This window comes from Lynx rufus, unplaced genomic scaffold (genome assembly GCF_022079265.1).
Source record: "Lynx rufus isolate CCGP_SWC_20201006 ecotype Redwood Valley unplaced genomic scaffold, mLynRuf1.p SCAF_18, whole genome shotgun sequence".
NCBI lineage: Eukaryota > Metazoa > Chordata > Mammalia > Carnivora > Felidae > Lynx > Lynx rufus.
Window position 1 is genome coordinate 39,941,294 of NW_025814832.1, and position 72,089 is coordinate 40,013,382.

The 72,089-nt window shown below is 40.4% G+C and overlaps 2 protein-coding genes across 3 annotated transcripts in view; both read right to left on the minus strand.

Moving 5' to 3' along the window:
* METTL2A (methyltransferase 2A, methylcytidine) overlaps nucleotides 1–6,027 on the minus strand; it is an 11,680-nt gene extending 5,653 nt beyond the window's left edge. Inside the window, exons 1-6 of one of the 2 annotated variants that reach the window (XM_047081660.1) lie at nucleotides 5,918–6,027; nucleotides 5,619–5,710; nucleotides 3,553–3,908; nucleotides 2,452–2,501; nucleotides 2,055–2,115; nucleotides 1–106 (exon numbers count right to left, since the gene is read on the minus strand). The exon at nucleotides 1–106 is cut by the window's left edge and continues 34 nt beyond it. In XM_047081660.1, the coding sequence (XP_046937616.1) occupies nucleotides 1–106; nucleotides 2,055–2,115; nucleotides 2,452–2,501; nucleotides 3,553–3,908; nucleotides 5,619–5,710; nucleotides 5,918–6,027 (775 nt within the window). Of the gene's footprint in view, nucleotides 107–2,054; nucleotides 2,116–2,451; nucleotides 2,502–3,552; nucleotides 3,909–5,608; nucleotides 5,711–5,917 lie in introns of both variants that reach the window. The other variant, XM_047081661.1, reaches the window with a different exon arrangement.
* Nucleotides 6,028–10,488: 4,461 nt separating this feature from the next.
* EFCAB3 (EF-hand calcium binding domain 3) lies at nucleotides 10,489–39,311 on the minus strand. The gene is made up of 9 exons (XM_047080440.1): nucleotides 39,229–39,311; nucleotides 35,004–35,080; nucleotides 27,954–28,097; nucleotides 26,639–26,710; nucleotides 24,747–24,867; nucleotides 20,748–20,935; nucleotides 20,216–20,400; nucleotides 13,835–13,957; nucleotides 10,489–10,827 (listed from the first exon to the last, which is right to left on the minus strand). Exons 1-9 carry the CDS (start codon nucleotides 39,300–39,302, stop codon nucleotides 10,489–10,491), a joined length of 1,323 nt encoding a protein of 440 aa, XP_046936396.1. The 5' UTR covers nucleotides 39,303–39,311.
* Nucleotides 39,312–72,089: the final 32,778 nt, after the last annotated feature.

A 72,089-nucleotide genomic window follows, 5' to 3' on the forward strand; every position in this document is an offset into this window, starting at 1 on the left:
GGATGATGATATCAAGACTACTCGTGGGCACTGGGTAACTCTGATCTTCATCACACAGATCGTGAACAAAGGCAAAACACCGGCAGGGATCATATGCTGAATTTGTCTGCAGACAGTTGAGAGACACACAGGTTAGAAAATGTTCTCTCTCTCTCTCTCACACACACAGACGCGCACACACACACACACATTCACACGGCCTCAAGGAAATCTTATCTTGCTTTAAGTGTAACTGCAGCTACTGCCCACTGAGGGTTATCAGTCTAATCATGAAGGCACGCAATCTTACTCAAAGGTTAAGATTCTTGAACGATTCCAGAGAGGAGCTTGTGGAATCCAAATGGTACTTTTGTTTATTTATTTCTAAAAGATTTTAGTTTTGGGGCATCTGGGTGGCTCAGTCGGTTGAGCGTCCGACTCTGGCTCAGGTCATGATCTCAGAGATCGTGTCTTCAAGCCCCACATTGGGCTCTGCACTGAGAGTGCCGCTTGGGATTCTTGGGATTCTCTCTCTGCCCCTACCTACCTCGTGCTTTCTCTCTCTCTCTGAAAATAAATAAACAAACTTTAAAAAAGATTTTTGTTTTAAGTAATGTCTGCACCCAACATGGGGCTCAAACTTGCAACCCAAGATCAAGAGTTGCATGCTCCACTGACTGAGCCAGCCCGAGGTGCCCTTAACCAGTACTTTTAAAACTAGAGTTCTTCATTCCTCTACTTTTATTCTTTACTCTGATGCAGAGTTAGATTTGAAGACTGGAAAATCATCAGGAAGGTAAGTGGCCATAAGGAAAAATAAAACCCCCATCAGGAGAGAGACAAAACATAGACATTTAAACATTTAAGAGCATGATCTAAAACAACTCCCAACTCAACTATACCATATTACATAGACCACAGAATTCTCCAGGAAAACCTATGTCTCTAGATGTGGAAAATTTACCTTTATATTTTATTACCATAAAATTAACTAAAAAACCTCAAAACTAACTAAAGATAAGCCTCAATATTCACCTGGTCTGGATCCATGAAAGTAACTCCAGAAAGACACAACTACCAATTCTGGAGCTCCTCTGCTACAAGCATTAGACATGATTGTAACAGACACATTTTAGGGTAATTTCCCTTTCCATATCTCTTCTCCAAAAATGTGACTTTATTCCTCATTGGCCCCCGCTAATTCAAACAGGGCAAGTAGATTATCAGCTGGGCTGGGTCAATCAGACTATTCCTGGGGACTCTGGAATCAGGACAAGTCATTGTGGTGAGGCTCTGAGAACCCTGAACAGGGTGGACTGGTAAGGGTGAGCATGTCAGGATCATATGTAAAACCAGGAAAAACCTATTACAGAAAGTTGGTCTGTAAACAGAGAACAAACAAAGGACAAATGGGCACTGAGCTATGATTGATAGGAAACCATGAACTTGAGGGAGGTATTGAGATAGGAGGAGGAGAGGGTGGTGCCATCTTACTGGCTAGTCAACTTGCCTTGGTATCTGCCACCTTTTTAGGGCTCAGTTACAGTCCTGGCTACACTTTATGTCCTTGGGTTGCATGACCTTCTCTTTCTTTCACTGGCTGAGTTTGTCTAGATGTTTCTGTGACTTATAATTCAAAGAATTCTGACTAGAAACAGTCTTCTCATTTCAATCCTTAAAAGGAAAGTTTGGAGAGGCCAGGAGACAGGCCCAAAGTTCCACAGCTGGCCAGTGAGAGGTTCTGTATTCATGTTTAGTTTTTTCCGCTACTGCTGCCTGTAAATCTCTCACTTTCGGACCACATAAGAATAAGAAATAAAAGGGGCACCTGGGTGGCTCAGTGGGTTAAATGTCTGACTTTGGCTCATGGCTTGTGAGTTCGAGCCGCACACTGGGCTCCATACTGCTGGTGCGGAGCCTGCTTGGGATTCTTTCCCTCCCTCCCTCCCTCTCTAAAAAATAAATAAAAACTTAAAAAAACACAAGAATTAAAAACATTGCTAGAGACCCTGACTTTTAGAAGACGTTTTCCCCTCTAACCAGTGAAAATGATGGATAGGAGCAATTACACTCACCTGGACCAGTTCTATAGCTGTGGAAGAAAAATCACAACAGTAAACAAAGAGTCCTGGATCACTGAAATGGGCAGAAAAACAGTAACAATTAAGACTATAAAGTGAATTGTGTCTGTTCTCTTTCCTGTGTAGCAGAGGTTAAAATATCAAGGACACCACATATTAACAATGGAACAGGTTTTGAATCTTACTAATTTTCCTGATGACAAAGATAACTTAGAAATCAAATTAAATCAAGACCATTAAAAAAAAAAAAAAATCCAGACCATAAATCCGATCTCCCATCACCCATGGTGCCCAATAACCATTGTTGCCAGTTTGCTGCAGTAAGTTCTGAGAAACAACACAGCCCTTTCTCCTCTGTGCGGTCACACAGTTAAACTTTAAACACACTTACTTGTTAGTTTGTAAAATCGGAAAGACTGTGTTTCCCACACCACAACCAACCTGCAGACAGAAATGAACTTTTAGTTACAGGATTTTCCAAAAAATTAATTCCTGGAGCTAGATAAATAATCAATAATCTTGCCTCCTAACTCCATTAGGGAAGGTGTGGTGACCAGAGCTAAATAGTACCCATGCCGTTCCCTGACCTTGACCTCAGAAAGTCTAAAAGAGGCAGCCATAGAAGACTTTGAAAGCATGGGCTTTCAACAGCAGAAGGGAGTTGGTATGGAAAAAAGGGCATAGATTGCTTTTACTTTTTCAGCTTTAGCCAACAGTCCTACAGATGAAATATTTTTTTTTACTGAACTGCACTATATCATTACTGGAAAAAATGTTTCTAATTGACTAAGCTGAAAAATTTATGAAAAGGGGACCACAAATAAGATTAGTCTGGGTGTGGTAATAATAAAAACCACCACCATATACTAAGGACTCACTACTTGCCAGACACGATTCTAAGCCATTTTACATGTTACCTCAATGTATGCAATCCTCGTAACTATGAGGCAGACAGAGAGGCAGAGGTCCCGTTCCGCTTGGGGAGGGTAAGGGACTACTGACAAGGTCATGCAGGAAGTATACTCAACCCTAGGGTAATCTGGGGGAGTGTATAGTCACCGTCTGGCCTCAGCCACACCACCCCAACTAGGAAGACAAGAATTCTCCCATGCCGGAGAAGCAGGCACCATCCCAACTAACCCCTCCATGTTCTAACTGTATTACAAGAGAAGTAAAAGACTTTGTCTTGTGTTTCGGGACCCTTTTCTAGGTGGTAGGTACAGCACGATGCTACAACGTTCAGGGCAGTACGATGTTCCCAAGTAGCACCCCAGGTGATGTATCTGTGTGCTACAACCACCAAATATCTGGTCTGAATTTAGTACATAACGTTAGCTAAAAAAAAAAAAAAAAAAAAAGGAGGTGTTTCTAGGCCAATATAGGAGTCAAGTCTAGGCACCTTCTTCACCACTTTTGTGGTCAGCCTCCCTAGGCCACCCACGTGTACGACAGCCTCATTAACCCCATTATCAGGACAATAAAGGGGGGTTACCTCGAGTATTCGGTAGGTGGCTGGGGATCCAGGGAACTCATCGGCACAGATTTCCAGGTGATTGAATTTCTGAGTTACATTTTCTTCCACAGGAGCTGTCTGTGTTTCATGTTCAAGACTATTTGAAGAACACTTGTGCTGTTCTATTTTTAAACCAGGTCCATCCTCACTGGTCCTACATTCAGGTACTTCACTCCTCTTGTTGTCGGAGGGCAAATCCTCCAAGTGATCTTGGCTTTGGCCTGGTGCCAGCTCTGGGAATTCGGTAAAAAGCCAGTGTCTATCCTTGAAAAACCCGTTTTCGTGGATTTTGTAGAAGTCATTCCAATATTTGTGGGCATTTATTTCATAATCAACTGTGAACATTAAGGGAAGAGTTTAAAAAACCATCTCTCAGGATTTTATTTGTCCCTAATGTCATATACCATTCTGTCTCATTGAATGTCATTTTATACTAAAAGTATCCTCAAGCAGAGCCATTGTCTCAGAGCTGGAAATCTTTTAGTCCTATCATGTACCCTACCTGAACTCCCTCTGCATCCTGTCCTTCTAGGGAGTCCAGCTTCTGCCAGCGAACTTACTACCAATTCTCCACCCACATCTTTGGGTGGCTCTTAACTACTAGAAAATTCTAACATTAAGCAAAAAATCTGTCTTTTGATCAAAAAGTCCTATTTCATTTCTTCTTCTTTTTTTAAAGTTCTACTACTTCTTAGGGCCATACAGAACAACTCTTTTGCATTTAAGGGCAGTTATTTCCACCTCTAAATTTTCTCTTTTACAAGTGAAACGTCCCAGGTTCTTCAGTTATTCCCCATGTAAACTCAATGGTTATGATACATGCAGCTCTTCTTAAAATACACTCCAGTCTGTGGCTCTTCATAGAGTGTGGAGCTAAGAAATGAATTCAGTAATACCACAAGATACTAAAAAATAGAAACAAGGCTAAAAGGAAAGGAGAAATGCGGACAAGAGCGAAAAATGTCTTCAGATGAGAAGAGTTTTGATGATGGAGGACAGGAGAGACTCGAGAAGGGGAGACTGTTTACGCTGTAGTCTAAGGTGATCGAGGCAGTGTTAGACTTGAGTTTTGTTTTCTTTTTTTTTTTTTAAGGCTTCAGTTTTTGGTTTTTTGCCAGACCTTGACTAGTGTAGTAGAAATGAATACAAATCTAAGAAATTGGATTTTCGTTCCACCCTTGCTACTACTAACTAACTGCTTACCTCTGGGAAAGGCACTTAATGTCCTGTGGTCCAAGTTTCTTTAACTGTAAAAAGAGGATATTGGACTACATGATTTTCAAAATCCCTTTCAACTCTAACCTGCATTGATCCAGTCTCTGTCAAAGCATGTAAAGTGAGTATTTTGCAACTGGAATCTTCTAATTGTTACACTGAACTGTGGGATTGCTACCCTCTCAGTTTCTAGTCCTACTTTCAATTGTCTTTTAGGAAAAAGGCCCAATCAGTACTAGTTTTAGTACCCAGAGATATTCTGCAGTGAAATCATCCACCTCTCCAGAAGGGGCCTCTTTTTCTTTGGCCAGACTTATCTACACTCTGCTTCACCCAGCTCTCCTCGGCAGAAGCCTTAAATCCTCACAGCGAAGAAAAGACACATTCACCAGTCATTGGCTTCCTCCCCCAACAACATTGGGAATCAGATCACTAGAATCTAGCTTCAATCACATTTCCTCAGTAAAAGTGCAATCACATAGAGAAAGCACAGCCTCTAAGCCAATCACGTGACCACACGGTTGACGAAGGCGAGTCACATTAACATGGGTCTAGACAACGTAACTAAAACTTAATCGCTAGAAAATATCAAGATACACTTACTCTCAAATAAAGCCCAAAACAAAACTCCCTGTTTGCTCTAACAAGATTTTAGGGTGACGCCCTTTTCCGTCCTAACCCACCACCCCCCCCCCCTCCCGTTCTACCCCCGAGTTCGGTATCAGTCCAGTAACAAAGACTCTCGGAGGTCTCGGTTCTCTGCCTCTCGTGGACAGTTCGTTCAGCAGTACACTGGCTGCAGATACCACCGAGGGCCCACCTGGGCGCACCTTGCTTCTCCTGGCACACTCGCTGGGTACTGTTCTCCCGGACTTTCCTCTCCGCCGCCGCGGCCTGCTCTTCCGACCACTCAACATTGTCCCTGGGAAAATCAAACGGGCAGCTTAGAGGCCTCACGTTCCAGCCGCGGGCAGGGTGAGTCGCTGGCCCCGGAGCGCCTCTCCCACGGGAGGAGAGCGCCTCAAGCAGGGCAGCGGGACTCGTGGCCGGCGGTCAGGGGCTTCTCGCAGCGCCCGGGGCGGCGGGACAGAGGGCGGGCCGCAGGCCAGGCGAGGGGCAGGGCGGTTACCAGGCATTATGGTGGAAGACGCGCGCCGGATCGCTCAGGAACCGGCTCCCAAACTGCTGCCTCTTCTGGCCGACGGCAGCGGGCGCGCACTCGGCGTAGGGACCAGCCATGACACCGGAGCCGGATATACTTACTTTTCCGTAAAGAGAAAACTTCCTGCGGAGCCACGCCCCCTTCCGGAAGTCGCGGAGTCTGGGCGGGAAAGGACCAGGGCAGGGCGGGGCGCGGCAGTCCCCCGTGGAGGTTGGTGCTCGAGCTCCGCCCACCGGGGCGGGGCCTGAGTTGGGGATGGGGTTGGGGAATGGGGCGGGGCGTACTCTGGCAGAATGTCTTCTCGGAGTGGGTTTCCTACTCCCCATCCCTTGCCAGGAGGCCCTAGTGGTCTTGCAGGCCCGCAAGAAAGTGGGAGACATTAATTAAGCTTGAGCCTCCTCTCTATGCTGGGGTCCTCTAGCAGGTTCCCCCGTTTCCCTCAAAAATTTTAAAAATGTTTATTTATTTTGAGAGAGAGAAAGAGAGAGAATGGGGGAAGGGCAGAGGGAGACAGAGAATCCCAAGCAGGCTCCACAGTGTCAGTGCAGAGACTGATGGGGGGCTTGATCTCCTGAACTGCGAGATCATGACCTGAGGAGAAATCAAGAGTCTCATGCTTAAATGACTGAGCCACCCAGGCACCCCTCCTTCAAGTTTTAAGACAGGAAAAATCACTTTGAGAATTAAAGGTAGCTAGTCCCATGGAGCTTATGGTCAGAAGAATTTGAGGAAGGTAGCAAGCTGGCCGAGGAAGTCTGGCAGTTTTCCAGCTTCCATCGTCAGCTTTTTGTAGTGTGAAAAGCTATGAAAAAAAAAACAAAACGATTTTTCTGGGAGGAGGATATGAAATGAATTCTGAGAGCACAAGGTTTATCTGTTTAATCAAATGGAATATCCATCCAAGGACAAGTTAAAAAAATTTTTGTAACCACATACTTTTTGGAATTATCCATATCCGAGCTTATTCACACAATCAGGATTGTAATGCAAACACACATAATTTGTTATGTTCATACATTTTCAGCCTTCCATTTCTATTTTGATAATTACTACAAACTGATTCTCAAAAGAAAGCATGCTGTCTGCACAAGGTTAGTTGAGAAGAGTTCCAGGAGAGTAATGATTACCATCTGGAAGAAGATAAGGAAAGGGTTAATTAGTTACTTAGATGGTGCATTACTAGACTCAGCACACTGGTACCCAGTTGTTTCCTTCATTGCAGATTCTTTCCATACGAAAAACTGAGGGGAGCTATGAGAGGTTCTGTATCTTTCTCAGAAAAGAAACTGGAACGGGCCCTAAATCCTCCTTAATCACAAAGAAAAATATGTGAGTGAATTGAAAAGATAAGAGAGTAGAGAATTTGTACTTTATTTGAAAACACTTTTGCCATTCTCATGGTCTTTTGAAACATTTTGAACAAGACCTCCTCTCCAAAAAACAAGTGACGAGGATTTTTATAGTTTCTCGGGGCCAGTTGTTTGACATAGTGGTTGATTTATATGTATTCTTGGCATCTTGTTGTCTCTTCTACACTCGTTTTTCTCCCCACACCAAAAGCTATTCATGCTCCTAATCAACATTCTCACTGCAGAGTTTCTTGCAGGGAGCTCACTCTGTTTTCACTTGAAGTCACTTACTATATTAATTCCCATAACTAGTCATTTAAAATGGCAAACAACTTGGGCCCTTTTGGTGAAATGGGAGAAAAGTATCCTGAATTTTCGTACAATTATCTTTGGTTGACCTGTACAACTCATGTTTCTCCATCTTTTGAAGCACCTGAAGTTATTTTTCTGCAGAAATTTGGAAGACGTGACTCTGAGTCCTCTGTGCTACCAGACTTCACGCTGGACTGTATCTTCAGCAAGCAAAACTTTTCAGGGGAGTTAAGGGTCCCTCTGCTGGTGAGCTGGAAGAGCTCTTCTAGCTGGGTGGCATGGGTTCAAAGCCTGGAAAGGTTAACAACTCTCAGTCTGGATCATTGCCTTGGGTGTCAACCTGGGACGTGGGTAATTATTTCATGCTTTTCTTTAAGTTCCAGTCAGTGGAAATTCCGGTCTGTGTAAGCATGTGCTCTGGAACTGAAAGTGGGGGAAGGGACCCTGGTGTCCTGATTTGCTCTCCTTAAAGTTTCACAGAACATGTAGCAGGCCTAGATAATTGAATAAGCTGATTTAACAAATTTAAACAGCCTTTTGTGTTTTTTTTTCTTATTGCAAAATAAATATGTTTATTGTAGAACATTTAGACAAAAGAAAAAAAGAAACTACCCCATTCCATCCTTAATTTAACCCATTAAATACTTTGGTTTAAAAAAAAAACAACACTGGTGTATACCTTCCAGTCTTTTTTTTTCTTATGTATTTATAGAAGTAACTTTTAAATTACAATAGTTTCAGAACTGTTTTATGCCCTCTTATTTTACAACTTCATTGAGGTATAGTTTACATATAATTAAATTCACCCATTTTAAGTGTACCGTTTGATAAGTTTTCATAAAAATCTATATTTGTGCAACTACAATCATAATTAGGTTCTAGAACAATCCCATACAGCCTTCTCATGGCTCTGAGCAGTTGTAGCCTATTTTATAACCTGATGATAGCTTGTAATATCATTCTTTTGTTTGAATGGTCTTTTCTAACATCATTTTAATTTATAGAACTGTACTGTGACTTACTGGACGTTTAGGCAACTTTAAAATCCAACACGATACACATCCTTGTAACTAAATCATTTTGTATATTCATGATTATTTCTTTAGGAATAATGTCTAGAAGTGGAAGTAGTGAGTCAGTGGTTATAATTAGCTGGATTACTAAGCTGTGAGGTCAGGGCATTTTATCTGTTTGTTCACTGTTATATCCAGGTCCTAGAACAAGGTCCAACACATAGTATGCAACTCAATAAATGTTGAACAATGGGTGCCTGTCAGTTAAGCATCCGACTTCGGCTCATGATCTCACTGTTTGTGAGTTCAAGCCCCGCGTCAGGCTCTCTGCTGTCAGCACAGCGCTTGTTTCAGATCCTCTGTCCCTCTCTCTCTCTGCCCCTCCCCCCCTTGTTTGCACATGCTCTCTCAAAAATAAACATTAAAAAATTAATTTTTGAATGAATGGCCGAGTACCTATTGCTATACTGACAAGATGCCAGTTTATGCTGTCACTACAGTATGTGACAATTTGATAGAAAGACTGTGTTACTGTACATTTTAGATTTTCCAGGACAGATATGCTTAAAAATATTCTTTCCTGTTATCTCATTGATCCAAGAAAATATTTCAGGAATTCTAATTTTGGCATCCAAATTACATCTCTTAGATTGCCTATTACGGTCATAGCCATACCAAAAAAAGAAAAAAATCTGTCAAACTATAAATCTTATTCTTCAGGTAAGAAACATGGCCACTTGTCAATAAGCTTCTTTTTTCTCAACATCATAACATTGTAAAGAATGGCAAATATATTTAGACAGTTTTGACTCTTCAAGGTAACACAAATTTACTTCAAGACTGTTTCATTAAATAGTTCTAGGAGACTTCACTATTTTCATTGCTTTTTTCTGGCATGTTATGATTTTATAAGCCACTGTCCCCATCAATGTGAAACATGTTTTTTCCTTTTTCTAACAGGAAAAAATAATATAATGGATGATATACACCTAAATGTGATTAAAATAGTAAATTTTGTGTGTAGTTTTCCACCATAAAAATTATAACTACCAAACGTGTAATATAGTTACATATGTGCATCTTTATTAAATGCATTAAAGAACAAGTGTAATGGATGAGATAAACTTTAAAAAAAATTTTTATGTTTATTTATTTCTCAGAGAGAGAGACAGAGCATAAGCAGAGGAGGGGCAGAGAGAGAGGGAGGCAGAGAATCTGAAGCAAGCTCTAGGCACTGAGCTGTCAGCACAGAGCCCGACGTGCTGCTTGAACCCAAGAACTGTGAGATCATGACCTGAGCCGAAGTCGGGTGCTTAACCGACTGAGCCACCCAGATGCCCTGAAAACAGCATCCCTTTTTAAAAGGTATCCAAGAGATCAGCCTGAAGATGTGTGGCTAAGGAGCCTTAGGAACACCCAAATTTAATCAAGATTCCCTGGGAGATGGTGATATTATTCCCTGGAACTGAAGGATCATTGTCATCTGCTGTCTTTGGCCTCTTTTACAAATAATCAAAAACCTAGTGCCACTTACAGTCATAAACTAAGAGGCACGTTACAGGGAGGGCCCCTAAGGGCTCACAGAGGCCCTTAAGGTAAGCGCACATCTCAGGTTTTCTCCTCGTGCCCAGGCCGTTTTGAGCCAGGTGGGGGCAGCAGAGTGCAGTTGTTTGCTGGGGAAAAAAACCACATGACCTCTATTTACTAGGTAAGAATTAGGAAAGGGAAACCACATTATGACTTAAACTTTTTTACTGGTCAGAATTCAAAAGATGTCAACATTTCCAGCTGCTAAGAATGTACTAGACAAAAGCAAGAAACCACAATTTTGATATCTATGAAAAAGTAGTTTGCAGTGAGCTGTTTAGAAAATGTAGAAATCGCATCGTCGAAACCCTTTGAAACCTTTCCGTTTTCGTTTTCTTCCTGTGTCACATTCACTGATATCCGAGGAAGAAGAGAATACAGAGTTGTGGAAGGTATGCCTATTCATGTAGGCATCATATAACCTTAAGTCCTTTGGTGAAAGTAATTCTTGGCAAACATTCCAGGACCATGTGTAAGTAGAAAAGGTATCATAAAAGGACTCATTTTTAGTGTCTATTCCAATCAAATCCCCTCGGATCTTCTGCCAGAGGTTTAGCATGTCTTTCCGGTGCTCCAGGGCAATTCCCAAGTTATAGGTATCTATAGCTCTCTTCACCTGCAGTGAGAGAGCAGAAGTTGGCAGTAGTTACCTTAACATATCTTTGACTTATGGACCACCATTCTAGATATCCTAAGAGTTACATTCCCAGGCTGGTTGAACATCACTGAGTTTACACATTGGTAGGACCTTTTGAGGACACGCAAGTTAGGAGTTGATGGACAATCCAAATGTATGATTTGGGAATAATGAGAGAAGAAATGTTATGACAATATTAAAAACACAATAGACTAAAACAAGGAGGAAATGGGGGATGGAGACAGGCTCTGGATATAATAGGAGTGCCAAGGATGGCACTCAATCCAGCTTAGGACAGGGATGGAGAGATGCTGAGTAGTTCCTCAAGGGTTTGGCCAGACTGAGAGAGTCACTGGTGATGGGAAGGAGTTTCAGGGACAGGAGATAGCAGAAACAAAGGAACAAAGGCCTCTGGAATTGGTAGAGGCACAAGCACGTTGGTGTCGCTAAAGTGTCAGGTTTTGAAAGTGGGAGGGAAGGAGTGAAGGAGATGAGGCAGGCAAAGCACTGTGCTGTACTGGCCCTTAGACTTGATCTCAGGGAGGTTGGGAGAGCCCTTTCCTCAGTGAAAATCATGCTGTAGTGAGCCACTCTTCCCTTCCCTTCCCTTCCCTTCCCTTCCCTTCCCTTCCCTTCCCTTCCCTTCCCTCCCCTCCCCTCCCCTCCCCTCCCCTCCCCTCCCCTCCCCTCCCCTTCCCTTCCCTTCCCTTCCCTTCCCTTCCCTTCCCTGTAATTTCTCCACCTAATGTGGGGCTCAAACTTAAACCCTGAGATCAAGAGTGGTTGGGGCGCCTGGGTGGCGCAGTCAGTTAAGTGTCTGACTTCAGCCAGGTCACTATCTCGCGGTCTGTGAGTTCGAGCCCCGCGTCGGGCTCTGGGCTGATGGCTCAGAGCCTGGAGCCTGCTTCTGATTCTGTGTCTCCCTCTCTCTCTTCCCCTCCCCTGTTCATGCTCTGTCTCTCTCTGTCTTAAAAATAAATAAACGTTGGAACAAAAAATTAAAAAAAAAAAAAAAGAGTGGCACACTCCACCGACTGAGCCAGTCAGGTACCACAATTACCACCTGTTTCTGACGGAAGGGAGATAAGTCTCTCAGAGTGTGGAGCAGAAAATAGAGTTGAAAAATCCTGCCATTGTTGAGAGGGAAGCATTCGTTCTTAAGCAGGACAGGGGCAGAGCTGGATCTTTATGTTAGATCATGAGCAGCTGTGTGGAGAGTGGGTGGAGGGGAGCAGCTGTGAGGTAGGGATGGGAGGTTGGGGGGTCCAGGCAAGACCTAATGAGGGCCTAGTGAAGGCAGTAGTGATAGGATGGGATGAAGGAGACAGATTTGAAAAATTTTCAGGAGAACAAGAGTAGCCAGATTTGGTTGTAGGTGGATGTGAGGAGTGAGGACAATTCACAAATTAAGGGTGACTCCTGGCTTTCTAGTTTCGTTGACTGGGTAGAGGGTGGTATCAGCAGCTGACATACGGAATCCCCAAGGAAGAGCCATTTTGATGCAGATGACGAGTTTGGTTTGGACTGGTAGAGTTAGATAGGCTGAGACAGTGAGGTAAAAATGTTCATCAGGCAGCCAATGAGCTAAGGTGAAAGTACTGGAAAGAAGTCTAGGCTAGAGACAGATTTAAGAGTTATCTGTGTGTAGGTGGCAGCTGAAACAAGAAGGGTAGATTGAGATAGTGCAAAGAATGCTTGTCCTGGCTTTTCCTTCACTTAACGCAGAGATCCCCAAAGTTCTGTTGTGACTGGTTTACAGGTATGCCAATTGACTGCCTTCCTCAAGCTCCTTAGCCCTTGGGGCAGCCGGTACTCTGGGTTGGAGGCCTCCGGCTATAAGGAGCCTCCATTTACTCCAGCATGAGTATGTGCCATGATGAGACAGAGGTCGGGAGCCCACTCCTTTGTGTTCTTGTGGCGTCCAGTGCCGACCTCACCTGTTGTTTCACTTATCCCCATGTATTACTACTGTTTATTTCCTTCTCACCCTCACTCCAAGCTCATGGAGGGCAGGAACTCTGTTTTTTCCTCCCCCGTGGTATCCCGTAAACCTAGAACTTTGTTAATAATGTATAAATATTTACTGAACAAATGACCGGACGAGTGCCTATAATGGGAAGAGCAGTAGGAAAACGAAGAACCATCAAGACTGAAGGGATGAACATTCAGGAAAGAAAAGCGAGACGAAGGGACACAGAGCTGCAAGATGCAGTACTGTAGAGGCCAAGGAAGTGGAAACCATCCAGGAGACCTTGATCATTAGTGTCTCTGCGTGCAGAAAAAAGGCAGCATGAAATACATATACCCCAGTCTGTCTCTGTGGAGTATAAAAGCTGCTAAGATGTCACGGCACAAAGGTAGTTAGGGAGCACAGAGTTATGGTTAAAAATGTGGATTCCAGAGCCACACGGCTCGTGTTTCTAATTCTGGCTCTATTCCCCTATTCCTTCTGCCTTTAGACAAGTGAACCTCTCTGTGCTTATCTCTAAAATGACAAAGAACCATAACAGCACCTATCTGGAAGCACTGTTGTGATCAGTAAATGAATTAGTACCCGCAGAGTACTTGTGGAGCACCTATATAGCACCGTGCTTGGCACCTGGCAAGTGCTCTTGAACTATCCTTTTAGCTGCTGTAATCGAGATGCTTTCACTCATCATGGTTCCCTCAGTACACCCCCCTCACCGTGACAGCTGGCTGCCTTACCTATTTGCTATTTCCAGCATGAAACAAATGAATGTCCCAGAAGCGATGCTGGGTATGGTTCCATGGGTGATTAGCAGGATGAATTATAACAGTTAACATCTGAATCCACTTGATTACAGAGCAAGAAGCGTCATTGCCATGGGTAAAAGTGAGAAATGAGCTTGTCTTGTTTTAAAGACACAGGGCAGGAAAAATAATGTTGGGATTTATGGTTGTAGTATTGAAATGGAAAATATTCTCATCAGTGCTTTCTGAGAAGGTGCCAACAGTGAATACTCACGGGCTGTTTAATAGCTGCCGCATCAGTCACTGTCCAATTCTGCTTCTTTTTGAGCATTTGGTCAATGGCCAGGATGTCAGTAGGACAGCCTGAGACGGGGTCAATAGGCTTTATATTTGCTGCCTTTATACACATTTAAAAAAAGAAGGTTAGTGATATCTTTTGGGTTGAATTATACAACATAGACATAATAAGGAGAAATACATTGCATTATGAAGGGGTTTGTGTATGATACAGAAGGTAATTGCTAAGCCACTTGTCAGTTGTTTGGGGCTACATGGTATGGTGCCATGTGTAAATGAGCATTTAGCAAATTTTCTTTCATAATGATGAAGCCTACTCAGAAGTATAGACTAGAAGATGGGGCGCCGGGGTGGCTCAGTTGGTTAAGCGCCCGACTCTTGATTTCACCTCACGTCATGATCTCACACTGAGTGAATTCGAACCCCACATGGGGCTCTGTGCTGAGCGCAGAGCCTGCTTGGATTCTCTGTCTCCCTCTCTCTCTCTGCCCCTCGCTCACACACACACACGTGCTCTCTCTCTCTCTCAAAAATAAGTAAATAAACATTAAAACAAGAAGAGATGGCTTATGTGTGGAATGGATATGGAAGGTAGAGAGGAGCCAACTCTACTTTCACCAAATTTCCCAAGCCATTACCAAGCTCTGAAAATGAAGATGGTGCCCTCCACAGAGGACAACCTACAGTACTTCCAAACTTCCCATGGGGAGCCAGCCATCCATTTTCCCTGCTCCTGGGCTGCTGAACAATGCTGGCAGAAATCACGTAAATATGCTCATTGATTTCTTTGAAGACGTGTATTACCCAGTCTCATTCAGGCCCGTTGTACCGCCTGCCATTACTTTTCTTCATTTGCCGTTAACTCTCTTACAGCCCTCAGAGCAGTCCTCTTAGTGGCTGCTGGGAAACCAGGTCTGCACACTCCCTCAGCTACCGATCTTGTCTCTCCAGGGCTGTCTAATATACATTCTTTTCACTCTTCTTTCCACCTTAGGATTTCTCCATCTTATAGCCTGATTTTTCCTCTTTGCCTTTTCGATGTGAGAGTTTTTCCTGAATATTTATTTGCTCCCTGGACCATTTTCCTTCAATTTCCCTTGTTCCAGAGCTGGCTTCGTGGGTGTGTGATCTGTACAATCACACAGGACCATGTACTTAGAAGGGCCCTGAGTTTGGTTTACTGTTCTGCTGTTGCTGTCTTTAAATTCTTAGTGATTTTTGGACAAGGGGGCTCCACATTTCCATTTTGCACTGGGCTCCACAAATGGCATAACCAGTCTTGCCCCTTTCCTACAACTTCAGTTTCTCTGCCTCGGGCAGTGGTTGTCAGCTTTGGCTGCATGTTGGAACTTTAAAAAAATGCTGAAGCTTAAGCCCCATCCCGAGATCTGATTTAATTGGTTAGGGTTGTGGCCTGGGCACAGGGCTGTTAAAAGCTCTCCTTGGTGATTCCGTTGGTGCAGCCAGGATTGAGAACCATAGCTCTAAGGGCTCTTCCTCCTGGCTACTAATGTGCTCAAGTTCCCCATGTCCGGAAACAACTTTTTTCTAGATTCTGATTCTATATTAAGCTTTAGTTCTATGTCTCTCTTCCTTAACAGATAAGAGTTTTTTGTAAGATGAGTTGATTTCTTCTTCTTTCTTCTTCTTCCTTCTTCCTCTTTCTTCTTTCTTTCTTTCTTTCTTTCTTTCTTTCTTTCTTTCCTTCTTTTCTTTTTCTTTTCTTTTCTTTTCTTTTTTCTTTTCTTTTCTTTTCTTCTTTCCTTTCTTTCTTTTGGTCTGTTTTATCAGTTTCTGGAGATGCATGATAAATATCTCCCTTCTTTCTTTTCTTTCTTCTTTCTTTCCTTCCTTCCTATTTTCTTTTATTTTTTCTTTTCTTTCTCTCTTTTCTTTCTCCTTCCTTCCTTCCTTCCTTCCTTCTTTTTCTTTTCTTTCCTTTCCTTTCCTTTTCTTTTCTTTTGGTCTGCTTTATCAGTTTCTGGAGATGCACGATAAATATCTCCCTTCTTTCTTTTCTTTCTTTTTTCTTTCCTTCCTTCCTATTTTCTTTTATTTTTTCTTTTCTTTCTCTCTTTTCTTTCTCTTTCTTTCTTTCTTTCTCTTTCTTTCTTTCCTTCCTTCTTTTCTTTTCTTTTCTTTTCTTTTCTTTTCTTTTCTTTTCTTTTCTTCTTTCCTTTCTTTCTTTTGGTCTGCTTTATCAGTTTCTGGAGATGCATGATAAATATCTCCTTTCTTTTCTTTCTTTTTTCTTTCCTTCCTTCCTATTTTCTTTTATTTTTTCTTTTCTTTCTCTCTTTTCTTTCTCCTTCCTTCCTTCCTTCCTTCTTTCTTTTCTTTCCTTTTCTTTTCTTTTCTTTTGGTCTGCTTTATCAGTTTCTGGAGATGCATGATAAATATCTCCCTTCTTTCTTTTCTTTCTTTTTTCTTTCCTTCCTTCCTGTTTTCTTTTATTTTTTCTTTTCTTTCTCTCTTCTTTCTTTCTTTCTTTCTTTCTTTCTTTCTTTCTTTCTTTCAGTTTGCTTTATCAGTTTCTGGAGATGCATGATAAATATCTCCCACGGTGATTATGGGTTTGCCTATTCACTTTTTTAGCATGCATAGTGCCTTTAAAAAGTCTAAAGTTAATCCTTACAATTCTGTTAACTGTTATCTGTCAGTTTGCTAGGTACACACAGGTTCAGGATAGTTATATCTTTCTGAAGATTTTTAAAAGTAATTAAATAGCATCTTTATCTTTAGCTATGTTTTCCTTAAATTTTACTTTCCCTATGCTAATATATTGATACCAGCTCTCTTTGATTTGTATTTGCCTGATTTATCTTTTTCAGTCTTTTTACTTTCAAACTTTCTGTGTTGTATTTTAGGTGTGTCTCCTTTAGAGAACATATATCTGAGAATTATTAAAAATCAGTCTCAGTGTCCTTTTTTATTTTAAACTTGAAAGATGATCTGTTGTCTATGTATTTTTCTTTTTCATCCTTGTTTTTTTAAACTAGTGTGTTTAATCTTTTGTTGTGACTACTGACATACTTGGATTTTTCTATTTTTTAAAATTTTTAAAAATATTTATTTAGGGGCGCCTGGGTGGCGCAGTCGGTTGAGCGTCCGACTTCAGCCAGGTCACGATCTCGCGGTCCGGGAGTTCGAGCCCCGCGTCAGGCTCGGGGCTGATGGCTCGGAGCCTGGAGCCTGTTTCTGATTCTGTGTCTCCCTCTCTCTCTGCCCCTCCCCCGTTCATGCTCTGTCTCTCTCTGTCCCAAAAATAAATAAACGTTGAAAAAAAATTAAAAAAAATATATTTATTTAATTTTGAGAGAGACAGAGCATGAGCGGGGGAGGGGCAGAGAGAGACAGACACAGAATCGAAAGTAGGCTCCAGGCTCTGAGCTGTCAGCACAGAGCCCAACATGGGGCTGGAACTCACAAACCACGAGATCATGACCTGAGCTAAAGTCAGATGTTTAACTGACTGAGCCACCCAGGCACCCCATCTGCCTATTTTGTTTTGCATTTTCTATTATTCCATGTTTTCTCTTTTTTCTTATTCTTTTTTCCTTCTATTTGACAATTATTCATTTTAATGATTATTCATTAACTTATTTATGATTCATTTTAGTGATTATCCTCACATTTTTAACACTCAATTTTATTTTTGAGGCAGCATGAGCAGGAGAGAATCAGGGAAGAGAGAGAGAGAGAATGGGAGAGAATCGTAAGCAGGCTCTATACGCAGTGTGGAACCACATGTGGGACTTCATCTCACGACTGTGAGATCATGACCTGAGCTGAAGCCAAGGGTTCAACGCTTACCTGACTGAGCCACAGAGGCGCCCCAACACTCATAATTAATTTAACAAATTGTAGATTTGACCAGTATCCTAAGTCTCTACTCAAACAATAAAATGAACTTAGGAAGCTTTAATTTTGAGCACCACCCTTCTCATCTCCCATGTCACTGTGCTGTAGAGTATTTTAGCTCTTGTTTAGTACTCTCCAAAACAGTTAATTCTTTTTTATTTCCAATCTTTAGGAGTGTAAAACATACATATGCTTCAAAAATCAGAGTATGGTGAATATACACTGTGATCTCCTTGCCTGTTCTGTCTCCCAGCCCCTTACTTTCTCTGTCCGCAGGCAACCAATGTTACTATTCTCTTGGATTTCCTTCCAGAACATTTTACAAGGAAAAAGTATATGTACATACTTTGTATTTATTTATTTTTCTCCTTTTTATACGAATAGCAGTGTATTACACATACTGTTTCATATCCTTTTCCTTTTGGAGATCTTTTACATCATCACACAAAGAGTTTCTTAAGTCATTAAAATGGCTGCAGGGGCACCTGGGTGGCTCAGTCAGTTAAGCATCCGACTTCAGCTCAGGTCATGATCTCCCAGTTTGTGGGTTCGAGCTGCACATGGGGCTCTCTGTTTCGGATTCTCTGTGTCCCTCTCTCTGCCCCTCCCCTGGTCGTGCTCTCTCTCTCTGTCTCTCTCTCGCTCTCTCGCTCTCTTTCTCTCCCCAAAATAAATAAATTTTTAAAAAATGGCTGCAGAATATTTCATGGTAAGGATAAAGCGTAATTTAACTAATCCCCTAGTTATTTAACCTAGTAAATACAGTAGTAGTTAACCTAGTAAATAGTTAACCCGGTAATAGAGTTAATCTAGTAAATGGTCATTTAGTTATTTCCCCAACCGTTTGCTAGTATAAACAACCATGTAATGAGTTGCCCTGTACGGGTGGCATTTGGAACAAGTGTATCCCAGATAGTATCCTCGGGGTGAGATGCTAGGTCATGAAGGTGGCTGAATATGCCACCCCAAATATGTGACTTTGGCAAAAGGAGTATTTTGAGTTAAAGGGACTTGGAAAACAGCGGGTGTTAAGAAGAGCACTCTGATCTCTCTCCTCTTCCTTCCTGAATGCAGGGGATCAACGCCCCATAAGGAAGATGCTGTCTTTATACCAGGAGGAAAGTAACATTCTTATCACTGGGAATGGGGAGTTGAGGCTGGCAGAAATCTGTACAAATCGTGTTAAACTAATCTTTGTCTTCTAAACTCCACCCAATTAACTACCCTAGGGCAAGTCCCTTTGCCTGGACACGTTTTCACTCTATTTACAACTCTTTGGCCAATTTAGCACACAAGTGTTGGACTCTGCTACTTTGAGTCTTCGTTTTCTGTGAGGACTCCCATGTACCTGTAAAATTTTTAAAAATGTGTATGCTTTCCTCCTGTTGATCTGTCTTATGTCAATTTAATTCTCAGGCTCAGCCAAAAGACCCTAAGAGGGCAGTGGAGAAATTGTTCCTCACTCATAGTCCACAGGTGTGAGATCTGTCACTTTGGTAGGTATTACCAAATTTCCTCTGTGGAGGTTGAACCAATATAAACTCCTATCTGCAATTTATGAGTACCCCATGTATTTTTCAACCTTTTGATCTTGGTCAGTCTAAAATGGAAAGATACTATCTTTCTGTATTACCACTTTCTTTTTTTTTTATTTTTTTAAAAATTTTTTTAAAGTTTATTTATTTATTTTTAATTTTTTTAAACATTTTTATTTATTTTTGAGACAGAGAGAGACAGAGCATGAATGGGGGAGGGGCAGAGAGAGAAGAAGACACAGAATCAGAAGCAGGGTCCAGGCTCTGAGCCATCAGCCCAGAGCCCGATGCGGGGCTCGAACTCACAGACCGTGAGATTGTGACCTGAGCTGAAGTCGGACACTCAACCGACTGAGCCACCCAGGCGCCCCTGTATTACCACTTTCAAGGTGGTTTTGATTTGGATCTTTTATGAAGAATGGGATTGAATATCTTTTCACACTACTGAGAACTATCTGTTCATATCCTTTGCTTATTTTTATACAAGTTAGTTTCTTTCTAATCAATTTGAAGCTCTTTGATGTATTAAAGGAGTTAGCCCTTTGTGTACGAGTTGCAAATGTGATTATTTTTGGCCATGCAGAAATTTTTGATCTTGAAGTAGCAGAATTAATATCTATTAAAAAGGGGCACCCGGTGGCTCAGTTGGTTGGGCGTCTGACTTCGGCTCAGGTCATGATCTCATGGTTCATGAGTTCAAGCCCTACATCGGGCTTTCTGCTGTCAGCACAGGGCCTGCTTCAGATCCTCTGTTCCCCCCCCCCCACTTCTGCCCCTCCCCTGCTCTCTCTCAAAAATGAATAAACACTAAAAAAATTTAAAAAAAATACAATGACTGAAAACGTTTGTCATTAAAAAACATGTTATTAGTTCTGTTAAGTTAGAACTTAAAAACTTAAGTATTTGAATTAACTAATGTTTAACTAATATTAATTTGAATTAATTAATAATTGAAATCTTACCTGTGCTTTCCAGTCTCTTTTATGGAAAAAATAGTTCTCAAAGAAGTTCAGAGGCTCCTTTCTCCTTAGCATTTCTAATTTCTGCATGTCTTTGAATGGCTTTCCCATCACCACCCCATCCACATTAGGAAACAATGGAAAGATGGGTATTTTTGAATATGGGCTATCTGAAGGAGGATTGCACCCTAAAGATAAGAACAAAAATGATATTATGAACCGTGTAAGAGGAAATTCACATAAAAGACATACATGTAGTGCCTATTTTGCTCTTTGTCTAGGCTTCTCAGTGGCTGTGACCCCCACTCTTCACTCTCCTGCCCTCTCCCCCGCCCCCAGACTCTAGGCTTCACCTGAATCATGAGGACTCAGGTTAAGATGCAGATATGCTTTCCAATGATACCTGTGTGACATAGACCAGACAGAATAGGCTGTGGTCCTGTTTCTATAGCACTTGACCTCTAGTGTTTATTTCTGACCAGTAATCTACAAATAAATCCTTTGCAACAGTGGGGAGAGGACAAATGGCTCTTACTCTTGAGCTCTTCAAGAAATTTAAATAAATCCTTTTCTTTCATTATTGCAGTCCGGGCAGCATTGGCAAAGGCAGCTGTGCTTGAGCTGGGAGGGGTGCATATGTCTTGCTTAAATCTCCTTTTTTCATAAGCCATGGTGTAGGGATTCCATAACATTCCTGTTTCCTGGAATTTTCTTTGGAAATAGCTAAAAAAAAAAAAAAGTAATTAAAAAAAGAATAAAAAGTGCTGTATAGTCCTACTGAAAAACTGCCTAAGTGTTGGACAAAAGGAAAAAAAGTCCAGCTGCAAGGTATTGGCTGAATCCATTTATTTTAAACTTAATTTATATATTCATTCAATATCATTTATTGAGTGCTTAATTTTGTGACATTCATAGAATATCTACTAATACTTTCCCCAGGCCATTTGGCTAGCTTATATTTCTAGTTTCTGGGCTTTGGCTTCCTTCCTCCTCCCCCCCAAACCTCAAGTCTTGTCTAGAAAAATACCTATCGATAGTGATCCTTGACAAAGCCTTGAGTGGTACCAGCTTGAATACAAACATTAATCATGCCTACCATTATATTACTTTGTGTTGAGTTTTATTTTTTTTTCAACGTTTTTTATTTATTTTTGGGACAGAGAGAGACAGAGCATGAACGGGGGAGGGGCAGAGAGAGAGGGAGACACAGAATCGGAAACAGGCTCCAGGCTCCGAGCCATCAGCCCAGAGCCTGACGCGGGGCTCGAACTCGCGGACCGCGAGATCGTGACCTGGCTGAAGTCGGATGCTTAACCGACTGCGCCACCCAGGCGCCCCTGTGTTGAGTTTTAAAATGCAACTTTCTTTTAATTAAAAGAAATCCTTATTGCAGAGAATTTGGAAAATGCAGAAGAGTATAAAAAGGAAGTGTCACCAATAATCTTACTATTCAGTAAATTACTATTGGTTGCATTTCTTTGAGTTGTGTGTGTGTGTATGCATGCACATGTGTATCAATGGATTTAGGAGATCTGTTACTGTGCATTTTAGTTTATAAATACTTTAAGATATGCTAAGGGACTCTCATTCACAGCACAAACATCCCCAAAGGTATAGACATCTGATTTACAAACATGCATGCCTTAAACATTCATTGCAGATCAGATTCCCTCTTGCAGCTGGAACGATGGACGTCTCTCTGGAGCTGTGGGCGGTGGGGGAGGACTTGGTATAGTGGGGCTTCAGTACCAATGTGGGAGACCTCGCTTCTCAGTTTGTGGAGCAGAGGACCGTCACTGCTTACTGTCTCAGAGGACGAAATGCAAGACCTTGCTTATCATTACACAGGCAGGTTTTTCTGTTACAGCAATGGGAAGCTTCATTGCTTTCTGGGATGATGACAGGCAACCTTTTTTTTTTCCTCTCAGAAAGAGGGAAAGAACTCATTCTAAATGTTGCAGCTGCAGCAGTGGTTGGGTAGATGTGCCAATAGCATTCTGCTTAGAGTCTGGTTTATAAATTTTATTTTATTTTATTTTATTTTATTTTATTTTATTTTATTTTATTAGAAAGAAAGAGTGTGTGATCAGCGGACAGGGGGAAAGGGGAGGGGAGAGAGAGAGAGAGGGGGGGGAGAGAGAGAGAGAGAGAGAGAGAGAGAGAGAGAGAGAGCATATGAATGAATCTTAAGTAGGCTCCTTGCTCAGTGTGGACCCCAACTTGGGGCTCTATCCCATGATCCTAGAATCATGACCTGAGCCAAAATCCAGAGTCAGATGCTCAACTGACTGAGCCACACAGGTGCCATAGCAGTCTGGTTTATAATCAGATAATTCCTTCCTTAACCTTGAACCCAACTATCCACAATGTTCTTATCCTCCTCTGAAAATATATAATGCTCATTTCTCTTAGTGTAATTTAAAGGTCTTGAGGCAGGAGCATGTCTGGTGTATTTGAGAAACAGCAAGGGTGCTAGCCTGAATGGAGCAGAGTAACAGGAGACAAAGTCAAAGAGGTCAAAAGTGAGGGCAGGTCACCTAGAAGACCGATAAGTCACATACAGTCTAAGACTCATACTCAGAGGGAAATGGAAGGGTTTTGAAGTTTTTTAAAATAATATTTTATGTTTTTAAGTTTATTTTGAGAGAGACAGAGACAGCGCAAGTGGGAGAAGGGCACAGAGAGAGAGGGAGAGAGAGAATTCTAAGCAGACTCTGCATGGTCAGTGCTGAGCCAGATGCAGGGATTTCATGAAACCACGAAATCATGACCTGAACTGAACCAAGAGTCGAATGCTTAACTGACTGAGCCACCCAGATGCCCCACTGGCTGAAGATTTTGAGCAGAGGACTGACATGATCCGACATTTTAAAAGGATCATTTGGTGCTGTAGGCATTAAGACATCAGCTAGATAGAGGGAGTGTTGAGAATAGACTGGAGTGGGCAAGGCTGGGGTGGGGAACCAAAAGGTACAAACAGGGAGACCAGTTAGGAGGCAGCAATCCAGGAAACAGCTAATGCGTGTAAAGTGCACACTCAGAAATTGCACATAATGTTTAGTAAACGTTGTAATCAACTACAGGAACACCTGTCAAATTCTACCATTACCCAGCTCAAGACCGGCTTTCTCAGGAAACTACATGAATGATCTTTGCCACTCATTTGGCATTATTTAGTTGTCTACGTACTTAGGGCTTTACTCTCAATTTATATTTTAAGTTCCTTAAATGCAAACACTACATATCAAACACTTCATCTCCTTAGAAACCAGGTATATGATAAGTAACAACCATCATCATCATCAACAACAACATCATCATCATCATCATCATCATCAAAACACCAATATCAGCAAACATTTCCTGGTCACTTACTGGGTGTGAGAGGCAGTGTAGGGCAGTGGAGAAGAGCATGGGTTCTGGAATCAGACTATGCTAAAATCCAGGCACCATTGCTCCTTGGGGCAAAGTACAACTACCTGTACTTTAGGTTTTTCATTTGTAAAATGAGGACAATAGTACCCATTAAGGAGGTGAGGATTCAAACATTATCTATCTATCTATCTATCTATCTATCTATCTATCTATCTAGTATGATTATTCTAGTTACTTCCACATAATAATAGTTATTTTTTATGGGGCTCTAGGAATATTTATTCCTACGTTCCCACAAATGCCCTATAAGGTGGGTATTATTATTGTTCCCATTTTATAGGTGAGAAAACCAAGGCTGAAAGGTTAAGCAATGTGTCAAGTTTGTGTACTAATAACAGGCATTTAATAAATGCCTTTGAACTGGAATGAAGAGTAGAATTTTGTGTGCCTTCTGTTCCACACCTGACAGATACAGGACAGCATAGAGCTACCCACGGAGGATTCAGAAAACATTCTGTATTTTTAAGCCTAGGAGGGAAGGCACAATTTTGAAAGAGAATTAGTTAAAAAATTGGTAATAGCAACATTCAATATAATATAATGATAACAATAGATTGAGAAAATTTATCTTTAGTGATATTTGTTGGAATAAAACACATTTGGGTGTGAGAATATTTCCTCATCCTTCATTCTCAGGTCTACTTCTGGCTGTGCTCCTGTCCAAAAGGCTCCTTTGGGATGTCTGAAATTGCTATACATCGTCCCAGAGTCAAAGGAAGCCCCAGGGAGTTCCAACATGAATGAGAGTGTCTTCCAAATGAGATTTCCAAGCCCAACACAAAGATCATCCCTGGAAAAGTGTGATTTCTTCTGGGATTCTCTAGCCTAGGGTAGGAGAGTCTGAACTTTCTTGGTTGTCTTAGGCCTTCAGTGGGCCCTGAGATGGACTGAGGTCAGTCTTGCAATTTCAGAACTAGGTAGCACAGTTGGGATGAAGGAATTAGGTCTCATGTGGCACGTGAGCATTGCCACAGACCCCATCTCCTTTGTTCTGGGGCAGACCCTGTGGAGAAGGATGTTAATCAGAGGTGACTGCCTTGTACATATCCTCATAAGTGCTTCTAAGAAGGCTGTTTTTACCCCTTTCTTTGCCACTTACCTTACTATTTCCATTATAGCCTTTCTGGGTAAGGCCGAAGTCTCTACAAGCTTTGATAGGATTTCAAACAACAGGATCCCTGGGTTGCCAGCTAAATCTAAACATTTCTCCTTTTCTGGAACTATGAAAGAGAAAAAAATTCAAAATGCTTTCTGAAAAAACCATCTGTCAAAAAAAGTAATAAGCTGACAAGTCTTTTTATTCTATTTACAAGAGTAATACCAGGTTAGGTACTAGAGAGTTATAGAAAAACATTAAAAAATCTGTTCTATTTGGTAGAAAGGTCATTTTAATTACTGAACAGACAGAATAATCATTAAAAAATACTTTTAGTTCTGGGAGCCTGGGTGGCTCAGTTGGTTAACAACCGACTCTTGGTTTTGGCTTGGGTCATGATCTCATGGTTCATGAGTTTGAACACCGTGTTGAACCCCGCTTCGGGCTCCACGTTGCCAGTGCAGAGCCTGCTTAGGATTCTCTTTCCCTCCCTCTCTTCGTGCCCTTCCCCTGCTCACACGGGCTCATGCATTCTTTTTCTCAAAATAAATAAATACTTTTCGTTCAGTGACTTCTAAGTATATATTGACTTGAAGTAAATATGACTTGTAATTAAATTGAATTTAACATAAACACGACTATTGTCTTGTTCTTCTAGATTAAGAAATTGTTGATAAACATATCTCGGGTTTGCAAGCAAACCCTCGTTACTATAGTAGTACTTGAAGCAGTAACTTCTGTTTATTCTTTTTTTTTTTTTTTTTTAAATTTTTTTTTTCAACGTTTATTTATTTTTGGGACAGAGAGAGACAGAGCATGAACGGGCGAGGGGCAGAGAGAGAGGGAGACACAGAATCGGAAACAGGCTCCAGGCTCTGGGCCATCAGCCCAGAGCCCGACGCGGGGCTCGAACTCAAGGACCGCGAGATCGTGACCTGGCCGAAGTCGGACGCTTAACCAACTGCGCCACCCAGGCGCCCCAACTTCTGTTTATTCTAAGGACAGTTCACAGCCTATGAATGAGTGCTTTAAAAACAATTTTTTTTTTTATTTTAGAGAAAAAGAGTGAGCAGGGGAGAGGGGGAGAGAGAGAGTGAGAGAAACTTAAGCAGGCTCCACACTCAGCACAGGCTTGACACTGGGCTCGATCCCATGACCCTGGGATCATGACCTGAGCCGAAACCAAGAGTCAGATGCTTAACCGACTGAGCGACCCAGGTGCCCCTGAATGAGTGTGTTTTCAAAACAGTACACAGTATTTAGAATTTAGAATGTATTTATCCTAGAAAATATAACCTGAATTGTGGTTAGTTTTCCCAAGGCAGGCTGTTAAACTCATAAATAAACCATCAGAGGACTAATAATATGTCAAGTACACTTTCACATCATTTATGACCATGTGTGAGAATATGCTCTTTAACATCTAGCCGACTCTCCAGTCCTTGCACTGAGGGAAGACTTCATCAGGGTGAGGAAGGTATTTTTTAGGAATAGTAAATTATTTATACCCCAAATTTGCAAGAGAGAGAGCATTTTTCTTTTTCTAAAAAAAAATTTTCATTTGTAAAGGGAGCTCCTCTCAAAGTAGCACAGGCGCTTGGTAAAGAATATTATAAAAGGTGACCGATTTTTTCTACACTACTCCAAATGTTCACACCAGAGACCAAAAAGCAGTGTCTCCTGCAGAAGGACTTGATGCATTTAAGTTAAAATTCTAAAACTGTATCAATTTGCTTAGCAAATAGTGTTTTGGAGAAGCAGTATGGCAAGTAAATCTCACCCCAGAATACACCTTCCTCACGTGTCTCCTGATCAGAGGCCTAAATGAATAATAGTTACTATGCAGTGACTCACAGCTACCCAGCTGCCATCTGTTCTGTAATAGCTCTACTCACCCACAGCTTTAAGAAAGCGGTTCTTATCTGTTAACACCTTTATGAAGTCTGAGAAATTCACCTTTCCATCCCCTGAAACAGAAATTTGAAGGCTCAGAACAAAGATATAAGATGCATTTTAGTAATTAGATTATATGTTAAATGTCAAATGAAAACACCTTGGACTATTCAATACGTAAAATCACAGCATGTTAAGGCTGGAGATGTGCTCAGGTGAGCACTGGTCTTCTCGAAGTGGTTTTAGCACTGTTACATGAGTCACCCACAGCCACCAGAAGCAATGGTGGGGTAAAAACATCAACCAGGCTCTCAGCCCCTGCAGTCCTAACCACTCACTCCTTTCCTGGAGACTTGCCATTTTTGCATGGAATCCACCCCTGGCTTCCCATACCCCCCCCCTGCTATTTTTATTATTAAAACAACCCCAAGTTGTACCCAGTCACCTCTAACGTTAAAGAATAGTGCTGTTAGAGGTATGTATGTGTGTTCTGATGAAAGAACAGACAAACTGGGCGGAGTTAGTGGAAACAAGTGATGCCTTAATTGACCAGTGACACTGATTCACATGTGGGCCTTATGCTAATTGAATGGGGCGCTGGCAATTGGGTGGGGAGAGGTAAGAGGAGATAGTGAATATATACTCCATACAACATATCAGCATGGGCTATAATCACTAGGTCAGTGTATTCAAAGGGAATGTTATCTAACAGCTTTAAAAATAGCAACAAAAATGCTGTGGCATTTTTGTCACAGTACAGATGGGCTCAGTGGGTGATGGGCATTAAGGAGGGCACTTGGGATGAGCACGGTGTTATATGTAAGTGATGAATCACTGGGTTCTACTCTGGAAACCAATACTACATTGTATGTTAACTAACTTGGAATTTAAATAAATTAAAAAATATGTAGGTGGGCTCTAATGATGGAAGGAAGATTTGTACTAATAAGATTCAAATGGAAACAAAGGGCTTGGATTTTCTTGGCAACATGTCATTTTTGAAATTGTCAATGACTTTGTACCTGTTATTTCAAGGCACCCTCCAAAATGTACATCATGACAAGTAATCTGAATTTGATGTTGAAATATGACAGTCACTTTTAGTTTCCACACAGAACTTTTCAAAGGATAGTCCATTTTGTACAATTTGATTTTGTAACTTGTACACATACTTTACTGATATCCTTAAAGAGAAACACGTATATGTACTTTTGACAATAAATGAGATTTATTTCTCATTTATGTAATCACTGATAGAAATATATAAATTTATAAAAACCTTCTATGAGAAAAGTAATTACAAGTCAAAGTACTCACCATCAATATCAGCACATTTTAATTCATTATAGACATCATGCTTGGTTAGATTCATTCCCAACTTGGCTAGAGTGCACATCATTCCGTGTAAATCAATACAGCCAGTTTTATCCTTGTTAAAGAAGTTGTAGGCATCTTGGAAGGCTGAGGAAATGCAGTTAAGTTAGTCAGACAGTTAGTTATTCAAGAATGAGTATAGGGGTGCCTTGGTGGCTCAGCCAGTTGAATGTCTGACTTCAGTTCAGGTCATGATCTCACGGTTTGTGAGTTCGAGCCCCGTGTCAGGCTTTGTGCCGACAGCTCAGAGCCTGGAGCCTGCTTCGGATTCTCTGTCTCCCTTTTCCTCTGCCCCTCCCTTACTCGTGCTGTGTCTCTGTATTCCAAAAATAAATACTAAAAAATGTATTAAAAAAAGAATGAGTACATATTCTAATGAACTAGGACAGACTATATAGTTGATTGGAGATCATGTTCTAAAAAATTATTGAGAGAAAAATGAGTACATAATAGACATTTCATATAAAGGACATCATCCTTCCATGAGATTTGAACTGGAATAAACTACTTGGTGGAAAACCAAATATGTTCGCAAAATGGTCTTTGAAAGATGTCCATGCCCTAATCCCTGGAATCTGTGGATGTATTACTTACACAATAAAAATGACTTTGCAGTTATAATTAAGATAAATTATTGTGGATTATCAGAGTGTGCCCAATATAATTACAGGTCCCTTAGGCAGCCAGAAGCAAGAGAGATGTGGCAAAAGGAGAGATTGGAGAGATTCAAAGAATGAGGAGGGATTGGTTTCAAGATGGACGGGGTCATGTAATGTGGAATGCAGATGGTTTTACGGGGCTGAGAGAGACTCCTGGCTAACAGCCAGTAAGGAAATGGGTCCTCAGCCCCAGAACCACAAGGAACTGGATTCTACCAAGAACCTAAATAAGCTTGGAAGTAGATTTTTCTTTAGAGCCTCTTGGTAAGAAGCCAGTCTGGCCAACTCCTTCATTTTGGCCTTGAAAGACCCAGAGAAGAGGAACTAGCTGAACCCACCTGGACTTCTGACCCACAGAGCTGTGAGATAGTACATCTGTGTTGTTTGAAGCTGCTAAGTTTGTGGCAATTTGTTATGGCAGCAACAGAAAACGAATGGACCCAAATATACCCAAATTATATGCATGCGAATGTTTTGAATAGAGTCAAAGTTTTTTCAAAGACATACTCCAGGCATTAACTGGAGCCAAACTTAGACATGTATTTTCTAAAATCAGCGAATGAATAAATAAACCGAGAACAAAGTATATCCCAAATGGCACCAGAATAAAACTTATTTCATATCACAGTCAAGTATTAGCATCTATATGTATGCAATGTGTCTGTATGTATGAGATTCATCTTATAGAGATAATGATACCTGTCTTAAAAATGTGTGAATAGGTAACGTCTTTCTCCCTTGATAGGAGGCAGGCTTCTCTAGGGCTGGAGCCATCTCTGACTGGTTTCTAATTTCTCCCTAGTATTTCTAGCATGTTAGTAGGTATTACCTTCATTCATGCAGCCTTTCAACAAATAGGCGCGTCTTTTTTTTTTTATGTTCATTTATTTTTGAGAGAAAGAGACAGACAGAACACGAACAGGGAAGGGGCAGAGAGAGACAGAGGCACATAATCCGAAGCAGGCTCCAGGCTCTGAGCTGGCAGCACAGAGCCCGACGTGGGGCTCGAACTCACGAACCGTGAGATCATGACCTGAGCTGAAGTCGGACACTTAACTGACTGAGCCACCCAGGCGTCCCAAATACGAATGTCTTCTCTGCATCAGGTGCTGCTCTAGGTGCCTAGGCTGCACTAGTGCCCTAAATAGACAAAGATCTCTGCACTTATATAAATATAATAAATAGGTAAGTTGGATAACATGTTAGAAGGTAGAAGACAAAGGAAAAAAGAAAAAGAAATGCATGTTGGGGGGATTGGGAGTTCCAGGGATTGAGGGATGGGTTGCTTGTATTAAATACGTGAGATCTGAGCAAAGACTTCAAGGGGATGAGGGAATAGATATCTGGGAGAAGAGAGGACCAGACAGAGGGAAGAGCCAGAGTGAAGGTGCCACGGGGAACAGGCCTGGCATGTTCCAGGAACAACAAAGAGGCTGGTGTGTCTGGATCGGAGTGAGCAACAGGAGAGGAACAGGAAAGGTCAGAAGTGTAGTGTGTGTGTGTGTGTGTGTGTGTGTGTGTGAGCGTGTGTGGGTATATTTTACCATTTATTTTAAATTTTATTTTAAAACGCATTTTTAAAAGTTTATTTACTTATTTGGGAAGAGAGAGAGAGAGAAAGAGAGAGAGAGGAGAGAGAATCCCAAGCAGGCTTCACACTGTCCGTGCAGAGCCTGATGTGAGGCTCAAACTTATGAACTGTGGGATTATGACCTGAGCTGAAATCAAGAGTTGGGCACTTAACCACCCAAGCCACCCTGGCACCCCAAATTTTACTTCAGATTGGTTTTAGATATAGTTGCAAAGATAGCCCAGGGATCCTGTAGATCTCTCACCCAGTTTTCCCTAATGTTAGCACCTTACATTACTCTGGGACATTCATTACATCTAAGAAGCCAACACTGGTGTAGTGCTGTTAACTAAACTGTAGACATGAATGGGATTTCATTAGTCTTTCCCACTCCAGGAAATAGTCTATCCCATCCAGGGTACTCTATTACATTTAGTTGTCACGTCTTTTTAGCCTCTTCTCTGTCACAGTTTCTCAGACTTTTCTTGTTTTTGATGACCTTGGCAGTTTTGAGGAGTACTGCTCAGGTATTTTGTGGAAGTCCCTCAATCTTGGGTTTTCTAATGTTTTTCTCATGGTTAGCCTGAGATTATGGATTTTTGGAAAGAAGATGAGCAAAGTGAGGTAACGTTCTCCTCACGGTGTAAGAAGGCTGCATATTGTCAAGATGACTCGGCACAGATACGTTTACCTGGATTACCTGGCTGAGGGAGTGTTTGTAAGGGTTTCCCCTGTAAAGTTACTTCCCTCCTTTCCATTTTTCTACTCTTTGGAAGCAAGTCACTAAGGGAAGTCCAGACTCAAGGGCCGGAGGGCCGGGGAATGAAGCGCCATCTCCCGGAGGAGGTAATAACTACATTCATTATTTGGAATTCTCTTGTAAGGGAGAGTTCTCGCTTCTCCATTTAAAAAAAAATTCAATCAATGACCAACTAGGATTTATCCCAGGAATAAAAGGTTGATTTAATAATCAAAACCATGTATTAATGTATCATCTTATCAAGCTAAACATAAAAAATGTGGTAATTTCAAGAGACAGAAAAAAGTACTTGACAAGAACATCTATTCTTGCTATCTAATATCAACAACGTAGAAATACGAAAGAATGATCTCATCCTAATAAATTTTATCTTTGAAAGACTCTGTAAAAAAAATTCAATCAGGGGCGCCTGGGTGGCGCAGTCGGTTAAGCGTCCGACTTCAGCCAGGTCACGATCTCGCGGTCCGTGAGTTCGAGCCCCGCGTCAGGCTCTGGGCTGATGGCTCGGAGCCTGGAGCCTGTTTCCGATTCTGTGTCTCCCTCTCTCTCTGCCCCTCCCCCGTTCATGCTCTGTCTCTCTCTGTCCCAAAAATAAATAAAAACGTTGAAAAAAAAAATTAAAAAAAAAAATTCAATCATTTATTTCTGTCAGTATGGACTTGCAGTGTTATAACCCAACACTACTTTATTTATTTTGGTTGCCCCAAATTACTCTAGCTTTAATCATTGTGAGCCCTTCCAGGTTGCCCTCATGCATCCCTTTGAAAAGCTCCTGTGTCCTTTTGTTTCCTGAGTGCTTCCTTACTTTCTGCCAGTACAACATGTCCCAGGTTTGTCTTGTCTATTCCCTGCCCGGGCCCCAGAATCAGCCATTTATCCAAGCTAGTCTGCTTCTTTTATGGGAGGCCGGCATTAGGAGTCGAGATCTGGGTGGTGGGTATGCTGTGGGGGTATTGATGCTTCTAAGTCCTCTCAGCCGACAGAGCTAGGAAATACTGTGCATGGATAGTAACACATGGATACACACATACTTCTAATTATTTCTTGATCTGTCCATCTGTATTCATATGAAGCTAAACATGAGTTCACACTGATGTCTCAGAACCTAAGCCAGCACCACTGGTTTACTGGAGCCTTCTCCCCGTGTTTATCTGTAACTTCCCACTCCAAACCGTGAGAAACCTGGCTTCTGCCATCTGCCGTCCATTTACTGGGTTACTCCACCCAGTCCATAGGTACAACAGTTTCAGAATTGTTAAGCTATACCCCTATGGGAAACAACTTTACTGGCTAGAGTGCGTTGTTTCTGTACAGTTCCTTTTGTGTCGGGTCTTAGAGTTTCCAGTCAAAACACCATTTTCAAAGTTCCTGAGGTCATCTCCTCCCCTCACACCCACCTGACTTATGTTTCAACAGGATCACTCTGGCTGTTAGAAAAACAGACTTTTGGAAGAGTTTGGATACAAGTTGGAGACTGGTGGTCAGGAGGCTATTGTGGGTGAACAACAATGGTGCCTCCGACCAGGGTTGGAGCAGAGGTGGTAAGAACTGGCTGCTTCTAGATGTATTTTAAAGGTGGAGCCAATGAGATTTCCTGGTGGACTGATAGGTAGGGTGAGACAGAAGAGTCAAGATTTTTTTTTTCCAGAATAGTGAAAGATGGAATATCATCATCTGAGATGGGGAAGGTTGTGGGTCGAGCATGTTTTAAGAGTAAGAGGCTGAGGGGAGGGAAGAATGGGGAGGTACTGTTTAGTGGGTGTGGAGGTTCAGTTTGGGAAGATGAAAATGTATGGAGGTGGATGTGGTGACGGCTGTAGAACATGTGAATATATTTAATGCCACTGATCTGTACGTATACACTTGAAAATGGTTAACACTGTAATTTTTATGTTATGTGTATTTTTGAAATTAATTAAATTTAGTTTAATTTTTTTATTTTAGAGAGAAAGAGAGAGCGAGCATGTGAGTGGGGGAGAGGGGCAGAGGGAGAGAGAGAGAGAATCTTAAGCAGGCACCATGCTCAGCATGGAGTCCGACACAGGGCTCGATCTTATGACTCCGGGATCATGACCTGAGCTGAAACTGAGCTGGACACTGAGTGTCACCCAGGTGCCCCTATGTTGTGCGTATTTTACCACAATGAAAAAGAGTGTATGAAGAACACGTCAGGAGTTCAGTTTGGGATATGTTGATTTTGCGGTATCTATTAGACATATACATATAGACATATACATACATATACATATGACATATTAGGTGTCAAGGAGGCAATCACATATGAGCCTGGAGCTGGGGAGAGAGGCTTGGGCTGGACATACACATTTGGGAAGTGTCAGCATGTAAGTAGTATTTAAAACCTGTTCCTTCCTGCAGAAACCACAGGAAGGGACCTTGCCCACTGCCCCCCACCCTCCACTTTGCCTCCTGGCTGACTCTGGTGCTGCCCCGTGTGCCCTTCATGGTTTGCTGTGCCTCTATTTCTAGGGATGTAGGAGTATAACACTTTCTTCCTCCTTGACGGTCATTTATGTGTCTGTCTGTCTTATAATACCCAATTAAAATAGATCCTGGGAACCCTTAAAACAAGCATCAATGTATATGAATGCTATTAGAAACCTTAAAGTTTAAAAAAAATTTTTTTAATGTTCATTTATTTTTGAGACAGAGAGAGACAGAGCATGAACAAGGGAGGGTCAGAGAGAGGGAGACACAGAATCTGAAACAGGCTCCAGGCTCTGAGCTGTCAGCACAGAGCCCAACGCAGGGCGCTAACTCATGACCTGAGCTGACGTTGGACACTTAACCCACTGAGCCACCCAGGTGCCCCGAAACCTTAAAGTTTTAGAAGGCTATCAACTGTTGTTGTTGTTGTGATTATTATTATTTTAAAGTTTATTTATTTATTTTGGGAGAGACAGGGACAGCCCAAGTTAGGGAGGGGCAGCGAGAGAGGAAGAGAGAGAGAATTCTAAGCAGGCTCTGCACTTCCCATGCAGAGCTCCATGCGGGCCTCAAATCCACAAAATTCTGAGATCAAGACCTGAGCCAAAACCAAGAGTCTGACACTTAACCGACTGAGCCACCCAGGCACCCCTATAAACTATTATTAAGGCATTTAGCTCAGTTTTACAAGGATAAATGCAATTTCGATCTCGACAATCTTTTGTTTTCAAACCGGTTTTCCCAGAAATAAAGGTGATTCTTTGCTTCCTGTTTTTTCAACTGGTCCCAAACTTGGAGGGTGAAGCATTAGCCTTCCCAGAACCCAAACACAGTCATGACTGACTTTCTTTCTTTTTTGTTTTGTTTTCTTTTTTTCTAACGAGTCATGCTTTCCCTTTCCTTTGGGCCTTTGCAGATTCTACTCTATTTTGCCCAGAACGCTTCCTTTTTGCTGTCTGCCTTCCACTCATTATCCAACCTTCTCTGGGACTCCCTTTCTATCCTCCCAAGACCAAGTGAGGAGACTGTCTTTTATGCTCCCATAATACTTTATACTTCCCCTATCATAACTTGTGTCATATTGTGATTTAAATTGTTTCAGTCAAAAATTCACGCTTTAATGATCTGACTTCTCTGAAAGACTTCCTATCAGGGCAATGACCATGTTTCCCAGGCTTACTACATCATGGGCTTTAAATAAATATTTGCTATTTGGACTGATAAACTGTAGGAAGCTTAGCTAATTTTATCATTATGATTTTTTTTTTCTGTGAGAAATCCTGGGGCTTCATTACTTGATTTCTATTTGACTTTGCATTTGTTCTTTTGCATACCCACAAGTCCTTATTTGAATAAAAATATTTGTCTAGGACTGTCCAAATTCTAGGAAGATGTCTGTTTGAAAGTAATCGCCCTTCCTTCCCATAAATTAGACACTGAATTAGAACTTCTGGTCTCAAATAGCAGAGGACTACAGTCAACCCTTGAAGTTACAGATCTCAGAGAAGAAAATGATCAGATATATCAAGGAGCTTTCATTTGGGGATGATTCTCATTACCTTGTATTTGTGAAGCATTCAGCTTCCTTTCTTTGTGCTGTAATTGGCACGGGAGAGATCCTGGTAAATCTCTATCCCTGACAAAAGACATGAGAAGATTTAATACATATGTGAAACCAGCAAATGTTAGTTCCATTCTTCAGTTTTTGCTGACTGGAATGACTGTATGCATCACAACATATCCAGAGGAGATGCAGCGAGAAAATGTTGGCCACCAAGGTCCACCTCTGCCCTATCCCTGCCCATCGCCCTTACATCCTTAAAAAAACTCTGATTTTCTCCATTTTACAAAAGAGAAAACTGAGGCTCGGAAGGATTAAATAACTTGTCCCAATTGCACAGATAATAGGTAGAAGTCCTGAGATTCAGACTCAGGTTTATCTGACTTCAAAGCTCAAGCATATAAGCCCTACACTATTCCTATTGCTAGAAATATAAATTCAAATTTTTAACGGGTGTAGGGGGTGCCTGAATGGCTCAGTTGGTTCAGCATCTGACTCTGGATTTGGGTTCAGGTCATGATCTCATGGTTTGTGAGTTCAAGCCCCACACTGGGCTCTGTGCTGACAGTGTGGAGTCTGCTTGGGATTCTCTCTCTGCCCCTCCCCTGCTCATGCGTGCATGCTGTCTCGCTCTTAAAAGAAATAAACATAAAAAATTTTTTTTAACTGGTATAAATAATCTTATGGTGAATATCCTTATACTGAAAACTTTGTATCTATAATTATTTTATGACTTTAACTGCCAAATTGTATTTTTACCCGCATATGAGATAGAGGTAGATATATGTACATCTACATCTATACCTATATCTATATATGGTCTATATGTACATCAACCATATCTATATGTATGTATCTACCTATCTACTGAGAAAGTGATCACTTCTGGAAGGTTTGGAACACTGGGTGACTTTTCATTTCCTCAGAAAAATAAAATCTGGAAAAAAGAGAAAATGTATGGATACTTTGGGGATATTTTGTATAGATCTACAGGAGGTTATTAGTTTAGAGTACATAAAGTACATTATGCATAACTGGGTTTTCTTATAGTAATTTAAAAGTAGGTTTAAAAAATCATAATTTTATACATTAATTTTATTTAAAATACGTTTAGGTTTGATACTAAACTAAAAGTTTTATTATTATTATTATTTTTAATGTTTTATTTATTTTTGGGACAGAGAGAGACAGAGCATGAGCAGGGGAGGGACAGAGAGAGAGTGAGACACAGAATCCAAGGCAGGCTCCAGGCTCTGAGCTGTCAGCACAGAGCCTGACGCAGGGTTCGAACTCACAAACTGTGAGATCATGACCTGAGCCGAAGTTGGACGCTCAACCGACTGAGCCACCCAGGCGCCCCTATTATTATTTTTTTTAATGTTTGTTCATCTCCTGAGAGAGAGAGAGAGACAGAGTGTGAGCAGGGGAGGGGCAGAGAGAGAGAGGGAGACACAGAATCCGAGGCAGGCTCCAGGCACACGAACTCACGAACTGTGAGATCATGACCTGAGCCGAAGTCGGATACCAAACCAACTGAGCCACCCAGGCGCCCCTAAACTAAAAGTTTTAATGGAATCTCCTAGTTTTTATCTTTTTACAAGAAGCAAATGAAGTGAAACTGGAAGAAATACTACACATGGTAATTTAAAAAATTATCGTTTATGAATTTAGTCTCCTCCTCAGTATCTAGTAGGTTCAACTCATTTTCAAAGAGGGACCTGGGGAAAAAGGAGGTAATAGGTCTCAAAATGCATCATTCCCAACTTTTACAACATGGAATTTTACCTAATTAGTTTGTTTTTTCTGCTTTTACCAACACTGATTTCTTCTGCTGCTGTTTCCATTCTATCACTTATTTGAATCTCTGAAAACTCCAGTTTGCCTTACTCAGGTTATTTTATATTCATCGTATTTCTAAATATAAACAGGTTCCTTTTGCATGATATGAAAGATGTGGTAGATGGAGAAATAGGAAGTTCTCGAGAAGCAAGTCAGGCAGTGTGATGTCTTTATTAGCAACATTCAAAAAGGATCCTCTTGGCAGAATTTCAAACCACACAGGAAATGGTCTTTTTATTTTATAATGTTTCAGAGCTTTGAAGAACCTTAGGTTTGGAATGAGCCTGGGCTAGCCTCTCATCTCATGTAGGAATTCCCTCTACGTGTGCTTTGTCTAGACTTTGCTTGACTCCTTTCAGTGACAAGAACGTCACTAGTTCAAGGGACAGTTTGTAATGCAGGGTGAGGGAACAATGAGATCAAGGGACTTGGTGGCTGTAAGGTGTCTTGCCCACATCCCTCGGAAAGAGGTCAGGAATCTATTCCTGCAGCAGCGAATGGCACAGTCAAGGACGCTTGGAGAAATCTCTCCAAGTGGCAGAGAAAATGGATGGTGGTGAGGGAGAAGAGAGGCTCTTCTTCTTGTGCTCTGATAAAATATAGATCAGGCTCTTTTAGTCACTAGTGGCTACTGTTTATTGGAATTTGTAATTATCAGACGGAGGAAAAAGCTTTTGCTAATATCACAGGCAAATCTCCCTTCCCAATTTTAGCTCAAGGTCAGTCACGGCTAATTTACTAGATTTCATTTTACCCATCATATTTGAGCTACAGACCTTCTCTGTACTGACTTGCTTAGGGGATTAGGTCTTCTTTGTGATCCCCTAATGTTATTCTCCTTTACACTGGCACTCAACCCGTTTCAGATTCTGTGTCTCCCTCTCGCTCTGCCCCTCCCGTTCATGCTCTGTCTCTCTCTGTCTCAAAAATAAATAAACGTTAAAAAAAAATTAAAAAAGAAAAAAAAGAAAAAAGGGGCGCCTGGGTGGCTCAGTCGGTTGAGTGTCCGGCTTCGGCTCAGGTCATGATCTCGCGGTCCGTGAGTTCGAGCCCCGCGTCGGGCTCTGTGCTGACAGCTCAGAGCCTGGAGCCCGTTTCAGATTCTGTGTCTCCCTCTCGCTGACCCTCCCCTGTTTATGCTCTGTCTCTCTCTGTCTCAAAAATAAATAAACATTAAAAAAAAATTAAAAAAAAATAAACTGGCACTCAAAATATCTTAATGTACTGCTGACAACTTCTTAAGCCCTCTAGGATATTCTGTCACCTTACACAAAAATTGTCTCTCATTTGGGCGAACAGGAAGAACTTTTTGTTTCTCCAATCAAAAAGGATTTTTTCTTTTCATAAAAATCTTTATCTTCAATTCATATGTTTTGTTTTATAACTAAATTTATCACAGGATACTTGAAGAACATCCTAATTTGTTTCCTCATAGCCTTTACGGGTATTTAATATATTTACCACCTTAATAATTCTTTTTTTCCATTTATTTTATTTTTAAATTTTATTTATTTAGGGGCGCCTGGGTGGCGCAGTCGGTTAAGCGTCCGACTTCAGCCAGGTCATGATCTCGCGGTCCGTGAGTTCGAGCCCCGCGTCAGGCTCTGGGCTGATGGCTCGGAGCCTGGAGCCTGTTTCCGATTCTGTGTCTCCCTCTCTCTCTGCCCCTCCCCCGTTCATGCTCTGTCTCTCTCTGTCCCAAAAATAAATAAACGTTGAAAAAAAAAATTAAAAAAAATTTTTTATTTATTTAAATTCAAGTTATTTAACATACAGTGTAGTAATGGTTTCAGGAGTAGAACCCAGTGATTCATTACTTACGTAGAACACCCAGTGCTCATCCCAATAAGTACCCCCTTAATACCCATCACCCGTTTAGCCCACCCCTCTCACCTCACCTCCAGAAACCCTCAGTTTGTTCTCTGTATTTAAGAATCTCTGATGGTTTGCCTCCCTGTTTTTTTTTTTAATGTTTAATGTTTATTTATTTTGAGACAGAGAGAGAGCAAATGGAGAGGGGGAAGGGAGGGGAAGAGAGAATTCCAAGCAGGTTCCATGCTGTCAGTGCAGAGCCCAATGTGGGGCTCGAACTCACAAACTGTGAGATCATGACCTGAGATGAAATCAAGAGTCAGATGCTTAAATGACTGGGTCACCTAGATGCCCCCTCTCTGTTTTTAGGTTATTTTTCCTTCCCTTCCCCTATGTTCATCTGTTTTGCTTCTTAAATTCCACATATGAGTGAAATCATATATATGTCTTTCTCTGACTTATTTTGCTTGGTATAATACACTCTAGTTCCATCCACATTGTTGCAAATGGCAAGACACCTTAATAATCCTTTATCTTAATCTACTTATCACCTGAATACATTCATTACTTACCTCTTGCCATGGGAACTGGGTACTTTTGTTAGAGGATTCAGCTTAACTTTTGATTTAATATCAGAAACTGCCATGGGGCCAATAACTCTGTCTGGAATTCAGAAGATACAAATAGATCAAATCACAGATTAATTCCTCTATTTTCTTTTGCAACTTCCCTAGCTTAAGACCTAGAGTTTGAAGTCCAGGGCCTTGAGGAATGGTAATATGTGCAAATTCAAGTTAGAGGTGTGTGCAGAGTTGGAAGGCCATGCGGAGGGGCCCTTCACCGTCCAGAGATCTCTAAGCAAAATTCTTATCATTGTCTACCCCCTTCACAGAGTAAAAATAAGTGGTACCATGTGACATAAAGCATCCTAGAAAGATGTGGAAAGAGTTATTTAAAGACAAATTTATTTCTGAAATTGGTAGAATATACACGTCGTAATTGACAGAGAATAAAATGTTACAGCATTTATAAAATATTTACCTACTTATTTATATCTTGGATACCTGCCTAGTAGTAAGTAGATCTTCCCAGGGTTTCCTTCCTGGAGGTCCCTCCCTGTCCCGTCAGTTCTTATGAACCCACTGGTGTTCCTTAAAAGTAGGAGTGGAGGTAGGATACAATGCTGTTTCACCACCCTAGACTCTCCTGAATGGACTTTTAACCAGTAGATCCTCCCTAGTCCTGCCTTTCCACTTCTGCAGAGTTTGGACATCAGGGCCTATGGGCCCGAAGCCAGGTTGGTAGGGCTTCCCCCTTTTATTGTTGGCTTGCCCTCTCTAATTATTTTTTCAAAGTATATTAGGTGGTTCACTGACAAGAATACTGGGTTGCTGACTTAGGAATAATAGACAATCAAATACTATGAAACCACGAAGAAAAAGTCTTTGTATATTTAGTTATAGTTTGATCCATTTTCCCAGCTCTTCACCTCAGAGCCTGGAAAGCCAGTTGTTTCTAAACAACTCAATTACATACGTTCACAGTCCAAAAACCTACCATAGAACTGGGAACTCCGGAGAGGCTCAACAATTTAGGCACTTGAAAGGTGCTGCGAAATCATCCTCATGGTACAAAATAATCATTCCTTTAAAAAACTACCTTCAATCTCTCTTAGAGATGATAGATTTGGAAAAAAAAAAAAAAAGGACTCAGCATAAATTCCTACACAATCCAGATATTTGCCTACTTCTAAGCCATGCTACCTACCACCCCTGGGCTTCAATCAGATCAAGAATCCAATAAAGGGTTTGTTCCATCATACAACTGTGACCTCATTCACTTCTCAGGCTTGGGCCCAGGAGAGAATGACTTATAAGCTCCTTCCAGATTTAAAGCAACGGGTTTTTCAATGTGGTTCATTTAGTACCCTTGGGGTATCGTGGGTGTGAATTACAGAATGGGAACGTTTTGACACTGTTGGGGTTTCAGGGAAGGGGAAGGTTTTTTTTTTAAATTCTGTATTAGAATATTTCCATGTTAAACATCAGTGAGTTGGAAGTTGTTCGAATGAAAAATTTTACTGAAATGCCTTGATTTAATGGTGATTAAGAACCACTTCATTAATTGTTTTAGCCTAGAAAGGACAAAAAATACCCCAAACTCTCATAGATTTGTAGACTGTGGTATTATTGGAAAGAGTGATTGAAAAAGAGCAATTTAAAAAAGGATTATGATTGTTGGGGCGCCTGGGTGACTCAGTCGGTTGAATGTCCGACTTTGGCTCAGGTCATGATCTTGCGGTTTGTGGGTTCAGGCCCGGCGTCGGGCTCTGTGCTGACAGCTCGGAACCTGGAGCCTGCTTAGAATTCTGTGTCTCCCTCTCTCTCTGCCCCTGCCCCGCTCGCGCTCTCTCTCTGTCTCAAAAATAAATAAAAACATTTAAAAAAATTTTAAAAAAGGATTATGATTGTTTTAATTAGAAACTTTAATATTCAAGATCTGACATGCCTAATGGCATGGTAAATAACATGAGTTAGGCATATTTTTATAGTCTTCCTCGTGGCTAAACACAGATACCTTTGGCACCCAAGGTTTAGCTTGAGCCCCCAAAATTGTTTCAGGCCTCATTCAGGAGCTGCAGTTCTAGAGGCTTCTTATTCCTGTTCTCAGAGTTTATTGTAAGCATAATTTGACACTTCCCTAGTCTTTTGAACTTGATATTTGCCTCCCATTCTGGTCTGGGATACAGAGGGAAAGAAAGTGATGGTTTAATTTATGAATGAATTAAACAAGTATTTAATAAGGGCCTACTGTGTTATGGGCCTATCAAGAATAAAATGGGAATTATGGGGGCGCCTGGGTGGCTCAGTTTGTTGAACGTCTGACTCTTGATCTCAGCTCAGGTCATGATCTTATGGTTTGGGAGATCGAGCCCTGCGTCAGGCTCTGCATTGACAGTGTGGAGCCTGCTTGGGATTCTTGCTCTCCCTCTCTGCACCTCTCTCGCTTGTGCGTGTGCTCAATAAATAAATAAATAAATAAATAAATAAATAAACTTAAATAAATAAATAAACTTAAAAAACAAAATAAAATGGGAATAATGGCATTGTCATTGGATGGGATTGTTGAGAAATATTATTATTTTAAATATTATTTTAAACTGCGGTAAAAACACATAGCAAAATTTACTATCTTAACCATTTTAAGCATACAGTTTATCAGTTTATTTTTTAAAGTTTTATTTTTAATGTTTATTTATTTATTTATTTATTTTGAGAGAGAGAGAGCGCATGTGCACACAAGCAGGGGAGGGCAGAGACAGAGGGAGACACAATTTGAAGCAGGCTTCAGGCTCTGAGCTATCAGCACAGAGCCCGATGAGGGGCTTGAACTCACGGACTGCGAGATTATGACCTGAGCTGAAATTGGGGGCTTAACCAACTGAGCCACCCAGGGGCCCCTAAGCATATGTTTGTAACTAAGTATATTTAAATTTGGGGCCCCTGGGTGGCTCAGTCAGTTAAGTTTCCGACTCTTGATCTTGGCTCAGGCCACGATCTCCTGGTTCATGAGTTTGAGCCCCACATTGGGCTATGCACTGTCAGCACTTGCTTGGGATTCTCTCTCTCCCTCTCTGTCTCTCACCTGCTTGTGCTCTCTCAAAATAAATAAATAAACTTAAAAAAAAGTATATTTACATTGTTGTGCAATCAACTTCCAGAACTTTATTTTTCATAAATGAACCTCTAAATTCACTGAACAATAGCTCCCCAATTTACCCCTCCCTTTAATACCTGGCAACCACAATTCTATTTTCTATGAATTTGACTTCAGAAATCTCAACCAAGTGGAATCACACAGTATTTGTCTTTTTGTGACTGGTGTATTTCACTTAGCATAATGTTCTCAAGGTTCACCCATGCTGTAGCCTGTGTCAGAATTTTCTTATTTTTTAAGCCTGAATAATATTCCATTTTATGTACCACATTTTATTTATCCATTTATCTGTCATTGGACACTTGGGTTTCTTCCACCTTTTGGCTACTGTGAATAACGTTGCTATGACACATTGGTGTACAAATATTTCTTTGAGACCTTGCTTTCAATCTTTTAGCTTTATACCCAGAAGTGGAATTGCTGAATCACACAGTAATTATATTTTTAATTTTTTAAAGAAATATTGTTTTCCATAGTGGCCATCATTTTACATTCCTGCCAAAAGTGCACAAGAATTCCAATTTATCCACATCCTTTCCTGTTTTTTTTTTTTTTTGATAATAGCCACCCTGATGGGTATGAGGTCATATATCTTATTGTGGTTTCAATTTATATTTCCCTAATAATCATTAGGGATTATTAATGTTGAGCATCTTCTCATATGCTTGATGGTCATTTGTATATCTTCTGTAGAAAACTGTGTATTCAATTCTTTTGCTTACCTTCTAATTTTTTTTTTCTGTTGTTGAGTTGTAGTTCTTTATATTTTCTGGATATTAACCCCTTATTATATAAAATATTTGCAAATATTGTCTCCCATTCTGTAGGTTGCCTTTTTACTCTGCTGATTGTGGTCTTTGATGCACAGTAGTTTTAGATTTTTATGTGGTCCAATTTCTTTTTTTATTTTTAAATTTTCCTTTATTTATTTTGAGAGAAAGAGAGAGTGTGGGGGAGGGGTGGAGAGAGAGAGAGAATCTCAATCAGGCTCCGAGCTGCCAGTGCAGAGCCTGACGTGGGGCTTGATCTCACAAAATATGAGATCATGACCTGAGCTGAAATCAAGAGTCGAACACTTAATGAACTGAGCCACCCAGGCACCCCTGTGGTCCAATTCATTTCTACTTTTGTTGCATGTGCTTTTGGTATAATATCCAAGGAATCATTACCAAACCCAATACCATGAAGCTTTTCTCCTATGTTTTCTTCTAAGCATTTACAGTTTTAGGTCTTCTGTGTAGGGAAAAGTAGAATTTTAATGTGTAGCACTGAGGGAAGAGCTGTTTAGAGTGGAAAAGGAACAAAAGTATGTAGAATAATCATGAAAATTAGGAGACAAAGAACAGCTCAACCACATTAGAGGATAGGATTGCATGAAGTGAGAGAGTGGGAGCAGAAATAATTAGGTAGGTTGGATTAGGTGTGGTTAATAGAACAGAGATTGCAAATTTGATCCTCACACAAATTTCATTAGGCTTATACCACATTTAAAAACTTGAATTTCAAAAGTGAAAACATGAATAAATTAAGAGTTATCAGTTTACGACTTCTTATGAAAAACCCAAAGATCAGAAAACATGGGGCCCACATTCCTGCTTAGCCATAATTGGCTGGAGCAGAACAACTGTCATCCCCTTAGCTGGAACCATATGTTTTCTGATTGTCATAGTCCCCATCATTTTTTGTAGTTTCCTAGACCAACCATGTCACTTATTTAATGTCTTTTTTTTTTTTTTAAGACATATATACATCTTCATTGTTAAACTGAGGCATTCTGGACTTTATTAGCTCCGGGGAATCCTGAAGATATTTGAGTAGGAATGTTGAATGTCTATAGCTGTTTTCAATGGGAATTAATTCAACCATATTACTCTGACAGTTGCCTAGGCTCATATTCTCTTCTGACCTTATGAAGAATAAGAAGGAAATAATATTAGATGGGCAGAATATTAGTATTAGGCTTCTTCCTATGTAGTACTGTTTGCTAAAGGAGAAAAACTTCATGATAAAAGGTTGTGTCTTGGTGTGATTTATAATTTGTAAGTTCTGAAAACCTAATATTTTTTTTAATGTTTATTTATTTTTGAGAGAGAGAGAGAGAGAGAGAGAGAGCGCACACAAGCAGGGGAGGGGCAGAGAGAGAGAGAAGGAGACACAGAATCTGAAGCAGGCTCCAGGCTCTGGCTGTCAGCACAGACCCTGCCATGGGGCTTGAACCCACAGACTGTGAGATCATGACCTGAACCAAAGTCGGACAATTAACCAAGTCACCCACGCACCCCTGAAAACCTAATATATTAGGGTAAAGTCTAGTTCATCTTGTACCGTTAAAGATATATGAGCTTTAAGGAGAAGAAAATCTCACCAGTTCTGTCATTTACCAGATTGATGGGAACGGTACTTTTCAGAAAAAGAAAAAATGTAGCTAACTCTCTGTTAGAGATACTGCCCCAGTAGGCCAGTTTTTTTTTTACAGGCAGATTCCTTTGTTTCTCTCCCTGGCTGTTTTTGCTTTCATTGAGTGTCAGCACCTTGAGGTCAGAAGCTGCAATGTTCTATGACAGAGTCCTAGGAGATGTTCATTGAATGACTGGGGAAAGTCGAGATGTTCCTTCCTTTTGGGCACAGAAACTGTACTTCCCAGCAACTCCCTCATCTTTGGCTTTTCTCACTCTTTATCACCTAGAAATCATCAGGGTATGTCAGCATGAAGGAAATATTATTTCCTACCTTAACTCTGGTAACCTGGGTAGGCAAAATCCTTTGGGATGACGTCATCCTTTAATTTTTTCCCCCCAAATTTTTATTTAAGTTCTAGTTAGTTAACATATAACATTGGTTTCAGGAGAACTTAGTAATTCATCATTTATATATAACACCTAAGTGCTCATCACAACAAGTGCCCTCCTTAATACCCATCACCCATTTAGCCCATCCCCTGCCCACTCCCCTCCTTCAATCCTCAGTTTGTTCTCTCTAGTTAAGAGTCTCTTGCGGTTTGCTTCCCTCTCTCTTTCTTTTTTCTTAAAAAATTTTTTTAAATGTTTATTTATTTTTGAGAGACAAAGAGAGACAGAATGTGAGCAGGGGAGGGGCAGAGAGAGAGGGAGACACAGAATCTGAAGCAGGCTCCAGGCTCCGAGCTGTCAGCACAGAGCCCGATGTAGGTCTTGAGCTCAAGGACTGTGACATCATGACCTGAGCCAAAGTTGGTTGCTCAACTGCCTGAGGCACTCAGGCAGTCCTTCCCTTTTTATTTTTTTCCCCTTCCTCTGTGTTCATCTGTTTCTTAAATTACATGTGAGTGATGTCATATGGTATTTGTCTTTCTCTGACTTATTTCACTTAATTAAGTGAAATACACTCTAGCTCCATCCACGTCATCACAAATGGCAAGATTTCATTCTTTTTGATGGCTATTCTTCCATTGTATATATACACCACATCTTCATTTATCCTTTCATCAGTCAATGGACATTTGGGCTCTTTCCATAATTTGGCTATTGTTGGTAACGCTGGTATAAACACCAGGGTTCATGTGCCCCTTTGAATCAGTATTTTTGTATCCTTTGGGTAAATATCTAGTGGTGCAATTGCTGGGCCATAGGGTAGTTGTATTTTTAACTTTTTAAGGAGCCTCTATATTGTTTTCCAAAGTGGCTGCATCAGTTTGTATTCCCACCAACAGTGCAAGAGGGTTCCCCTTTCTTGGCATCCTTACCAACATATGTTGTTTCTTTTGTTAATTTTAGCTATTCTGACAGGTGTGAGGTGGTATCTCATTGTGGGTTTTGATTTGTATTTCTCTGATGATGAGAGACGTTGAGCATCTTTTCATGTGTCTGTTAGCCATCTGGATGTCTTCTGTGGAAAAATGTCTATTCATGTCTTCTGCCCATTTCTTAACTGGATTATTTGTTTTTTGGGTGCTGAGTTTGACAAGTTATTTACAGATTTTGGATACTAATCCTCTATCAGATATATCATTTGCCAAGATCTTCTCCCATTCCGTAGGCTGCCTTTGAATTTTGTTGATTGTTTCCTTCACATACAAATATGTGCAGAAGCTTTTTATCTTGATGAGCTCCCAATAGTTCATTTTTGCTTTTGTTTCCGTTGTCTCGGGAGACGTGTCTAGTAAGAAGTTGCTGTGGCCGAGGTCAAAGAGGTTGCTGCCTGTTTTGTCCTTTAGGATTTTGATGATTTCCTGTCTCACATTTAGGTCTTCCATCCATTTTGAGTTTATTTTTGTGTATGGTGTAAGAAAGTGGTCCGGGTTCATTCTTCTGCACGTGCTGTCCAGTTTTCCTGACACCATTTGTTAAAGAGACTGTCTTTTTTCCATTGGTTATTCTTTCCCGCTTTGTTGAAGATTAGTTGGCTATACATTTGTGGGTCCTTTTCTGGGTTCTCTATTCCGTTCCATTGACCTGTGTGTCTGGTTTTTGCCAGCACCACACTGTCTTGATGATTAGAGCTTTGTAATACTAGCTTTAAGCCCAGAATTATGATGCCTCCAGCTTTGTTTTCCTTTTTTAGGATTGCTTTGGCTATTCAGGGTCTTTTGTGGTTGCATACAAATTTTAGGGATGGCCCAGTTCTGATGAGCCCCAGTTCCTCTCTTGCTCCCTCCTGAGTAGTCTAGATTAATGATAATGGAAATATTTGCAGAAATTAAAAGGCTTACTGCCCTTTACACAATATCATTTTAGCTATTACTCATTTAGACCAACTAGTTATAATTAAAAAATATATGTACATCAACATGGATGGTTCTTTTGGAGCAGCAACAATGGAAATACACAGCAAAAACACTCACCCCCATCCCATTCCAGCAAGGCATGGATTCGAGAATGGGAGGGGGATTACAAGAATCAATATACATAGGCCCTAAGAGGAAAATACAAATATGTGACAACCACCTGTTCCTCTCATTGGTTTAGCTTGAGAATCAATCCAAAATATCAGAAAATTTTGCTAGCATCAACTTGATAGCAAGTTTTAATATTAAATTGTTTGACCCATATTCTGAAAACCACTAAATACTCTGATTTCCAGTATCTCCTCTTTCCATAATATTTGCATCCATATGTATTTGAATTCATTTCTTCACTAACTCAACAAATATAACACCAAATATAACACTAACTCAACAAATATAACAAATATATTCATTGGTCTCTTCACTTAGGAAATGGCAGTTCCATCCTTCCAGGCCTGTACTCCATCCTGTTCAGGCCAAACCCCTGGAATATGTTCCATTCCTCTTCTCTTGTATTCCACATCTAATCCAGTCCACTCATTCCATAAATATTTTTTTTGTGTGCCTACTATGTTCTAGGCCCTGGGATACATCAGGGAATATATCTATCAGGAAATACTGTTGATTCCATCTTCAGAATGTATATGTAACCAAATTACTTTCCACCACCTCCATTTCTACCTGCACTTCTTGTCTAACTGGTCTCCCTGCTTCTGCTCTTGCCTCATCCACTCCTTGCCAAGTCTATCCTATACACAGAAGCCAGGATAATCCTTTTAAAATTTAAATCAGATCATATCATGTCTCTGCTCAAATCCTCCAGTAGTTTCCTATGTCACTCAGGGTAAAAATCCAACTTTTACAATGCCCTTCAAGGCTTATATGATCTGTTACTACTGCACCTGTTTCCCCAACCCTGCCATTGGAACACGTTATTGCAGGGTCCTGGAATTGTGCACTGCAGAGCCTACGCGCCTGAATGTGATGGTCCTGTCTCCTAGTCTATGACTTTATCTCTTCCTATACTGCCCTTGCTCACTTTGGCTAATTTGCTTTTTCTCAAATACTGCAAGCATGCCTTTGTATAAAGGCACTTACATTTGCTCTGCCCTCTGCATGGAGTGTTCTTGCCCTGGATTATTCATGGCTTACGCCCTTACCTCCTTATTTTTTTGCTCAAATGTCCTTTATCAGCAAGGCCTTTCTTGCTTACCTTCCCCCACTTCCAGCATTCCTTATACCTTCTTCCCTTGCTCTATTTTTAATCTGTAATCTCTGTCATACTATTATCGTATTTGTTTTTTGCATACATCTCTTTACTAGAGTGTAAGTTCCATGAGGGTAGGGATTTTTGTCCTCAGCACATAGAACAATGCTTGCACACGGTTGACACTAACTGATAGTTTAAATGAATGGATACATGCATCCATTCATCCCTTCAGCAGATACCTACTATTTGCTAGGGACAGAGAATAAAGTCTTAAAAAAATGGTATGCCTACCCAGCTAGGTATGCCTAGCTGACAGACAAGTGGGACAAATTCATCCAAATTCAACTTTTCATGATCTGTGACAGAAGTCATCAAAATTAATAGGGTGGTATACACAAGAAACTAAATATCCCAGGAGGCAGGCATGTGTTAAATTTAGTTACGCCAATAGTCATCTAGCCAGAACCAAATGGGATGAAGGGCTGATTTCACTTAATTTACTTGTGGGCCTATCCTAGGTGGTTTAGACCTGGTAGGCTGGTGTATATTTATCTGTGGGGCTTATGGTCCCAGGATATAAGCTGGGTTCCACAGATAGGTACACTGGATAGATGGAAAGTGCTTTCGGGCTAGGACTTATATTTGGGGCCACCTCTTGTTTATTTTTTCCACTTAAAGAGCTTGACAAGTATACAGGTGCAGATTTGGCATTCGTGTGTTTTTTTTAGCAGATTTTTTTTGGGTCATTCCTATACTTTTAAAAAAATTAAAATATAATTCACGTACCACAAAACTTACTGTTTCAAAAGTCTGAGTTCAGTGGTTTCTAGTATATTCACAAAGTTGCACAACCATCTACTATCTACTTCCAAAAAAGTTTCATCACCTAGAAAGAAACCCTGTACCTCTAGCAGCTACTCCCATGTTCCCCTTTGGTTGCCTGTAGGTAACCACTAATCTGTCTTCTATCTCTATCAATTTGCCTATTCCTGACATTTAATTTAGACAGAATAATATAATATGTGGCCTTTTTATCTGGCTTCTTTCACTTTGTGTAATGTTTTCAAGGTTCATCAATGTTGTGACATGTATCCATGCATCATTCCTTTTTATGGCTGAACGATTATAGCTGTGCAGATAGGCCACATTTTGTATATCCATTTATCAGTTGATGGGCATTTGGATTGTCTTTACTTTTTGACTATTATAAGTCATGTTTCTATGAACACTCTTGTACAAGTTCTTGTGTGGACATAAGTTTTCATTTCTCTTGGGTCTCTCCCATGGAGTGGAATTGCCGGGTCATATGGTAACTAGGTTTCACATTTTGGGGACTGCCAAATTGTTTTGCACAGCAGCTGCGCCATTTTATATTCCCACCAGCAATATATGACGACTTCAATTTCTCCATACCCTCATTAACACTTGTAAGTCTCTTTTTTATTATAGTCATCCAAGTGGGTGTGAAGTGGTATCTTGTGGTTTTGATTTGCATTAAAAAAATTTTTTTTTAAATGTTTATTCATTTCCTGAGAGAGAGAGAGAGAGAGAGAGAGAGACAGAGTGTGAGCAGGGGAGGGGCAGAGAGAGAGGGAGACACAGAATCTGAAGCAGGTTACAGGCTCTGAGCTGTCAGCACAGAGCCTGATGCAGGGCTTGAACTCAGGAACCGTGAGGTCATGACCTGAGCCGAAGTTGGCCGCTTAACCGACTAAGCTACCCAGGTGCCCCTGATTTGCATTTCTTTAATGACATATGATGTTGAACATCTTTTCATGTGTTTATTAGTCATTTTCATATCTTCTTTTGAGAAATATCTATTTAGATCTTTTGCCTGTTTTTAAAGTTGGGTTGTCTTTTTATTGTTGAGTTATAAGGGCTCTTTATATAGGTCTTGGATACTAGACACTTATCAGATATATAATTTACAAACATTTTTTCCTATTCTGTGGCTTGCCTTTTCGTTTTCTTGATGGTATCCTTTCAACCACAAAAGTTTGAATTTTGCAGCTAAAAGAGAATGAATGGATCTTTTCTATTTATTTTTTTTAACGTTTTTATTTATTTTTGAGACAGAGAGAGACAGAGCATGAACGGGGGAGGGGCAGAGAGAGAGGGAGACACAGAATTGGAAGCAGGCTCCAGGCTCTGAGCCATCAGCCCAGAGCCCGACGCGGGGCTCGAACTCACGGACCGAGAGATCGTGACCTGAGCCGAAGTCGGACGCTTAACCGACTGAGCCACCCAGGCGCCCCAAGAATGAACGGATCTTAATCTAACTCACCTTTTTCATTTTTTAAAAGTGTTCATATTTTTTTACAGTTTCTTTTTTTACAGTTTATTTATTTTGAGAGAGGAAGGGAGGGAGAGAGGAGAGAGGGAGAGAGAGGAGAGGATGAGTGCGAGTTGGGGAGGGGCAGAGAGAGGAGAGAGAGAAACCCAAGCAGACTCAGTGCTGTCAGCACACAGCCCAACGTGGGGCTCCAACTCATAAAATGTGAGATCATGACCTGAGCCGAAATCAAAGTCAGATGCTTATCTGACTGAGCCACCCAGGCCCCCTGATTCACCTTTTTCATTTTACTGATAAGGACACTAAAGTCCAATGAGTTGAATTAATCTCTTCAGTGGCAGAGTTAGGAACACCTGCTTTATGTAATTGTGCTGTAAATTGCATCAAATAAGGTACCAGGTAACCAGAGATAAAAACAAATTCATCACAAATGAATCCATTAGAAAACAATGTAAAATATCAGATAGTCACATGTGATGCAGTGTGGTATGGACTATAAAAGCAAAAGGAGCTCAGAAAAACAACTGGAGAGATGATAGTGTACAGTCACCTAGCAAGAAGTAGACGGAGGGTAGTAACTGACAAAACTATGAGGGGAAAGGACTATGGGATTGAAATACAGGAGTCAAAGTATTAAATTCCTTCACACCAGGCCTCACACTCACCTTTAGCATCGTGTTCAGTTTTCATCAACTTGTGTAGTGGCACGAGTCCTTTTGCTTATAGGATTAAGATTAAAGACAAGATTAAAAATCAAAATTATTTACATTTCTGATGTTTTGAAAAGTAGCATAGTAGGCTATTATAATTTTCTTCTAATTTTTCCTTAGATGAGTGGGGAAGTGAAGAAAATGTCAGTTACAGGGGATACATCTCTTGTATTTCTCAAAAGGTTTGATTCAAATTCTAGTTAGTTAATAGGGGCGCCTGGGTGGCTTGGTCGGTTGAGTGTCCGACTTCGGCTCAGGTCATGATCTTGCAATTTGTGAGTTCGAGCCCTGCGTTGGGCTCTGTGCTGACAGCTCGGAGCTCGGAGACTGTACCCTATTTCGGATTCTGCGTCTACTTCTCTCTCTGCCCCTCCCCCACTTGTGCTCTCTCTTTATCAAAAATAAATAAAATAAAAAAAAATTTTTTTTAATTCCAGTTAGTTAACATACAGAGTTCTATTAGATTCAGGTGTACAATATGGTGAGACTCCACACCTCCATACATCACCCTGTGCTGGTCACAAGTGCACCCCTTCATCCCCAGTTGGTGATATACCTCTTGGTTCATACTGCCTCTTTTGGTGCCTCAATGGATCAAACTCCAGAAAATTTTTTTCAAAAAGCATTATAGAGTTAACATTGAAGGCAAGACTGTTCATTCATCATCTTTCAGGATGAAAAGAAGTGAACAGGTTTTGCAAATTTGTTGACTCGAGGGGGATGGCCTGCTCCCTGTTTCATTTTCATTCGTGCTTTGGTTCTGAACTGTTCACCAAGTATATACCTTTTAATGGCATGGATATTTCTTTCTAGTGAATTCTCCTGTGAACTGCATGCACAAAATATTTGTTATAATATTAACTACAAAATCTCCTCCCCTTGCCCTACCCCAACCTCTGGCCAGAACGACAACCGAACAAGTACTTTAAGAGTACGGATTCAATTCTCCCCTCCCCACCCCACAATGTCGGGTTTCTATACACAAGGAGCTTAAATCAGGAGAAAAGTGCTGGATATAATGGCTCAATTCTCCAAGTTTGGTCTAGTTTGGCCAGATAAAGCCAATAATGCACTATTTTAATACCAGGAAAGGTCAGTTGCAGGTTATGGGAACATGAAAAAGGTTTTGGTAGCACATTTTTAGGCTGTGAAGGCTATACAGGGTAATTTATCCTGGAGAAGGCAGTACCCATCAAGTAGATGTATTTTCTTTATGAGAAGGGAGAGATTAATACTGACACAAGACACAGATGTGGGATTAAAAAACCCTACCAAACATCTTTATTCCCTCCCTTTCCCCTCATCCTTCTCCCCTCTATTGCTTGCTTCTTTTCCCTGCCTAGACATTAGTTTGCTAGAGGCATCCCGTTCCATTGTGGGAGGCTGCTGCATGTGGCGCCATTCTGGTTGGGATAGTGACGTGGAAGATTTGTTTCTGTCAAGAGGCAGACTTTATTTGTACACAGCAGGTTTTTTTCCTGAATGTGTATTAGAGGTTTTCTATAGCCCTAATAAGTAGGGTTTTAGAAATTCTCATTCAGAACCCTACAACCCAAACAGCATCGCAGGCCAGAGTAGAATTTTGAATGTTCCCCGTCAGACGATATAAGTATTAGCAGGTCTTGAAGTTGTTCATATAGAAGGGTCATTTTCATGTTGTTTTGCTTAGTAACTGAAATTTGCTTTTATTCCTGAGAAAATTAGAAATGGCGAAATGGGAACTGGAGAGAAAAGATACTTACGTGTAAAAAGTGCCATTATCTAAACAACGAGTGTATCTAGTCATCAGAAATTTGTAAGTAAAAACTTTAATCATAAGTAGTATGTGTTTGAATGTACAGAAATGTCAATACAATGTTCAGAAATAAAATGTTCCCTTAATACCGACATCTATAAAGGAAACTTAAGAAGTGGATATGGAAAACAGTATGGAAGTTCCTCAAAAAATTAAAAGTAGAACTACCCTATGGCCCAGCAATTACACTACTAGGTATTTACCCAAAGGAGACAAAAATACTGATTTGAAGGGGCACATGAACCCCAATATTTATAGCAGCATTATCTATAATAGCCAAATTATGGAAAGAACCCAAACGTCTATTGACTGATGAATGGATAAAGAAGATGTGAGATATATATATATATATATATATATATATATATATATATATATACATATAACAGAATATTAGTCATCAAAAAGAATGAAATCCTGGCATTTGCAAATGATGTGGAAGGAGCTAGAGTGCATTAGGCTAAGTGAAATAAGTCAGTCAGAAAAAGACAAATACCATATGATATCACTCATATGTGGGATTTAAGAAACACAACAGATGAACATAGGGGAAGGGAAGGACAAATAAGATAAAAACAGGGAGGAAAACCATAAAAGACTCTTAAACACAGAGAACAAACTGAGGGTTGCTGGAGGGGTGCGGAATGGGCTAAATTGGTGATGGGCATTAAGGAGGGCACTTGTGATGAGCACTGGGTGTTATATGTAAGTGATGAATCACTGAATTTTATTCCTGGAATCATTATTACAACTATATGTTAACTATAGAATTTAAATAAAAAGTTGAAAAAAAAGAGTGCACTTATCATGATGAGCATTGAGTAATGTATAGAACTGTTGAACTGCTATATTGTATACCTGAAACTAATATAACACTGTATGTTAACTACTTTGGGATTAAGATAAAAAGCTTAATAATAAATAAAACAAAACTCCAAATTAAAAAAAAAAAGAAGTGGACATTGAGTAGTAATATTTGGGGAATTTGTGGAATAGACACTACTGTTGGGAATTTCTAAAATGAGGAAACGTACTTTTAATGTCTACATTTTCTTTAAAGCACTGTGGACTTCACAGAATAAAATATATTTTGGAATGGGCTTACGTAGTGAAGAAAGCAGTGGGACAGCAGGATGGGCATGTGAAACATTTATGTGTGATAGAGACTAGACAGGAAGAAAAAAAAGGCAACACTACTAGGAAAACAAGTGGAAGCAGGAATGAAAGAAACGTAATCTCTTATAGAGACAGGGAGAAGAGAAGAACAGGGAAAAAGAAGAAATGAAAGAGGAGAAAGAAGAATGGAAAAGTAAGCAGGGGGGACTGGGAAGCTGTGCTTTCTTAGCTTTGCGAAAGGCTGATTTGCAGAACTCCCTCGTGTGCCCTGGGGTTTTACATAGTTTTACATAACTACTTCTTCAGAGTGGCCCAGATTGGGAGGGGTATTATGAGAATGACCTCAATACAGCTGCTAGGGTTTGTGAATCTTCAATTATCAACAAAGCAGGAGACTAGAACCTTTATTAGTCAATCAAGAAGCATTTATTGAGCACATACTATACTCAAAAACCAGGCTTGCTAAAAGCAGGAACTTTGTCCCTTTTCATTGCTGAATTTCTTTCTTTTTTATAGTGCTTGGGGACTCAATAAATGCTTATTGATGAACACTGATCTTATTATACATGATCTAGAGGATTGCTTCTGTATCTCTAAATTCAGCATCAGGATTTTAAATGCTGGGATTAAAAACTACCAGACAGACATTTTTGAAAGTTTTCTGGCATCAGCGACAGAAACAGCAATATATGGGATAGAATGGGACCTATTCAGAGGATTTTTTTTCTTTTATAAATAGTAAAATACAACAGGACTCATTTGGAAATGTTAAGTGTGGGTGTCTAGAATTCAAATTTATCTTCTCTTATTAAGATTCATTTTGTAGATACTTACATAAAATACCTTAAATTATTCTTAAATTCTTTTTGAAACACAATCAGGCTTTCAAAGACATCAATTTTTACAAAATCGTTCTCGTTGAAGAATGCTGGCGCAGAGAGCAAATCAAAATTATTGAAGAAATACAGATTGAGGTTGTGTGTGGGGGCAAGGGGACCGAAGACAAGTTTTACCTTGCCTCTCCTGGCAAGTTTCATAGCATCGTTTTCAAACTTACCACTTATTATTTTCTAAGTAAGTACAGACTGTGGCATTTGGCATTGGAAAACTTATTTTAGAAATAAATATGCTGGGGTACCTGGGTGGCTCAGTTGGTTAAGTGTCTGACTCTTGGTTTTGGCTCAGGTCATGATCTCATGGTTTCATGAGTTCAAGCCACACGTCTTGGGTTTTGGGCTGGCAGCGCAGAACCTGCTTGAGAGTCTCTCTCTTCCCCTCTCTCTCTGCCCCTCCTCCACTTGCACTGTTTCTGTCTCTCTCAAAATAAACAAAAAAATTAATATGCTAAGAGACCTGCAAACAAAATGTACTAAGGTTATATGCTAAATTTCACAGGCATCTAAAAAGGAATTTTAGGTCATTAGACATACCAATCAGTAGGTAAGGTTTTTTTAAAAATTTTATTTATTTATTTTTGAGAGAGAGAGAGCATGAGCGAATGGGGGAGGGTCAGAGAGAGAGAGAGAGAGAGAGAGAGAGAGTAAGAATCTCAAGCAGGCTCCATGCTGTCAGTGCAGAGCCCGACTCAGGGCTTGAACCCACAAACTGTGAGATCATGATCAATAGGTAAAATTTTAATATTAATACGAAAATGGAAAAGTACTTTGAAAGTATGACTTTAAAGCTAAATGCACAAAAATTGTGTGTATAAGGAAATAAAATTGGGGGTGAGAAAAATTATAGATTATCATTGGGTGATACAATTAAGAATTATTAACATTTTCCTTTTTCATTCTTTCATTTTTTCATTATAGAAACTTTCGATAATGAAAAACAGAACTTTTCTATAATGAATATGTATTACTTTTATAACCAAAGAAACACATGTAAAAATAGATGCATAGCACCAGATTATCCATTTTTATAAATTGAATCATAAATTTCCACTCACGTTTAAACTTCTTCAGGCTCGCCATTATTGAAGGCACTCTGACCTTCCCATTTCCTGTAAAACATTTGAATCGGATACAGAGAAAGTCACATTAAAAACTCATAAAAACTGATAAAAGTTGTGAAGTGATTAAAATGACATGGTAGCCTGGACTTTGTCCGTGAGTTAGAAGGACTAGAGAGACTGGTTTGCTTGGGACTTGGATTCATTTTTCCCTCCGGTGAGGATGATGGAGCAAAGGAAAACTCTTCAGTGAGACAAAACTCTCTACGTCTTCAACACAGCTCCTCTCTTCTGTGTTTCAAGGTCTGACGCTCCAAAGGTGACAGGCGGAAAAGGGATATTATAAAAAGAACCAGGGCTCAACTCTGGCAGCATCTTTTCCAAACTCAGATCTATGTTATTTTAGAAACAAAGATATGAAGAGAATATGTTGGCCAAGTGCTCAGAGTTGGAATAGGGAGAGAAGGAGCTGCTGTATGTTTTCTTCTAACAAGTACTTCTTGAGAATGAATACGTGTGAGGTGTGTATTTGTCCTCTTAAGGACACAGAGTGTGCTTCTCTGGTCTAGAACCATCTTCCCGTACTTGTTCAGCTTAGGGTCTTCTCCAGGAAACCCCAGCCTTGGCTAAATCCTCCCTTAGCACCTTCTGCATACACATAGCACCTTTTTTAGGTGATGAAAATGTTCTAGAATGACTGTGGTGATAGCTGCCCCTATCTGTGAATACTAAAAACCGTCAAATTATATACTTAAATGGATGAATTGTTTGGTATGTGAAGTATATTTCAATAAGGCTGTTAAAAATGTTGGTTTGAAAAAAAGGAATAGGGGCACTAGGGTGGCTCAGTTGGTTAAGTACCTCTTTTTTTTTTTTAACATTTTTATTTATTTTTGAGAGACAGAGTGCAAGCGGGGAAGGAGCAGAGAGAGAATGAGACACAGAATCCGTAGTAGGCTCCAGGCTCTGAGCTGTCAGCACAGAGCCCAAGGCGGGGCTTGAACTCATGAACCATGAGATCCTGACCTGAGCCAAAGTTGGACGCTCAACTGACTGAGCCACTCAGGTGCTCTAAGTATCTGACTCTTGATTTTGGCTCTGGTCATGATCTCACAGCTTGTGAGCTGATAGCACAGAACCTACTTGGGGTTCTCTCCCTTGTTCTCTGCCCCTCCCCTGCACTCTTTATTTCTCTCTCAAAAATAAACACTAAAAAAATAGAATGAGTTTTATAGCATAATATCATTTAAGGAAATTAAATACCACACACATGGAATTTTTAAAAACATTTTCTTAATGTTTTTTTTTGAGGCGGGGGGAAGAGAGAGGGGCAAAGACAGAGGGAGACAGAATCTGAAGCAGGCTTCAGGCTCTGAGCTGTCAGCACAGAACCTGACTCAGGTCTCAAACTCATGGACTGTGAGATCATGACCCAAGCCCAAGTGGGACGCTTAACCTTAACCCACTGAGCCACCCAGGCACCCCCCCTCCCACACATTGAATTTTTAAAAGGATACATACCTATCTAAAATAGACATGAGGAAGGTAGATTGAAGAATATATATTAGATATAATACAGAATTTACCTCCTTAAACAAATATTACACTATATGTTAACTAACTAGAATTTTTTTTTTTCAACGTTTATTTATTTTATTTTATTTTTGGGACAGAGAGAGACAGAGCATGAACGGGGGAGGGGCAGAGAGAGAGGGAGACACAGAATCGGAAACAGGCTCCAGGCTCTGAGCCATCAGCCCAGAGCCCGACGCGGGGCTCGAACTCACGGACCGTGAGATCGTGACCTGGCTGAAGTCGGACGCTTAACCGACTGCGCCACCCAGGCGCCCCTATGTTAACTAACTAGAATTTAAGTAAGAATTTGACAAAGAAAAAGCATAAAGTTTGCAAGTACCAAAAAAATAAAGATAAAAAAGAGAATGTACCTATGATGGAGGGAAGGAGCTAGGAATGGAAATGGGAGGTAAAGGGGAAAATAATAAAATGAAACACAAAGAGTCTTTGCATGGGCCAATGATGATAGTGCGCCATACTGAGGAGTTTCATTAGCTCACTGTGTGCATCTGATGTTTAAGAAAAAGTCCACTCTTCAAAAAAAGTTTAAGATGCTGGTGGAAAAGGAAGAAATATTTAACAGGCGGCTGGAAACACAGCGATGACAAAGAATAATTCAGGGAACAAAGGTTTTTAAACATTTTGGTCTCAGGGCATCTTTAAATTCTTAAAAATTTTTGATAACCTCCCAAAGGTTTATGTGGGTTATAATTATCATTAGATATTAAAACTGAGAAATTAAAAAAAAATGAGAAAACATTTTTTTAAATGTTTATTTATTTTTGAGAGAGTAGGAGCGGGGAAGGGCAGAGAGGGAGACAGATACTGAAGCAGGCTCCAGGTTCTGAGCTGTCAGCATATGAGATCATGACCTGAGCCAAAGTTGGACGCTTAACCAACTGAGCCACCCAGCGGCCCCTAAAAAATACTTTAAAATAGCAATAAATCCAGTACATGTTAACATACTTTTATGCTAGTCACTAGACCACCAGGGAACCTGTTAACATACTTTTAAATGAAAAATATGTATCAGTTAAAAATGAAAAATTAAAGCATTAACATTTAGTGGGAAAGGAAGTGTTATTGACTGAATGTTTATGTCCCCCCATAAGCCCCCTAATTCATATATTAAAATCCTATCCCCAATGTGATGTTATTAGGGGGCTGGGTTCTGAGGAGGTGATTAGTATAGGATGAGATCATGAAGGCAGACCTTCATGAATGGGATTAGTGCCCCTCTGAGTCAGGAGAGAACCTGCTGCTCTGAGCTCTCTGCCCTGCGAGGATACCATGAGAAATTGACAATCTGCAGCCCAGGAGAACGTTCTCGCTGGAACTCAACCATGCTGGCACCGTGATCTCAGGACCTCTGGCCCCAGAACTGAGAGAAATAAATTTCTGTTGTTCATAAGCCACCCAGTCTATGGTATTTTTGTTATAGCAGCCTGAGCTAAAATAGCATTGTTTTACATTTTTGCGAATCTCTTTAATGTCTGGCTTAATAGAAGACAGCTGGGATTCTCAGTCTGTTTCTGAATTTAGTTTGCTGTGATGTGTTTTTTTGGTTGAAGAAAATCTGGCCTCATAGACTCAGGTAGTCAGAAAAGAAATATTTTCATAGGTTTTTCAGTATATCCTGTGGATATATCATGTAGCTTATTGAAAAAGCTATTGTATACTTGTGAGTGAATGAGAGTGATGAAGGCAAATAATGTTTTAGAGTTATTTTAAAGTTTCTGGGGTGCCTGGGTGGCTCAGTCAGTTAAGCATCCAACTTCGGCTCAGGTCATGATCCTACGGGTTCATGGGTTCGAGCCCCGCCTTGGGCTCTGTGCTGACAGCTCAGAGCCTGGAACCTGCTTCACATTCTGTGTCTCCCTCTCTCTCTGCCCCTTCCCTGCTTGCGCGTGCTCTCTCTCTCTCAAACCTAAATAAACATTAAAAAAAAAAAAGTGTCAGATCATTTCTAAAAAAAAAAAAAATAGTTTCAAACTCGTGGACCTCCCAAGAGAGAGGGGTCCCTGGACTGTCATTTGAGAGCTGCTGTCATAGAGAGTTGGTAACTAAAGCAATGATCAGGGAGCCATATAATCAAAGGGTGGAAGGAACTAAAACTAAGAAGACAGAAATAAACCCTCGGTTGTTCCCACGTTGGGAACCTTGAATAAGTGAAGCTGGCAAAGGAGTCATTAGTGATTTCGGATTCTGGGGGCTATTTTGGTAGAGTCACGGCTATGTGAGCGAGGAAGCCAATTGCAAGGATTCAAAGAATGTGAACCTAGGAAGCAGAAGTGGCTTCCTATAGACAATTAAAAAGAGGGTTGAGAAAGGAATGAGGGGTGGATGGTCATAATTATCAAGCAGAAGAGCCAGGGGAAGGTAGGTCTTTAAAAGGGATGGGAGAAAAATAAAGAAAAAATAAAAGCAGTGGGGGAGGGGTGCCTGGGTGGCTCAGTTGGTTAAGCGTCCAACTCTTGATCTTGGCTCAGGTCCTGATCTCACAGTTGTGGGCCTGAACCCTGAGTTGGGCTCTGTGAGCTGAGAGTGTGGAGCCTGCTTGGGATTCTTTCTCTCCCCCTCTCTCTGCCCCTCCCTTGATCTCTGTCTGTCTCTCTCTCAAAATAAATAAACTTAAAAAAAAAAAGACAAGGATCATTTCTGAGGATCTTACATATAGGATAACAAAGACACACTTCTGGGAAGATGAGAATTTTTCTCACCTTTAACTGTCAAATGAGGCATCAGCTCCTTCATATCATCTTCTGTGAGCTCGATCCCTTCACTGGCTAGAAAGGTGTCCAAGTCCTGGATATCAATCACCTCTCCTTAGAAAAATTAAGAAATAAATTATGTAAATATTATAGAACTATCTATGAAGGATGAAAAATGCTATCTTATATATACTATACTTATATATACTTACTTATATATACTTATATATACTATTACCCACGAGTGCCCAGAATTAACAGGAGGGTCAGAAAAAAGTTCTGTGTCTTTAATTCTGGCGGCTACAAAAAGGAAAGTACACTATGGGTCAGGATCGACTGGTGAGTTATTGCAAAATCCATAGCAAATTAAGCCACATATAAGGATTTGGCTTTATTTTTACCCTTTCTCCTACCCTGCTTGAAAATTCAGTGTGTTTCTATAGACCAGTCTTAAAAATTTTATTTTCATTTGAAAATATTTGCTTGTAGCTTGCTTCTGTGATCACTATGCATTCCAAGAATTTTATTCATCTCAACACAGAAGTAATTTTTCCTCATTCACTGTAAAAAGAATGCAGCAATGTTAAAGATTAATATAAAAGGGGAAAAAATAGAATTCTGCCACCCTACCACAAAATGTTTTGTAGTTTTTCATATTCCATTTCTGGACTCTGACAATAAGGCTGTACTTTTACTATGTGGAAATCTAATATCCACACCATCTGTATTCTGCTTTTCCAACCTAATATTATGTCACTAACATATTTCCAAGTTACCACGTAATCTTTACAGTTAATTTCAACACATGATATCTCAGTGGCCTAATAGGCCAGGGTATATGTAGTCATTCCTCTACTGTTAGATATTTAGGCTGTTTCAAATTTCTCTGAAGGTCTTTGGGTAGAGACTTTTTTCTTTTATTCAGCTATATTATTGTCAGAGGATAAATTTCTGTGAGTGGGGTTCATGGAGAAAAGGAATGTTTCTTTGGCTCTTGATCTTTTACTGTGGTGAAGAACTCTTTGGGGGAAAACTGAGAATATTATGGGAATTTATATGTTAACACATATTAACTACATATTAACTACACATATTAACTGTTCGCCCAAGTTCAGAAGCATCCATAAAAGTACACATATGAAAGAACTGAAACATATGTGAAGGGGAAATATTATTCTCTACCAGTTATAAAATATGAAGATGTTATTTACAATATCCTTTTATCACAGCTTGGAACTTACCTTTTACGCAACTGACAGCATTCATCAAATCATTCAGACTAACGGTTCTATCATCTGTAAGGCAAGGGCAATAAACTTCAGAATAAGACAAGCTGGCATAACTGAGACCCACAAAATTTACGATACCTAAGTTCGGAAACTGTGACGACCATGAAAATTCAGTAATTTTTTCCCCAAATTTTCCTTAGAATTTTATGGACTTAACTTCAGAGATAACAGTGTTATCTTAGAAATGAAGAAAGCTTTCAATCTGTAATGAATCATTCTTATATTTTCCTTTTTCTTTGCTTTAGAGGCCACCAGAGTAAGATTAAACTAAGAAGTGATTGGTTACAGGTAAGTATAGGGAAAAAGGACAAATGAACCTGACCCTGAGTATTTTTTTTTTAATTTAGTCAGTTAATCAACAGATATTTAAGGGGGTGGCTTTTATGTGCCAGCCACTTTGCTAGGCTTTGGGGATACGAAAGTAAACCAGCTGGCCGGGTTCTTGCTGTCAAGGAGTGTACGTACAATCTCACAGAGGGAAACAGGCAATTAGCATATAAACAAATAAACAAAAAGGATCATTTTAAGTACTATTAAAATGTCATTGAAATAAAATAGGGTTATATAATAAAGAGCAATGGTAAGATTGCTTTAGATGGGGAAGTCAGGGGTGGCGTCTCTGAGGACTATTTGGGTTGAAGCCTGAATGACAAGAAGGAATGTTCCAAGTTGAAAGACAGTACGAGGGACAGCCCTAAGAATGGGATGAATTTGATGTGACTGAGAGGCAGAGAAAAGGCTGGTGTGCATGGGCCAAATCATGCAGGGAATTGTAGGCCCCCATGATAAAGGTGGGGTTTTATTCTGGTTGTAATGGAAGGTCATTGGAAGCCTCGAAGAAGGGGGAGTAATTTAATTGGATTTTAGCTTTGAAAAGATCATTCTGGCTGATGTGCACAGGATGGGGAAACTGGAAGAATGGGGACTAGACAGGAGACTGTTTCAGTGGTCCAGGAAAGAGATCCTGGTGGCTTGGGCTATGGTTGCAGCAGTGGAAGCAGTGATAAGTGGATGAGTTCTGGACATATTTTCCAGGTGGAGCCTAGATTTAAATGTGTGATGCAAGGGAAAGGAGAAATTAAGGAAGAAAACTATTTGTCCCCTTTCCCAACCCTCCTTCCCCTCTTTCTCCATCAACAGGGTAGATGGGATGACATTACTGACATGGGACTAAATGTCATTACTAAATGTCATTACTAGAAAGCCTCAAACCTTTTTAGGGGAATTAATCAATATTTTATTAAATTTATGATGCCTTTTGGACATCAAAGTGGAGGTCTCAAATAGCTAGTTTGAGATACCATTCCTGACTTAGGATGGTTGAGCTGGAGAAATAAATTTGCTTTTATCAGCTTTAAGAAGTTATCTGACCCAATGAGACTGGATGCAATCCCCTAGGAAGAAGGTGCAGATAAAAACAACCAACCAATCAAATAAACAAACAGCCAAGGTTCTACTTCTGGACCCTTCATTATTTAGAGAACTTGCAGGGGAAAAAGAGTCAGAAACTGAAAAGGAAACTGAAAAGAAGCTCCCAGTAAGGAAAGAAAAAAATTAGGTGAGTATGGGGCTTCAAAAGTCTGTAGAAAAAAATGTTTTAATAAAGATGGGTTAGTCACTATGTCAAACGCTGCTGAGATAGCAAGTGAAATAACAGAGACGTGACCATGAACCTTGGCAAGAGAGAGAGGTCACTGATGATTGAGAGCTGGTTTGGTTCCATGGCAGGGAACGAGTGCTCAAGAGTGAATGGGGGTGAGGAACAAGAGACAAAGAGTCACCACAAATGTTAGGGATTTTTTTGAGGTATAGTCGACACACAATGTTATATTAGTTTCAGGTGTACAACAGAATGATCCGACAAGTTTATACATTATGCTATGCTCAATGTAGCTATGATCAGTCACCAGACAACGCTAAGTAATGACAACTTTTTGAGAGGTTCTGCTTGTGAAGAGGAACTAAGGGATAGAATGGTCACTGGCAGGGGACAAGGGGAATAGAAAAGCATTATCAGCATGTCAATGGAATACATAGAGAGACACTGTAGAGAGGGAGAAATTGATGGTGCAGGAGAGAAAGGGGGAAAATTGTAGGAGTTGAGTCCTTGAGAAGGCAAGTGGAGGTGAGATCCAGGCCACAAGTGGAAGGGCCAGCCCACAATGGGAGCCGAGATTCCACATGGCTGGTGAGCAACTGGGGTTGGAATTCTGTACTCTGTCCTACTACAGCGCATGTTCAACAGCATTAGTCATCATATTCAGTTGGTGAATGGGGTAATGTCACAGCAATGTGGATGGTATGTTGGTTCACACGGATTTTTTTCCTAAGTGAAAGAATTAGAATTATGAACTTCAGTAGAAAAAGAAAAAATTCTAGGTTGGGTATGGCAGGGGCTTTTTCAGCCCTATTTTCATAAAATAATTAATATAGGAAGAGATACTTGTGATATAGGAAGGGAAATAAGGTTCACTGGCTCAGAAATCTACTTCCATCTACGTTATTTCAGAACTGCAAGCCAGCTTTTCAACTCTTTCTTTGTGGGTGTGGGTGTGCATTTTTTAATAGTCTCCAGCCACTCAGCTATTTACCTGGGCTGTCTACTCTTCCTCACACAGTATCACTTACTGCTTTTCTTAGTTTTCTGGTTACATATTTTGACTGGGCTTCTCCAATTTTCCCTATGAGCTCAGTTACTTTAGTGGGCAATTAAAAATTTTTTTTAATGTTTACTTATTTTTGAGAGAGAGACAGTGAGTGAGTGGGGTAAGGGCAGAGAGAGATGAGACACAGAATCTGAAGAAGGCTCCAGGCTCTGAGCTGTCAGCACAGAGCCTGACGCAGGGCTCAAACTCACGGACCATGAGATCATGACCTGAGCCGAAGTCAGACGCTTAACCGACCAAGCCACCCAGGTGCCCCTAATGTTTATTTATTTTTGAGAGAGAGACAGCGAGTGAGTGGGGTAAGGGCAGAGAGAGACAAGACACAGAATCTGAAGAAGGATCCAGGCTCTGAGCTGCCAGCACAGAGCCTGATGTGGGGCTTGAACTCATGGACTGGGAGATCATGACCTGAGCTGTAGTGGGACGCGCGTAACCAATTGAGCCATCCAGGTGCCCCTAGTGGGCAATTTAAATTTTACAGAACAGGAGGTTTTTCAGGCATTCCTCCATTGTGTTATGGCAGAAATGTCTGCACAGTAAATAAACTGGAAAGGTAATCGTCAGAGAGTGGGTATGTGAAATAGAGTTTTGGGGGATGATGAAGTATAAGGTGGGGACAAGGTGTAGGTCATCACTATGTGAGTAGCAGTTAAGGGACAGGAGTGAAAGATGATTGAAATTAAGGAAGTCAAGGAACAGGAGGTCAGGGTGTTTAGATGGGTGACTCATATCAGGAGTTAAATAATATTTAATCAAGATTTCTTAACCTGGGGCCTATGTACCCTCTAATGATAGAATTCAGGGAGTCCTTGAGCTTGAATGGGAAAAAAATACAGTGGACCCTTGAACAACATGGGTTTGAACTACACTTATATATGGACTCTTTTGATAAATACAGTACTGTAAATATATTTTTTTCTTTCTTATGATTTTTTTTTAATTAAGTAGGTTCCACAGCCAACATGGGGCATGAACTCATGACCCTGAGATCAAGAGTTGCATGTTCTGACTCAGCCAGCCAGACACCCCAATCTTATGATTTTCTTAATAACATTTTCTTTTCTCTAGCTTATTTTATTGTAAGAATATAGCATATAATACATATAACATGTAAAATATTTGTTAATTGACTTATGTTATTGGTAAGGCTTCCAGTCAACAGTAGGCTATTAGTAGTTACATTCTGACTGCACAGGGGGCTGGTGCCTCTAACTCCCACAATGTCCCATCTGTATTTTCACTAACCACTCACTTAAATTTAGCATTTTCTTCAATTATTAATGCAGGCTACAAACCACAGTCGAAGTAGTAAAACCTATGACTTTGCCATTAATACAAATCACTGACATTTTGGATGTTATATGGTAGCTCTTGCAAATATATTGAAAAGTTACTTAGGCTCATCACTACTTTATTTATTTAATTAATTTATTATTATTATTTAAATGTTTATTTATTTTTGAGAGAGAGAGAGAGAGGGAGACACAGAATCTGAAGCAGGTTCCAGGCTCTGAGCTGTCAGCACAGAGCCCAATGTGGGGCTTGAACCTGTGAACCGCAAGATTGTGACCTGAGCCAAAGTCAGACACTTAACCGACTGAGCTACCCAGGCACCGCTTTTTTATATTTATTTTTTTGAGAGAGAGAGATTGCGAGTGAGGGGGCAGAGAGAGACAGAGAGAGAGAGAGAGAAGTGGGGTTCACCTGAAGCAGGGCCTGAGCTCATCCATGTGGGATTCGAACTCACGAACCATGAGATAATGACCTGAGCTGGAGTCAGATGCTTAAATGACTGAGCCACCCAGGCACCCTACTCATCACTACTTTAAAATTCTAACAATTATTACATCTACTACTAGAACTTGTTAAATGTGTTATTAAGCACTAATAATTGATATTTTAATGTTTTGATAAATTTAGTTTCTTCATAATCTTACTTATTATATTTTAGGCATTTAAAAATATTATACTCAGAAGTGATCCATTCATCAGACTGTCAAAGGGGTCTATGGCACAGTAAAGTCACAAGCCCTGATCTGCATGGAAGTTATGGAAGTTGCCAAGAATAAGAAGAGGAGTAGTGAAGGACGAAGACGTGAGCCCAGTGCTATTTCTTACCGAATGCTCTGGTCGCATCTCACCTATTTATTTATATAAAGGTCATATTTAGTAAACAAATATTTATTCGATTAGGACTTATATTTTCACGATGGCAAAATTAATTCATAGGTCATGGAATTTCTTTTCTCCTTCCTTCTGTTTTTCCCCAGCATCTCCTCCATATTCCCTGTCACCTTCACCGTCACCACCATCATCATGACTGACATTTACGGAGTCTTCTAGACATTGCATTAAGTACTTTGCAGGTTTTATCTATATTGATTTCAGAGAAAGAAGTGACCCTAGGGAATTATTTAGTTCAACTTCCCATTTAACATGGGAAGACACTAACATTCAGTAGGGTTAAATTATTTGTTAGCAATTTAGTGGCAGAACAGGGACCAGGCCTCAGCACAAAGAAAAGCTACACTACAGATGAGGCATATTGGCTAGATTCACCAGGGGAAAAGGGAATCCCCCCCGCCCGCCATAGATACTGCTAAATGATTTTTCTAAGACCATCTATAGCAGTGGCAAACTCTTACCTGTCAGTGAGTCCCTTTCCTCATACCCTCGCCAGAACTGGATATTATCAATCTTGCTAATTTTTGCCTGTCCAATGAGTGAAAATAATACTGTATTTTTTTAATTTGTATTTTCATGACTATTGGTGAGGTCAGACATCTTTTATGTTACTGGGCAATTATATTGCTCTTTTATGAATTATTTATTTGTGTACTTAACTTTTTCTACTCTCAGTATGTTTTATAAATGTGTGAGGGCTCTTTCTACCATTGGGGTACTAGCTCTTTGTCTTGCAATCATTCTCTGCTAACTCATCATTTGATTTCCGACTTTGTTAATTTTTCTCTTAAATGTTCCCATATAAAAAATTTAATGTTTATTTATTTTTGAGAGAGAGAGAGAGAGCATGAGTTGGGGAGGGGCAGAGAGAGAGAGAGACACATACAGGATCTGAAACAAGCTCCAGGCTCTGAGCTGTCAGCACAGAGCCCAACACAGGGCTTAACTCCAGAACAGCGAGATCATGACCTAGGCTGAAGTTGGGGGCTTAACCAACTGAGCTACCCCGGTGTCCCCAACATGTTCCCTTATAAATGAGGTATAAAATTTCACTTTTCTTTCAGTGACTTATTTGTATGGCATTGAAGGCATGGCTAAGTTTTACAAGTAGTATCCCCAACATATATATTTTTAAATGTATTTATTTATTGAGACTGAGAGATAGAGATAGAGACAGACAGAGGGAGAACGCACATATGACCAGGGGAGGGGCAGAGAGAGAGAAACTCAAGGAGGCTCTGTACTGTCAGCACAGAGCCCAACTTGGGGCTTGATCCCATGAACTGTGAGATCATGACCTGAGACCATTTCAAGAGTCGGATGCTCAGGGTGCCTGGGTGCCTGGATGGCTCAGTTGGTTGAGTGTCCAACTTTGGCTCAGGTTATAATCTCGTGGTCCATGAGTTTGAGGCCCACATCGTGCTTGCTGCTGTTTCGGATCCTCTGTCCTCTTCTCTCTCTGCCCCTCCCCTGCTCATGCTTTCTCTCTAAAAAAATAAATAAAACATTAAAAAAAAATAAAGAGTCGGATGTTCAACCTACTGACCCACCCAGGTGCCCCTGCAACATAGCTTAAAAAAAATTTTTTTTAATGTTTATTTATTTTTGAGAGCGAGAGAGAGACAGAGTGTGAGCAGGTGAGGGGCAGACAGAGAGGGAGACACAGAATCGAAGCAGGCTCCAGGCTCTGAGCTGTCAGCACAGAGCCCGACGCGGGGCTCAAACCCATGAACTGTGAGATGATGACCTGAGCTGAAGTCGGACACTTAACCGAGTGAGCCACCCAGGCGCCCCACAACATGGCTTTTTAAAAAGCATTTTTGGAGATAGTATTTCCTAATGAGTCAGGATGAAGTTTTTCTATTTACATTTACTTCATTAAATATGAAAAAGGAAGGCTACTTTCAGTAGTTCTGATAGAAGGGTTCAATATTTCTTTGAAGGGCATAATGACACCCGTAATACTCACCATCAGTTGACACATCAGTCATTATTTCCTCAAGTTCCTCAACATTGAGTCTAATTCCCATGTTTTCCACAAGGGATTTCACTTTTTTGAGTTTGACCCTTGGTCCTTAGGAAAGAAGGGCACAAAATAAGATCATAAATACTGATGCTTAAGAGTGAAAAATGCTAATCATGGTCATGCATCATAAATTCCAACTGGAGGATAAAGCATAAGGGCACAAAGAAACCATTAACATATATATCTCCCTAGATTTAGATATTTCTGTTGAAAGTAGGAAAAGAGGTTAGAGAGGGAGAGAGCCAAAGCATAAGAGACTCTTAAAAATTGAGAACAAAGTGAGGGCTGATGGGGGAGTGGGAGGGAGTGGAGGGTGGGTGATGGGTATTGAGGAGGGCACCTTTTGGGATGAGCACTGGGTGTTGTATGGAAACCAATTCGACAATAAATTTCATATTAAAAAAGAAAGTAGGAAAATTGAGAAAGATAACCATTGAGACCCAGGTGGACAGTAAACAGTATTTACCTTTATGGGGACAGATGAGATTGATGGAGGTAGGAGGACTCTCGCTTTTCAAAAAAATTGGGATAGGGGCGCCTGGGTGGCGCAGTCGGTTAAGCGTCCGACTTCAGCCAGGTCACGATCTCACGGTCTGTGAGTTCGAGCCCCGCGTCAGGCTCTGGGCTGATGGCTCAGAGCCTGGAGCCTGTTTCCGATTCTGTGTCTCCCTCTCTCTCTGCCCCTCCCCTGTTCATGCTCTGTCTCTGTCTGTCCCAAAAATAAATAAAAACGTTGAGAAAAAAAAATTAAAAAAAATTGGGATATAAATGACACATTATATCACTTTCAGGTGTACAACATAATGATTTAGTATTTGTATCTATCGCAACGTGATCACCACAATAAGTCTTGTTAACATCCATCACCATGAAAAGTTGCGAATTCTTTTTCTTGTGGTGAGAACTTCTAAAATCTATCTCTTAGCAATTTTCTTTTTTTAAAAAAAATTTAAATGTTTTTATTTTTGAGACAGAGACAGAGCATGAGCAGGGGAGGGGCAGAGAGAGAGGGAGACATAGAATTCAAAGCAGGCTCTAGGCTCTGAGCTGTCAGCACAGAGCCCGACACGGGGCTGGAACTCACGGACTGTGAGATCATGACCTGAGCCAAAGTCAGACACTTAACTGACTGAGCCACACAGAAGCCCCTATCTCTTAGCAATTTTCAAAGATGCAATATGGTATTGTAACTATAGTCACGATGCTGCATATTATATCCCCATGACTTGACTTAGCAATTCTTTGAAGAATTTTTAAAAATGTTTATTTATTCTGAGAGAGGCACAAGCAAGGGAGGGGCAAAAAGAAAGAGGGAGAGAGAGAATCTCAAGCAGGCTCCATGCTGTCAGCACAGAGCCCGATACGGGGCTTGATCTCACCAACTGGAACTGTGAGATCACGACCTAAGCTGAGATCAAGAGTCAGATGCTTAACTGCCTAAGCTACCCAGGTACCCCTTAGCTTACAATTCTTTTCTCAGTGTTCTAAGTGGTAGAATTGGATCGTTTTCTTGTAGTATTTGATGTTTTGAAAATAATTTCTGATCAAAAACTTAAAAAATTATTGCTTATAACAGAATAGTATAAAGGGTAGAGATAGGATATTTTCCTTAACACCCGTTCAGTGGACTCTGCTTCAGTTTCCCAGGAGAGGTGAACAGAGGGGAATAAGTGAGTCCACTCATGGTTGAAAATAGCAACTAGTCTGTACAGTTCTAGCTGGAATACAGTGTTAGTATTTCTATCCTGAAATGTCAATGCACCCAAGAAAAAATGGGAAGTTATGAGTCTAAAACAATGGATGAAAAAATTGGCAAGAAGCAAAGTTGGAACATTTAAAGGCAAATGCTAAGCACGAGGAATTTATTTTTATTGGTGCTTTCACCATGATTCTCACTTACCATTGAGTGCTTTCACACCTTTTAGCAATCTCTTCTTATATACTCTTCCATCAGCTGTAAGACAAGACACGATTAAGAATATAGGTTAAATGAAGGGAAGATTAACAAATAGAGCACAAAGACAATTCAACATCCATAATCTCAGGGGGGAAAATGCTTCAGATCTGTTGAGGATTTTATTTTATTTTGCCCTCAAGTAAGAATGAAACCAAAGATAAAGCTCTCACTGATGTAAATCTACCTACTGGTTGAATTAAAAACAGTCTTTATCTCCCTATTTCTCCCATTTTCCTTCTTACTCTTACTCCTCTGGTTTTCCTCATTTCCTTGGTCAGGATTTAGGTGAAGCAGTGATCCCAGGGTGACAGGATAATGTAGCCTTGATGATGGAGACTAGTGAAAGATGTTGCCAATTTTCAATATTAAAATGTAAGTGACAAGAACAGGATTTCTTCTTTTGTAACACCATGTTTTCTAGATGGGGTTTTACTAGACATAGGCATATATGATTTCAGTACTTTTCATACACAAGCCCATAAATCCAAGTTTCAGAGATGTGCTAAATGCTCACCACGAATGTTCAGAGATGTGCTAAATGCTCACCATGAATGGGCAGAGTTTTCAACAGCTCCTTATTCTCCTCATCAGTCAGTACTAGTCCCATTTGCCTCAGCACATTGTTCAGATTACCCACATTAACCTTCTCTCCTTTGGAAAGATGAGAATTGTTCATGCATAAGATTTTTTTTTTAATTAAAAAAATTTTTTTTACATTTATTTATTTTTGAGAGACAGAGAGAGACAGAGCACAAGTGGGGGAGGGGCAGAGAGAGAGGGAGACACAGAATCCGAAGCAGGATCCAGGCTCTGAGCCATCAGCAAAGAGCCTGATGCGGGGCTTGAACTCATGAACTGTGAGATCGTGACCTGAGCTGAAGTCGGATGCTCAACTGACTGAGCCACCCAGGCACCCCGTTCATGCATAAGAATGTTAGGAATGGGCAAATGATTTCAAATTATAGAGAAGATTGCATATTTGGCATAAGTTTAATTAGAATAGCAAACTGACAATGAAACTTGTTAATCTATGTAGGTTTAGAGTACATGTGGGCAAATGGATTATGTTCAGAAATAGAATTTATACTTTCAATTCAAGCAAAAGAAAAGTAGATATAATCTCATATATAAGTCAAATGCCATTATGTTTCCTGAATTATGGGGTCTTTTGACACATATTTCCTGGCTGTCCTACAAAAGCTTCACTTTGAGACTGAACAGCGTTCACCTATATTTTGGTGGTTTAAACAATGGTGAAGTGGAAAACATTCTTGGTCCAAACTCCATATAATGTAGGTCTATACAGGAAAAATCCCAAATCAAATAGTAAGATTATAAAGCAAACATTTAACCATTAAATTTGTAGGATGGCGGCTGGTCAACTTCGTATGTCAGTAATAGCCTGAAGAGAAAACTAGTGTTTTAAAAGCATCTTTTTTTTTCCCTGTAAATCATTAAGGTCTTAGTT

What these genes read in the sequence shown, in the direction of transcription:
- EFCAB3 (XM_047080440.1), bottom strand. Translation starts at nt 39,302, where the DNA reads ATGGCAGTTTCTGATATTAAATCAAAAGTTAAGCTGAATCCTCTAACA. An exon ending in GAATGCTTCACAAATACAAG is followed by an intron (nt 28,098 to 35,003) that starts GTAATGAGAATC and finishes GCATTTCCTCAG; the next exon opens with CCTTCCAAGATGCCTACAAC. An exon ending in ATTTCTTGAAGAGCTCAAGA is followed by an intron (nt 20,401 to 20,747) that starts GTAAGAGCCATT and finishes TCTTATCTTTAG; the next exon opens with GGTGCAATCCTCCTTCAGAT.